The sequence below is a fragment of the Humulus lupulus genome, chromosome 1 (assembly GCF_963169125.1).
Source record: "Humulus lupulus chromosome 1, drHumLupu1.1, whole genome shotgun sequence".
Classification (NCBI taxonomy): Eukaryota; Viridiplantae; Streptophyta; class Magnoliopsida; order Rosales; family Cannabaceae; genus Humulus; species Humulus lupulus.
In genome coordinates, this window is record NC_084793.1 from 307,487,244 (window position 1) to 307,559,332 (window position 72,089).

A 72,089-nucleotide genomic window follows, 5' to 3' on the forward strand; every position below is an offset into this window, starting at 1 on the left:
GAGTTTTCGAATCCTAATAGGAATTAGAAATCTTGCTATATATATATATTTGAGTCTAGATCTAGGCTTCAATTAATTGTCTCGAGTTTATAGTTGTTGACGCCGTTTTTCGTCAATAGTGAAAGAAGAGCACGTAAACAACAACTAGTAATGGCCAATAAAAATATGATAATACAAAACACGATTTTTTACGTGGTTCAGCAGTTAAATCTGCCTAATCCACGAGTCTTTTTTATTAAGCTGAAGATGATCTCTGAAAATTCTTCAAGGATGAATTCATTCAGAGTTTTCTCTCAAGATTCAGAAATTCGGTCCTTTACAATGGTGCATGACCTCTCTATTTATAGAGAAGATCTCAGAATACTATCCCACATATTTTGGGTAGTTACTCTTTATTTGCAAATAAATCAAATGGCTTTAAATGCCTGTAATCCGATATAAAAGGAAACGTCCCCTGAAGACCAGGGGGCGTATAACTAATCAAATAATATCCCATGATTTCAGGGGATTTACAATAATAAATGTAGACCACGTTTCTTATGAACAACACTTGTAGATGTTCAAGGTTATTATCATATATCTGCAAGGCCTTATTCTCCCAGGTCTCTCATCAATTGTCGAGCTAATGACATCTCCCGAGGTCACATGGCTTTCGAGATCGTACGCGCGTCAGGCTCGGAACCCCTGATCTGAGGTCATCCCTAAGGATAGATGCATCTCGGGTGCTACCCTTCGAGATCATGCGGATTTCGAGGCCACCATATTCGAAGTCGTCTCAGCTTTGTAGGCTCGATGTCTAGTCTTGGAACATACTTCAGACTTTACAAATTCATTTGCTGCGAATCCATCTTTCGAGTCACATTTAACATGGCTCGAAATCTGGGTATAACATCTTGCCCCCTCAAAAGTATTTGTTCAAATCCTAAGAGAAGGAAACTTTTGAACTGCTTTCTTCGGGAACCGTACTATCATACACTTGAAAATGGACACGCGTCAGTTGGGTATTGCTAATTTATGGTACTTGAGTTTCTTGGAAACCTGCCCACGATCATTCGTCTGCCACCTTTTCGGTACCATCATGTCATTGACCCCTGACCGTTGGATTTCATGAGGATTCTGGCCAATGGCCCAGATTAATCCTTTTTATCACTTTTCTCCCTTTATATATTCAAGGTCTTCTTCTTCCCCTTATTTTACACGCATCAGAAACAAAAAAAAGGAAGGGACGAAACCAGAGGCCATCCCAGAGAACCTCTTTCTCGTGCTTCTCTCAGCCGAAAAAACAAAGGACCTCCGGTTTGTTCGAGTCCGTGAGCTCATATTTGTAGCCTCTCCTTCAGTCAGCAATTTCTCTGCAATCGCCATTATAGTGTAAGTGTCCAATGTTTGTTTTCCCTTATCCCAGTTTTTGTTCATATTGTTCTTGTTATCTCTGTGAATGTACTAGTTTATTTTCTTAGTACAATACATTAGGGAATTTTTGTCCGATAGGCTTTTATGTTTTAAGTTTCCATACTGGGTTTTTTATTTATTTTTATTTTCCAAGCTTATTATCATTATGTCTAACTCCGATTAGAACTGTGCAGGTGCCATGGACTCTGACCTCGACAATATCATCGAGAGTGGTGGCGCCAAAAGGAGTAAGCGTCCCAGGGCAGGGTCGCGAAAGGTGGATCAGCCCACCAAAGTTCCCAAAAGGACCGAGAAGACACCTCCTCCCCCAGCTCCTCTTGTTACCAGCTCCATCACGGCGCAGTCTTCGCAGGTCGGTGCCGCAACTGTGGCATCGACTTCGCAGGTCGATGCCTCTAACATGACCGAGCCCCAACTTCCTGTAGTGGTTCGATCGACACTTGGTCCACCTCCTAGAAAGCCTTCTGCTTCTCGAGCTTAGAAGCTGTCAGTTTCTACACACATGGATGCATATGTGGTTGACAATGCCGCTGGGTCTCATGGGTCTACGCTGGTTTCAGAAGTTATGTCCCAAATCGGCCAGAGCTTTGGCAGTCTCGAAGCTCCCCAATGGCAATGCTTGAACGATACCCAAGACTGCACTGTCCTCTATGAGAAGAGTATCGAGCTCGCTGCCGCGGTAAGTTTCCTTCTATAGTCCTACTTCTTGGTTATAATCACACTGACCTGGTGCTAATGATGATTTCTTCCTTTGTCAGTCTCTTTCCTTTACTGCCCAGCTCAACTATAAGTTGAACAACGAGATCCATTCGAGCAAGTCTTATGCTCAGGAGGCAAAAGATCTCCACCTCAAAGCAAGCGATGACCTGAAGGCAGCAAATGCAAAGCTTGATGCAGGAGCTAAGGAACTTGAGGGCATGGCCACCGATCTTGGGAAGATGAAAGCTAGGCTCGAGGAGCTTGAAAAGGAGAATGCCGAGCTCGCAGATCTTAAGAAGGAGAACACTCGGCTCCAGGAGGCCAACAAAAAGCTCGAAGAGGAAAAGGCTGCCACCTTTGATATTATTGAGGGTGAAAAGGCTCGTCTCCTTGCTGAGTATAAAGAGAAGAAGGACCAGGCGGTTGATTCGGCCATGTACCGAATGTGGGCCAACAACGAAGACCTGGATACCAGCTTCTTAGGTCCTCTCGAGGCGAAGCTTCTTGACAAGTGGAATGCTCGGCTCGAGAAGGAAGAGGCTGCTCGGGAGGCCACCTCCGAGGGAGCCCGGAAGGATAGTCATGCTATTCGTCATGAGGAGTCCGGTGTTGCTAATACTGAGAAGGCCAAGGAGACTCCTCCTTCTTGAATCTGATCTCGGGGAAATCTTACCTTGGGGCTGCGTCCCCTTATTTCTTGTAATTACTTTAATTTATGCCCACAGGGCTGATACAATTTCTTTTATTATTGACCTATATATGCTTCACATTTCTCAGCTCGAAATATTTTGCACATTTTATATTGATGAATCATTTATGTTTATTTATTCATACAAACATAGTGTGGATTTAGGCTCGAGACTCGATGCATTCATGCATCGTTTGCTCGAATTATCCGCTTCCAATCTCGTTATTTATCAAGGTCGGATATTACTTTAACCACGAACCCGAAAGTACTTATATGGTATGTAATGTGAATGGTTTAGTTATATCTTTTTGCTTAGTTACTTTTTCTCGTCCTCGGTTTTTACTCCGAGGTTATGAGTTCGAAACTATTTTTCTTTAAGATATTCCAGCCTCGATCTCGACTTATCTCGAAGTAGATTTAGGTTCCTACTTATCGTCGATTAGTTTTTTGGCTGGTTTGCTCCAAACCTATTAAGTTTGCACATCTGGTTAAATCCAAACGTTATTATCTTTTGATAGTTCGGTTGTGTCCAAACTATCTAAGCTCGCATATCTGGTTAAATCCAAATACTTATGTTTTTTGATAATTCAGTTATGTCCAAACTATCTAAGCTCGCGTATCTGGTTACATCCAAATACTTTATGTCCAAAATACTTTTGGCTGGTTTGCTCCAAACCTATTAAGTTTGCACATCTGGTTAAATCCAAACGTTATTATCTTTTGATAGTTCGGTTGTGTCCAAACTATCTAAGCTCACGTATCTGGTTAAATCCAAATACTTATGTTTTTTGATAATTCGGTTATGTCCAAACTATCTAAGCTCGCTTATCTGGTTACATCCAAATACTTTATGTTTTTTGTTTTTTTTATTTTTTAAATCAATGGTATATATATCAATGATGCCCCCTTAATATCCTATGAGTGTGACCATAGGTTATTAAATTAAGAGAGATTTGCAAAAATAAAAAGAGATGACATATTGAACGAAATAGATCCTTATTTGACGGAATTCAAAAGCAAATAAACTAATACATATAGAAAATCATGGTTACAGGCAACACTTTTCCTATACTACTGATAGTAAGGTCTAAGGTGTTCGCCATTCCATGCTCGCGGTACCAGGCTCCCGTCCAATCTCGCAAGTTTGTACACACCGGGACGGATGACTGATTCTATCTGGTACGGTCCTTCCCAATTCGGCCCGAGCACTCCAGCTGTTGGATCTCATGTTGCCAAAAATACACGTCACAACATTAGATCTCCCATTCCGAACTTTCGATCTCGAACCCTCTTGTTGAAATACCTGGTAGTTCGTTGCTGGTAAGCAGGGTTTCTCAGCTGAGCCTCTTCCCTCTTTTCTTCAATCAAGTCTAAGGTTTCCTCGAGCTGAGTGTGGTTTGAACTTTGATCGTAAATCTGAGTTCGGATCGTTGGGATTTCGACCTCAATGGGCAACATTGCCTCGCAACTGTATGCTAGAGAGAACGGGGTATGTCCTGTTGACATTCGAGCTGTGGTCCTATATCCCCACAGGACTTGGGGCAATTCTTCGGACCACCGTCCCTTCGCCTCCTCCAACTTTTTCTTCAGAGAACTTTTGAGAGTTTTGTTCACAGCTTCGACCTGGCCATTCGCTTGAGGGTGAGCTACTGATGAAAAACTCTTTATTATGTCGTTCTTTTCACAAAAGTTGGTGAACAAGTCGCAATCGAACTGGGTTCCGTTGTCGGATAAGATCTTCCTCGGCACCCCATATCGGCACACGATGCTTTTTACTACGAAATCAAGGATCTTTTTTGTAATGCCCCAAATTTCCTAATAAGGTTTAAGACCTTGGTTAGGAGGCCGGGAGGGCCATAATTGCTTTATTGAATTATTTAATGATAATATGCATGTTTATGTGTATTAAATATGCACGTGAACCCATTTGTGATGAATTGGGTGATTTTCATATTTTGGCCATTTCGGGCATTTTTGGTATATCTGTGAAATGGGCGTGGTGCTTTGTTATTATTTGGTTATGTCAGGGTTACCTAGCACAAGACGATCCTAGGAGGTAACCTAGTGGGAAAGTCACAACGGGATTTAAGCTTGACTTGGAGTAAGTCAAGGGGTATTTAGAGCATTACCGGGTTATTGGGTAATGGGAATTAATATTTGGTGATAAATTGGGAGTTAGTAAGATCAGGGGGAAATTCTGGAGGTTTTGACTATTTTGTCCCCGGGGGTGTTTTCGGGACCCCGAGCATTAGGATAAGGGTTGAGGCTACTTAAGCTTGAAGTAACCTTTTAAAAGGATAAAAAGAACGTTCTATACGTTCTCTCTCCCTAAAAGTTCCCTTTCTGTCTCCCGATCGTTCTTTCGAAGATAGCTTGAGTTCTAGGACTCAGATTCAAGCGAGGATCGAGGCATAGCGATCCTAGGAAGGATTAGAAGCTTATTAGCCGGAGGATTTAGTTGGAAACAACTCAAGTGGAGGTAATTCAAGTTTTAAAGTTCTAAGTTTTTAAAGTTTTTAAGCTTGAATTGGATTTTGTGTTTTGATGTGTTTTTGGGTGATTTGAGACTTGGGTTTTATGGGTTTTGGATCATGGGGATGTTTGGGAACTTTGATTTTTGATTTTGGAGATGTTTTGATATGTTTATGAAAGGATTTTAGATGAAGAAATGGAGGATTTTTGGTTGGGTTCGAGGTTGAGCCGCGGTTCAGTTCTTGGGCGCTGCGGCTCAAGCTTGAAGAAGTTGCTGATTTGGTGCTGATGGGCTATTTGAGCTGCAGCTCTATGGGGTAGCGTTGAGGCTCTAATTGCTGTCAGAGAGGATTTTTGGGCCTGACTTGAGTGGGGCTGCAGCTCTAATGGTTGGGGCCGCGGCTCAAAAGAGGAAAAGTGACCAAAATGGGTTTTTAGTCATGGGAACTCAAACCTTAGGCCTCGGGATCATTCCTACTACCCGGATTGGTGGCGTTTGATGTCTCGGAGGCTAGGTCTTGGTTCCGGGATTGGTTTTAGAACTTGAACTCATTGGATCACTATTTGTGGTTGTGACTAGGTTATCACTAAAGGCTTGGAATCAGGATCGTGCTTGTTGCTCGTTTGTTGGTAACCTGTGCTTGGACCAAAGGTAAGAAAACTGCACCCTATGTATATGAGACATGCATGGCTATTATTGGTGTATGTCGGTTGATTATTATGTATGACATGCATGGATATTATGATGCATGTTGGTTGATTATTATGTATGACATGCATGGCTATTATGATGCATGTTGGTTGATTATTATGTATGACATGCATGGCTATTATGATGCATGTTGGTTGATTATTGAGTATGACATGCGTGGTTATTATTGATGCATGTCGGTTGATTATTATGTATGACATTCATGGCTATACTTGATGCGTGTTGGTTGACTATGGAACGTGACATGCATGGCTGTTATTGGTGCATGTTGGATTGCTGGATATATTGTATATGATGCATGAGAAACATGTGATTGAGACATGCTTTATATACTGAGTATGATATTGTTCAGAGCTTGAGCCTCTGTGTTTATGCATGGCCCTAATAGCACTAATACATGTTTAGTAAGCATGCTAAATGCCTCGTTTATGGATATGGAACATGTGATATATGATTGGTGGCATGCCTTACTTGTGAATGACACTGACTAGTCAGGGACCGACTCTAAAGTCGAGAATCATGCATTGAATGGCTCTATGGCATTAATGCCAGACCGACCCTAAGGTCGAAGAACTTATAAGCGCTTGCCTGGTCTACGACCAGATGACTATAGCCAAGGTATATGACCCCGGTGACCGTTTGTCATAAGGCTAGGGGACGTTGTCCATAGTTTCGACTCTAGAGTCATGAGGAAGGTTATGTTGGTGACTAATCACCTTGCACCTGTCCTAATCAAACTTATGAAAGGATCATTTATCAGTTAAGCCCTGGTGACCCTATCGTCACATGGCTAGAGGGAGCGATGCTCATTATTGTGACTTTTGGCTATTGTCACCTATATTGCTTGGACTGATAGTCCTGAATGGTTATTATGATCGTTGTTGATATTATATCATGCTTTATTGTGTTTTCTTGCTGGGCTTTGGCTCATGGGTGCTACGTGGTGCAGGTAAAGGCAAGAGGAAGCTGTACCATCCTTGAGTTGGAGAGCTTAGGTGATGATGTGTACATATGCAGCTGCTCGTCCGCCACGGTCGAGGTTTAAAGTGGAACTAGGGTTGAACCCTGTTTTGCCGCTTAGAACGGCCTGTTGTAAATATTTTCTGTAATAAACTCTGAAATTATATTTTCGGGATCCCAATGTATATATTAAACGTTCTAGTGAAACATTACATCTTAACCAAAATGTTTAATCCCTAAACCGCTAATCATACTTAGTTCACGATTTTGGCCAAATGACTCTATTAGCGAGTTTAGCACTGTTTACAAGGCACACCGTAACGGTCCCAGGAGTTGGGTCGTTACATTTTTTGAAGTTATAGTTGCCAATGGTTCAGCCTTCGTCCACTTCGTGAAGTAATCCACGGCGACTACAACATATTTTACTCCGCCTTTACCAGTCGGGAGAGAGCCTATGAGGTCGATGCCCCATATCGCGAAAGGCCATGGGGAAGTCAACATGGTCAGCTCGGATGGTGGAGCTCGGGGAATTGTGGCGAATCTCTGGCATTTGTCGCATTTCTTCACGTACTCGAAAGAATCCGTTTTAATAGTTGGCCAGAAATATCCTTGGCGTATGATCTTCTTGGACAGGCTATGCCCCCCGGTGTGATCTCCGCAGAACCCTTCATGAATTTCTTCAATGATCTTCTTAGCTTCCGGTGGGGTTACGCACCGAAGTAACGGCATGGAAAATCCCCTTCGGTATAGCTTTCCGTCCAAAATGGTGTAACGGGGAAGTTGATACATCAACTTTCGAGCCTGGTTCTGGTCTCTTGGAAGGACTCTGTTCTCGAGATATTCAACTATTGGGGTCATCCAGGTAGGTTCTGTTTCGATCATACACACATCTTCCTCCTCTGGATCATTAATGCTAGGTGTCGATAGGTGTTCTATGGGCACAATGTTCAGTTCTTCATTTTCAGGGGATGTGGCGAGCCGAGCTAAGGCATCTGCATTTGAGTTCTGTTCGCGGGGAATCTGTTCGATTGTATAAAATTTGAAACACTCCAATGCAGATTTTGCCTTTTCCAAATAAGCTGCCATTCTTGTGCCGCGAGCCTGGTATTCTCCCAAGATTTGATTTACCACGAGCTGGGAATCACTGTAGCAATGTATAGCTCTAGTCTTGAGCTCCTTCACTATACGAAGTCCCGCGAGATCTGAGTAGTCAATACAGGTTCGCCACGTCCCATTGGGCTTTGGGACCAACACCGGATTGGCTACCCAGTCGGGGTAAAAGGCATCCCTAATGAATTGGTTTGCCTTTAACCTATCAACCTCCTCCTTTAGTGCTTTCTTTCTATCTTCGTCCAGTTGTCTTCGCTTTTGTTGCTTCGGGGGGAAGCTCTTGTCTATATTCAGTGCGTGGTTTGCTACATTCGGACTTATTCCCACCATGTCCGAGTGCGACCACGCGAAGACATCCTGGTTTTTCTTCAAAAAGCAAATTAATTGCTATTTTGTCTCATCTTGGAGGTGTTTTCCGACCTTTACCTTTTTCGAGGGATCGGTTTCCTCGAGCTGAATTTCTTCGAGCTCCTCTAAAGGTTCGAGGTCAACTTTCTCCTTAATCCTTGGATCAATCTCTTCGTCAATCTCTAAGACCGTTTCGTCTTTGTTTTGAATGATGGCGAGTGCTTGTGCGCTCGTCTGTTTCTTTCCTCTCAAGGAGATGTTGTAGCATTCCCTCCCTGCTAATTGGTCTCCCTTCAATGTTCCGACCCCGCTAGGGGTCGAGAACTTAAGGGCCAGATGCCTTACCGATGAAATTGCCCCTAGCCCGACCAGGGCGGGTCTCCCGAGCAGCACATTGTAGGCTGATGGTAAGTCTACTACCACGAACTCCATCATCTTGGTTGCCGAGACTGGGTAGTCTCCCAAGTTCACGGGGAGCTCGATGGATCCCATGCAGGCGGTTCCTTCTCCTGAAAAGCCGTACAAAGTAGTTGCACACGCTTTCAGGTCGCGAAGGGAGAGTCCCATCTTCTCGAGGGTTGCTTTATAAAGAATGTTGACTGAGCTCCCATTATCTATGAGAACTCGATGGACCCTTTTATTGGCCAGCTGAAGTGTAATGACCAGCGGGTCATGGTGAGGAAACTGGACATGGGATGCGTCTTCCTCAGTGAAGGTTATTGGTTGTGTTTCAATCTTCTGGCTTTTTGGAGCCCTAGGTTCGGGTTCATAAGGAGACCCATCCCCAGTCTTCAACTCGTTAACGTATCTCTTTTGGGCATTCCTGCCCACTCCTGCGAGAAGAGGCCCTCCCGAGATGGTTATTACATCCTCTCCATCTATTGGCGGGGGCCTGTCTTCTTCCCGAGCTCGGGAATTATTATTTTGTGCCATCGGAGGCGCGGCTACTCTCTGGCTCGCGGCCACCTGACTAGTACTCTGGTTTTTGACACATTGCCGGAAGTAACCTCTCGAGATCAATCCTTCGATCTCGTCCTTCAGTTGTCGACATTCATCGGTTGTATGCCCGGTGTCTCTGTGAAATCGGCAATACTTACTGGAGTCCCTTTTGGATTTTTGATTTCTCATCGGGTCTGGACGCCTAAAGAGGACCTGGTTTTCATTAGCCAGGTATATGTTCTCCCGAGACTCGTTGAGCTCGGTGTATACTCTGTACACAGAGAAATATCTCTCCCCTTTCTTTTTCTTTCCTCCCTCGGCTTCGGGGTTACTCCCTTCGTTATTTTTCCTCTTGGAGGGGTTTTCCGCGACAGGCATTGGAGCTGCTGGGTCCACCGAGGTTGAGGCAGAGTTGACGTTTATTGTTGTAGTTTTGGGCTGGGAAGTCGCATTAAGTGTCAACCTCGCTTCCTCTACATTGACAAACCTCTGTGCTCGTCTGTTAAACTCGGTTATGGACCTTACTGGTTTTCTTTGCATGTCGTCCCAAAGGGCATTTCCCGGCATTACGCCGGCTCGGACAGCCATTAGGTGCCCACTGTCATCCACGTCCCGAGCTCGGGCGACTTCCAGATTAAACCTTGTTAAGTAACGTTTTAGTGTTTCGCCCGGCTGTTGTCGAACGTTAGTTAAGGTTGATGCCTCTGGTCTGACCCCCATCATTGCTCTGAACTGCTTCTTAAAGTCTTTAGACAACTGCTCCCAAGAAGTTATTGAGTGTCTCTTATATTTTTCGAACCAACTTTTGGCAGGTCCTGTCAATGATGCTGGAAACAACATGCATCTGAGCTCGTAACCCACGTTACTGGCTCTCATTATGGTGTTGAACGTGCTCAGATGACTACACGGGTCGGTCTTTCCTTCAAACGTCGGGACGTGAGGGATCCGAAACCCTTGAGGAAATGGAGTATTGGAAATATGGGGAGCAAACGGTTCGAGCTCCTCGTCAGAGTCTTCATATCGATCATTCCTTTGCTCATTTTTCAAAAGCCTAAAAGCCTTTTCAAGCTGGTCGATTCTTTCTTGGACAGGGTCCGCAAGAGGCACTGTCTGGAATCGGTTGTCATCGATCATAATCCCAGGCTCGCGTCTCCACAAGGGATCTCTACGCCTATTCAAGCGATCCCTCAAGTCCGGATTTATTGGGTCACCATTACCTCGACTTTGGTTTAGGTGCTCTCGCAGGTCGGGACGATTTCTGCGGTTTCCAGTATTCTTACGACCTCGGTCATGCTTGCTGACCGACCTGGTATCTCCAGATTCATCACTGGTAAAACTCGTTGCCTGGTTATTTCGTGATGGATTCTTTCCATGTCCCCTCATCTCCGCCGTGCGAGAGCGAGATGTTTGACTTTTTTCAGATGGGGCGTCACTCCGCTCCTGGAAAGCCTCCCCGTTTCCTTGTCTTCCTCCCGCACGCTTTTCACCCTGATCTCGAACGGGTTGAGCATTCTTGTGGGGAGGCAAAGGATATCTTATAGGTGATGGAGGAAACCGTATAGACGACGGTGACTGCCATCCATGTTGCGGCCTAGACGGTCCAGAATTTGCCCGAGATGGGTCGGTCGCATTTGGTGCTCTCCCAAGTATCTGAGTCCGAGCCTCTGCAGGGGTTCGGTTGTTCTTAGTTCCTGCAGGTACTTCCACAGGCGGGTTAGCCGGGGCCCGAGCTCGAGTACTCCTCTGGGGCCTAGGTGGAGCAGATGGCTCTGCTGGTGCCGGAGGTTGAGCCGGCCTCCTTGTGGCAGCATCTTTTTGTGGACGCCCACGGGGTCTACAGGGGGAACGTGTACGTCCCTTGGAGGAGGGACTTAGTTTTCACGCGGAGGCGGGGGCTGAGCCACCTGCGCCTCTGCGGCTATCCTTGCCAACTCCTCATTCCATTTGTTGGCCTCTGCCAACTGTTGCTTTAATTTCCGGTTTTCAAGTTCCACAATGGGAACATACCGCTCAGGATTGTAATACATATCCTCATCCCTTGGTGGAGCAGGTGGTCCCCGGGAATCGGAAGATCCACTTCTTTCTTCAACATCCGGGTTTTCCATTGGCTGTTTCCCAGGACGTCTTGGGTAATTCTCTTCAGGTGTGTTCTGATTATTAGTGGCCATGACTTTTTCAGGAATGAATGCTTAAGGCTCTCAATGAAAGCACCAAACTGTTGACGCCATTTTTCGCCAACAGTGAAAGAAGAGCACGTAAACAACAACTAGTAATGGCCAATAAAAATATGATAATACAAAACACGATTTTTTACGTGGTTCAGCAGTTAAATCTGCCTAGTCCACGAGTCTTTTTTATTAAGCTGAAGATGATCTCTGAAAATTCTTCAAGGATGAATTCATTCAGAGTTTTCTCTCAAGATTCAGAAATTCGGTCCTTTACAATGGTGCATGACCTCTCTATTTATAGAGAATATCTCAGAATACTATCCCACATATTTTGGGTAGTTACTCTTTATTTGCAAATAAATCAAATGGCTTTAAATGCCTGTAATCCGATATAAAAGGAAACGTCCCCTGAAGACCAGGGGGCGTATAACTAATCAAATAATATCCCATGATTTCAGGGGATTTACAGTAATAAATGTAGACCACGTTTCTTATGGACAACACCTGTAGATGTTCAAGGTTATTATCATATATCTGCAAGGCCTTATTCTCCCAGGTCTCTCATCAATTTTCGAGCTAATGACATCTCCCGAGGTCACATGGCTTTCGAGATCGTACGCGCGTTAGGCTCGGAACCCCTGATCCGAGGTCATCCCTGAGGATAGATGCATCTCGGGTGCTACCCTTCGAGATCGTGCGGATTTTGAGGCCACCATATTCGAAGTCGTCTCAGCTTTGCAGGCTCGATGTCTAGTCTTGGAACATACTTCAGACTTTACAAATTCATTTGCTGCGAATCCAACTTTCGAGGTCACATTTAACATGACTCAAAATCTGGGTATAACAATAGTTTAGAACAAAAATAATAATCAAAGAAAAATGTCGAGGATTGAAAACATTTCTAAATGTGGCCAATCCTGGAGACGATTTAATGCACTCATGGATGTATGTCATCAGTTTCTTATTGCTGATTTTGTTGACGATGGGCCATCATCAAAGCCATCATCAAATTCTAATTGCAGAGTTAAAGCAAAAGAAAACTTGAAAAGAAAGAGATCCACCGATGGTGTCGTTGCAGGACCATATCCACCGCCACCTATAACTCATGCATTGAGTAGGATTATTAGTAATGCACGTGGTATTATTACTCCTGATCCTGATGCTGACCAAGAATCACCAGTCTTCATTCACCAAAAAATGCTTTTTGAAGCCGATGTTAGCCAACAACAGGGTTGACTTTCCATGCCAATAAGTTAAATAATCTCTGATGATTTTCTTAACGATGATGAGAAAAATAAAGTTGAACGAAATGAAGGAATGCAAGTTTACATTGTTCAACCTAATTTGGATATAACAACCCTCGTACTTAAAAAGTGGCAATACGCAAAGAAAAATAAAGCATCTTCTCATGTTTCTTATGTATTTATCAAGAATTGGCTCGATGTTGTCAAAAGGAATGGACTAGAAAAATGTCATATTGTTCAACTTTGGTTTTTTAGAGATATCAATGCGAATCCCTGTTTTGCATTAGTCAACCTAAGCAAAGACTCCATTTAGTAATTTTTTTCTTTCATGTTTTAGTGTTTTTAGTATAGACTAGAAAGTATCTATAGTCATTTTTCTTTATTATTATTTATTTATTAAAGTTGGAAGTGTTTTTTTAGATGGATATTAAGCTTGTAAGTTTGACTAAATAGATTATTAAAGTTTTATGGGAATTATAATTTTATTAATTTGTGTGGAAAAATTTATTAAAGAAAAGTTAAAAGTACGAGAAACACAATTAGTAGCTAACTAAAACATGAAAATTTCATATTTTATCATAGTTATGTTTTCTTTGATTATGAAAGTAATTTTATTCTATTTTTTCTACCAATTTTCCTTCATACTTTTTTTCTTTCCATTTTTCTATTATTCTTCTTCTTCTCATTTTTATTCATCTATCTTTTTTTTTTCTTTCATTTTCATTTTTTCTTCATTTCTTCAGTTTTTTTTCTTTTTTTTCTACCAATTTGTTCATTCATATTTTTTTTCTTTTCATTTTTCCATTATTTTTCTTCTTTTTATTTTTATTTATTCATCAGTTTTTTTCTACATCATTTCTTTTGTTTTTGTAACGACCCGAGTTTTCTTAACTAGACCCACTGAAACGCGACTATGACTATCCGTGGTCAACTAGACTCTTACGGTCAACTTTGGTAAAAATGGGACGTTAAAAACTAAATAAACTTTAAAGTAAACTTTAGAAAATTTTACATTGGAGTACTTTGAAATAAAATAGTATTTGGATGGGAAGTTTTAAAAACAAAATGTAGTTAAACGTAACTTAAGAAATAGTTTGTAGCCACATGGCTTTCTTTAAATAAACTAGTAAACATGAAATTGATAAAACTGTTACTGGACTTAGCGGAAAACTTAAGAGAACCCTGACAACCCCGCAGGTCGGTTGTTTCACAGTATGCATACTTCAGACAGAATCCCCTCCAGCTCATTGCACTGCTCCTTAAGCTTTGCCCTTACCTACGCACACAGAGTAACTGATGAGCTATAACGCTCAGTAAGGAAGCTAGCTACAACTCATGATTCTACTATCCAAAACAAACTTTGCATAACAGAAATGCATATCTAGAAACTGTAAACTGAGCAACACGTCTAGCATATTCACATAAGTCAAAGTGTTGCGTAACATACTGAAATCATATAACTGAGCCATCATGTTATCTGTGGGGTCTTAATCCCCGTGTGGCCTCCACGACCCAGAGAATACTCACCTCCTGTACCAAAGGGGTACACTCCGCTAAAACACGATGACTTTACTGACTTGGCGGATAACCCCGATGTACTGCTGCATGGGGATCTACCCTCACAAGGTTTCCCTTGTACTGAGCCATCGAGTTATCTGTGGAGTCATGATCCCCGGGTGGCCTCCGCGGCCCAGAGAATACTCACCTCACGTGCCAAAGGGGTATACTCCGCTAAAACCCGATGACTTTACTGACTTGGCGGCTAACCCCACTACACGGCTGCATGGGGTCCACCCTCACAAGGTTTCCCTTGACAGTCACAAACATTGCACATGCATTCATGATAACTTTACTGCACTAAGCACATTCAAACCCGATAGATGGGTACTATCATGCGCATCCAACCATATAATCACACATATATAGCCACTAGAATTTATCCGGCAGTATACAAACATGCAAACAATTCACTAAGATCACAACAAGCTAAGTTACTCTTGGTGTATACTTCCTTACCTCTTGTCCTTAGCTTTCGCGAATTATGTCTTTGTGAGTATTTCTGATCGCGTTTAGACCCTATAATCATATTGGGACAATATGTCTTAGTTTATGCTTACTAAGATTCTAAAATATATTAGGGAATTTAAAAAAAACAAAACTGAAATTCCCGACCCTGGCCCAAACCCGAGCCCTTGGGGTAAAATGACCATAATACCCCTCTCATAATCTCAAACTCAACTTAGAAAATTATTATTTCTAATAATAATTTTATCCTAGGCCATGTTTGAAATTTCAAGTCAAAACTCCAATTATTTCTTAAAATTATGTTTTTCGATGCTCGAGTCCAATTCACGAGCCCCGAGCCCACCTCTTGACTTTAAGACTTAAAATCGGTAATATTGTACTTCCTAAAATATTTTCTAAGTCCTTGAAAATATTTCATAGATTCTAAGTCATCAAATCTAAACTTTAAAACTAACTCCCAAACCTAGAATTTTTCTTGTAGTTTACATAATAATTCCCAAGCCTAGCTTGTAAATTATTATACTTGGACAATTAACTAGGGAATTTTCATCCTTAATTCTCAATAATCAGATTTTGATCTTAGAATACCTAATCCCAAGCCTTGTAGTAACTTTCTAAAGTTTTGGGACCAAATACCACTTTTTGTCCCCTTTGGTTACAAATTGGTAACCATTAGTTACCAAAAGAAACAACAAACCATGCATGCATGCTCACGTGCACAAAGCCTTCATCAATGGCTCCTTGTGCAGGGCCAAGAATGGCAAGCACTCTTCAAGTCCAGTTTCGAGCCATAGGTACCTTCTACAACGTTCACTGCCTCATCCCGAAAACACCATGACCTTCACCTCCGGCCACCACCACCACCACCACCGGTGGTGGTTGATCGAAGTAAACGGTCAACAATGACTCCCAAGTTTCAGCCGTGACTCCCAAACCCACCAAAGGTGGAACCCAACCCCAAGGCAACTTCTAATACACCTCTGGAACTCTTAGGGGTGTGGAAGAACACCCAGCCCGTGGCCTTAAACATCATCACCGCCTGCAACCTCCATTAACGCCGGCGGTGAAGGAACTCTCAATGCAACCATCGGCTATGGCTACAACCACCACCTTGCCACCCCAAAACTTAAGATTTACTATATTAGACCCTTCCCAACACCTTAAGGATGTTCTTTAGTCCTAAAACGCTGATTAAAACCATACATAACAGCCCATAAATTCATCACCATCCTAAGAAACGAAATTGAAAAATTGGAAACTTAAAACTACGAAGGAAATCTATGAATATATACTTCTTAATATTAGAAGAAAGCTCTCTGTTCTTTGTATTTCACTCAATATATCAGTACAAGAAGAAAGTTAGCCATATATATATATATATAAGCTAACAAGAGTTTGTTTTAGACAAGAGACTGTTACAACAGAAAAGTTATAAAACTGTTACAATAAAGAATTAACCAATAATGGTTATAACTCTAAAAGTCCCCCTCAAGATGAAGTGTAGAGATTTCTGACACTCATCTTGGATAACAATTCCCTGAAGTGAGTTGGAAACAGAGCTTTTGTGAGAAGATCAGCAATGTTATTTTTGGATGGAACATGAATGAGCTTGATGGAGCCATTGTGAACTTTCTCTCGGACAATATGACAGTCTATTTCAACATGCTTTGTACGCTCGTGAAAGACAGGATTTTCGGAGATGTGAATGGCAGCGTTGTTGTCGCAAAAGAGAATGGCAGGCTGTTTGTGATGAATGCCGAAGTCTTGGAGAATATTGAGTAACCAAGTGAGCTCACATGTTGCGTTTTCCATGGCCCTGTATTCGGCTTCAGCTGAAGATCTAGATACTGTGACTTGTTTTTTTGATTTCCAGGAAATAAGAGATTTACCAAGAAATATGCAATAGCCTGTGACAGACCGTCTAGTATCTAAACAAGAACCCCAGTCAGCATCTGAAAAAACTTTACGATGGAGATCATGAGCAGTAAAATTGGATTCAGCATAAGCAATTAATTGAGGCTGACTATTTGATGGGAAGAAAAGGCCTTGACCAGGACTTCCTTTCAAATATTGGAGAATCTTTTGGGCAGCCTTTAGATGAGGTAATCTAGGCAAAGATAAAAATTGACTCAACCGATTAACAGCAAAGGATATATCAGGCCGGGTAATGGTAAGATAAATCAACTTGCCGATTAAGCTTCTGTATGATGTAGGATCGGTAAGGGCATCTCCTTCATCTTTGCTTAACTTTAGATTAGGCTCCATAGGTGTGGATGAAGCTTTAGTGCCAAGATATCCTGTATCACTTAAGAGCTGTAAGAGAAAGGGTCTTTGAGAAACAGAAATGCCAGAGTTAGATCTGCCTATTTCAAGACCAAGAAAAAAACGAAGAGGACCAAGGTCTTTTAATTTGTATTTTGAGTCTAGGTGAATTTTGAAGTCATGAATAGCTTGATCATTGTTAGTGGCGATGACAATGTCATCAACATAGATCAAAATTGCTATAAAAACACCTGACATATTTTTAATGAAAAGAGAATGATCTGAATGTGATTGTTTGAAGCCATCTTCAATTAAAGTGGAGCTGAGTTTAGCATACCACTGTCGAGAGGCTTGTTTTAGGCCATATAGGCTTTTGTTTAATTTACATACCGGATTAGAAGGAAGATTCACCTTAGGTATATATCCTTGGGGAATATTCATATAAATTTTCTCTTCTAAATCACCATGTAAAAAAGCATTATTAATATCCATTTGGTGTAAAGACCAATTAAAAGTGGCAGCAAGAGCTAGAAGAAGTTTTAAAGTATTGAATTTTGCAACAGGAGCAAAAGTGTCAATGTAGTCAATACCTTGTTGTTGCGTATATCCTTTTGCAACGAGTCTAGCTTTATATCTGTCTATGGCTCCATTGGGTTGATGTTTTATTTTATAAACCCACTTGCTTCCAATGGTATGTTTGTCGTGAGGAAGAGAAACTATTTGCCAAGTATTATTAAGCTTAAGGGCAGTAAGTTCGTCCATCATAGCTTGTTGCCATTCAGGCATGGTAGAAGCTTTGGCATACGTAGAGGGCTCTGTAGTAGTATGAGCAGTAAGAATGGCTGCACGAAAAGAAGGAGAAAATCTGTCATAAGAGAGATATTTATGTAATGGATGAGCAGTAGATGAAGTAGAAACACTATGAGTACAGATATAGTCATTTAAATGACTTGGTCGAGTAGTAAGACGGCCAGATTTTGTGTGTACAGGTAAAGCTTGTGAAGTGTCATCCTGCTGGGAAGGATTATTGTTGGCCAGAGGAGATGAAGCGGAAGGCATGAGAGGAGGCCTGTATGAAACAGATTCTGATTTTGGCAGCAAGGAGTTATGAAAAAAATTGGTGATATCAACATTATGGTGAGACTTATATAGAGGAAAAATATCCTCATAGAAAATAACATCTCGTGAATGGTGAACTTGTTTTGTTTCAATACCAAGAAGAGTGTAAGCTTTCATACCTGCAGGATACCCCATGAAGATGCAAGCTTGAGATCGAGGGGTGAATTTATGTCTTTTGCTGTCAAGAGTAGACATATATGCAAGACAACCAAAACTTCAAAGGTGTGTATAGTTAGGAACTTTATTATGAAGTAATTCAAATGGAGTTTTGAATTTTAAAAGAAAAGATGGTGTCCTATTAATGAGATATGCAGCAGTAATGACAGTATAATTCCAATATGATAGTGGAAGATTTGATTGAAAAGCAAGGGCACGAGCTACATTCAAATTATGTTGGTGCTTTCTTTCTACTACTGAGTTTTGTTAAGGTCTATCAACACATGAATGGTAATGTTGAATTCCCTTAGTAGCATAAAAAGATGTCAAATTGAATTCCCTAGCATTATCAGAACGAATGGCTTTAATTGTAATGGAAAACTGAGTGGAAATAAGTGCAAAAAAGGCTGGAATTATTGTTTGAACATCAGATTTTAATTTTAACATATAAAGCCATGTAAATCTAGTATGATCATCAACAATGGTGAGAAAATATCTATACCCTTCAGTAGTAGTGACTTGAAATGGACCCCAAATATCAATGTGAATTAAAGCAAAGGGAGTATCAGATATATTGTAATGCCCTAAATTTCCTAATAAGGTTTAGGACCTTGATTAGGAGACTGGGAGGGCCATTATTGATTTATTATAAGACTTAATGATTATATGCATATTTACGTGAATTATATTATTATATGATGGTGAATGCATGCATATGGGAGAATTTATTATTGTGAGGGTATTTTGGTAATTTGGCCATTGTGGGCGTAATTGTATGTTTTGGGTGCATGATTGTGATTAATTAATATAGCCACACTATAAGGTGGATTGGTTCGAGCTATTCGACATGAGACGATCATGAGATGTAAGTGTTCGGTCTAGTCATAACGGGTTTAAGTTCGGGGCTTGGGGTGAGTCTCGGGGTGAATTTAATGATTAGAGCATTACCGGGAATTAAAGGGTAATGGGATATGATTTATTGGTATTTGAGAATATTGAGATTAGCGGGAACTGGGAAGCGTTAATTATGATTAACGGGATTAGTGGAATGTGCCAAAATTACCCTTGAAGTGGCTTTAGAAACTTTAGAAGACCTAGGGGTATTTTGGTCTTTTGACCCTAAGGATATATATGACATAAAGGCTGTAGATTGATATTAAAACAGAGCCTATCTTCTCTTTCTCCCTTCCATCCTGTACAAGCTTCTTCCCTCACTCTTCTTTGAATTTTGAGAGCTCAAATGGAGGTGTTGAGCTAGGGGAATTAAAGGTGGCAGCTAGGGAACCTGTAACAACCATCAAAGGGGATTCAAAGCTGTGTTTGAGGTGAGTTTTAGCCTTTGAACTCAGGTGATGCTCTGTTTTCTTCTTTGGTTTTTCAGCTTTGATTTCTTACTTAAAGTTTGGATTCAAAGGGGTTTTGATGGATTATAGGATTGGGTTTTGATGAGGGGAGGTTATGGGTGTTGTCTAGGGGTTTAATTGTATGTTAGGAAGAGGTTTTATGAAGGTTTGAAGGACTGGTTTGAGAAGATATCGCACAAGGGAAAATTTTGGTGCGTGTGGCCGACTTGGCTGGTTTGGGCTGGGCGCCGCAGCGCAGGATGGGAGCGCCGCGGCCCTTGGCGTCTGGCAGGGGGGAACCCTCTCTGTTTGAGGGCGCGCCGCGGCGCAGCAGGGGAGGGCCGCGGCCCTTAAGGCCATTTTGACCAAAATCATGTTTTTAGCTTAGGGATTCAAGCCATAGGCCTCGGGGTTGAACCTAGTACCCGGTTAAGTGGGGATTGATGCCCCGGAGGCTAGATATGGGTTTGGGAACTTATGTTGATCATTTTTATTAATGAGACCTTATATTTTGTTATGACTAGGTGACCGCTAAAGGACTAAAAGTTGATCGTTCTCAAGGGTCGTTCTTTTAATCGTTCTAGCTCGACTTTGAGGTAAGAAAACTGCACCCTGTGTATATGAGACATGCATGGTTGTTATCAAAGCATGTTGGTTGATTATTGAGTATGACATGCATGGTTATTATTGATGCATGTCGGTTGATTATTATGTATGACATGCATGGATATTCCTGATGCATGTTAGTTGATTATTAAACGTGACATTCATGGCTGTTATTGGAGCATGTTGGATTGCCGGATATATTGCATATGATGCATGAGAAACATGTGATTAGGACATGCTTTGTATTCTGGGTATGATATTGTTCAGAGCTTGAGCCTCTGTGGTTGTGCATGGTCCTAATTGTACTGGTATCTGTTTAGTAAGCATGCTAAATACCTTGTTTATGGATATTGAACATGTGGTATACGATTGGTGGCATGACTTGCTTGTGTATGGCACTGACTAGTCAGGGACCGACTCTAAAGTCGAGAATTACGCATTGAATGGCTCTATGGCATTAATGCTAGACCGACCCTAGGGTCGAAGAACTTATAAGCGCTTGCCTGGTCTACGACCAGATGACTATAGCCAAGTTATATGGCCCCGGTGACTGTTTGTCACATGGCTAAGGGACGTTGTCCATAGTTTCGACTCTAGAGTCGTGAGGAAGGTTATGTTGGTGACTAATCACCTTGTACCTGTCCTAATCAAACTTAAGAAAGAATCACTTATCGGTTAAGCCCTGGTGACCCTTTCGTCACATGGCTAGAGGGAGCGATGCTCAATATTGTGACTTTTGGCAATTGTCACCTATCTGTATGGACCGTTGGTTCCGAATGGCAACTGTGGTTATTGTTGATATTATATCATGTTATATTGTGTTTTCTTGCTGGGCTTCGGCTCACGGGTGCTACGTGGTGCAGGTAAAGGCAAGAGGAAGCTGGACCATCCTTGAGTTGAAGAGCTTAGGTGATGAAGTGTACATATGCAGCTGCTCGTCCGCCACGGCCGAGGTTTAAAGTGGAACTAGGGTTGAACCCTGTTTTGCCGTTTAGAACGGCCTGTTGTAAATATTTTCTGTAATAAACTCTGAAATTATATTTTCGGGATCCCAATGTATATATTAAACATTCTTGTGAAACATTACATCCTAACCAAAGTTTTTTAATCCCTATACCGCTAATCATACTTAGTTCACGATTTTGGCCAAATGACTCGATTAGCGAGTTTAGCACTGTTTGCAAGGCACATCGTAACGGAACCAGGAGTTGGGGCGTTACATATATTGTTATTGCAAATAAATGGCAATCTCTTTTGTTTAGCAAAATGACAGATTGAGCAATGCCTACCATGAGATTTATCAGTAGAAAAACTCAGACTTTTATTGATGTTATTAGAGATTAACATTGAAGGATGACCTAGGCGATTATGCCATAGGTTTCCATTAGTACATACAGAATTATTGGAAAAAACATTAGAACAAGAGGAAATAGATGACTTTTCTTGAGCAATTATATAGAGATTGCTAACTCGATTAGCCATCCCAATCTTGGAAATCCGAGTATGATCCTGAATGATGCAATGGCAGGCAGTAAACAAGAAAGAATGAGCATAAATTTTCAGATGAGCATTAACAGAAAATAGATTGAACCTAAATTCTGGTACATATAGAACATCATGAAGAGTTAATTGGTCATTCAAGTGTATTGTCCCTGTTTTGTGAATCTTAATATGCAAACCAGTGGGTAAAGAGACAGTGTTTGCAATATTAGTATCATTAAAAGAGGGAAAACAAGCAAGATCATAACAAATATGGTGGGTAGCCCCACTATCAATTATCCAATGAGATGATGGAAAAGAAAATGAGTTACCAGTAATGTTGGAAACCATTGGCTAAGTTTGGGGGGTGGAGGATTCACTCTTCTGAAGTTGTTGGCTGAGAAGAGAGATAAGGCTCTGAATTGAGGCATTGCTGGCAGTAGCATCAATTATGGGAGGGGTCATAGTGGTACTACCAGTTTGGTTAGTGACAGTAGCCAAGTTGACATTGGATTTAGGGTTGTCATCATTGCGCCTCTTGTCACCATATCCCGGAGGAAAGCCATGGAGGAAGTAACACTTTTCTTTGAGATGTCCTGGTTTGTGGCAATTAGAACATGTTGGGCGCATTTTCTTGGGCCGGGTATTGGTAGTTGGAACAGCAGCCACCAAGTTGTGATTAATAGAAGAACCAAGTTTTCTTTGGCGTTCTTCTTGAATGATCATGGAAAAAACGTTGGATAAAGGGGGAAAGGGATCAATCAACAAAATCTGAGCTCTTACAGCATGAAATGATTCATTAAGACCTGTTAAAAACTGTAAGACTTGATCTTGATTTAGAAAATGAAAGTTATCAACAGAGGCATCACAAGTACAAGGAGTTCTAGGCCTTAATTGATTGATTTCATCCCACATTGATTTGAGTTAAGTTATTTTGCACTCTAGCCTAGTTTTAATAATTCTTTTGCTTTGCAAAATAAAATAGGATTATATATATATATCTTTTGAAATTAAAATATGATTATATATTTATTATGCAATAAAAGGAAGATTAGATGATATAAAAATAAATTTTAAAAAAATGGTGTTTTTATCTGAGGATTAAAATTTCGGTTAATTTAGGAGAATAAGTATCAAGAAAAAAGATAAGATAAATTTGAATTAATTTAAAAAGAATAGATATCAATAACATATATAAATATCAAATTTTAAATTTGAATGAATATTTAATTGAGTTTTCGAATCCTAATAGGAATTAGAAATCTTGCTATATATATATAGATATTTGAGTCTAGATCTAGGCTTGAATTAATTGTCTTGAGTTTATAGCTTAGAACAAAAATAAGAATCAAAGAAAAATGTCGAGGATTGAAAACATTTCTAAATGTGGCCAATCCTGGAGACGATTTAATGCACTCATGGATGTATGTCATCAGTTTCTTATTGCTGATTTTGTTGAAGATGGGCCATCATCAAATTCTAATTGCAGAGTTAAAGCAAAAGAAAACCTGAAAAGAAAGAGATCCACCGATGGCGTCGCTGCAGGACCATATCCACCACCACCTATAACTCCTGCATTGAGTAGGATTATTAGTAATGCACGTGGTATTATTACTCCTGATCCTGATGCTGACCAAGAATCACGAGTCTTCATTCACCAAAAAATGCTTTTTGAAGCTGATGTTAGCAAACAACAGGGTCGACTTTCCATGCCAATAAGTCAAATAATCTCTAATGATTTTCTTGACAATGATGAGAAAAATAAAGTTGAACGAAATGAAGGAATGCAAGTTTACATTGTTCAACCTAATTTGGATATAACAACCCTCGTACTTAAAAAGTGGCAATACGCAAAGAAAAATAAAGCATCTTCTCCTCTTTCTTATGTATTTATCAAGAATTGGCTCGATGTTGTCAAAAGGAATGGACTAGAAAAATGTCATATTGTTCAACTTTGGTTTTTTAGAGATATCAATGCGAATCCCTGTTTTGCATTGGTCAACCTAAGCAACAACTCCACTTAGTAATTTTTTTCTTTCATGTTTTAGTGTTTTTAGTATAGACTAGAAAGTATCTATAGTCGTTTTTCTTTATTATTATTTATTTATTAAAGTTGGAAGTGTTTTTTTAGATGGATATTAAGCTTGTAAGTTTGACTGAATAGATTATTAAAGTTTTATGGGAATTATAATTTTTTTAATTTGTGTGGAAAAATTTATTAAAGAAAAGTTAAAAGTACGAGAAACACAATTAGTAGCTAACTAAAGCATGAAAATTTCATATTTTATCATAGTTATGTTTTCTTTGATTATGAAAGTAATTTTATTCTATTTTTCTACCAATTTTCCTTCATCCTTTTTTTCTTTCCATTTTTCTATTATTCTTCTTCTTCTCATTTTTATTCATCTATCTATTTTTTTTCTTTCATTTTTATTTTTTCTTCATTTTTGTATTCATTTCTTCATTTTTTTTTTCTTTTTTTTCTACCAATTTTTTTGTTCATATTTTTTTCTTTTCATTTTTCCATTATTTTTCTTCTTTTTATTTTTATTTATTCATCATTTCTTTTGTTTTTGTAACGACCCGACTTTTCTTAACTAGACCCACTGAAACGCGACTATGACTATCCGTGGTCAACTAGACTCTTACGGTCAACTTTGGTAAAAATGGAACGTTAAAAACTAAATAAACTTTAAAGTAAACTTTAGAAAATTTTACATTGGAGTACTTTGAAATAAAATAGTATTTGGATGGGAAGTTTTAAAAACAAAATGTAGTTAAACGTAACTTAAGAAATAGTTTGTAGCCACATGGCTTTCTTTAAATAAACTAGTAAACATGAAATTGATAAAACTGTTACTGGACTTAACGGAAAACTTAAGAGGAACCCTGAAAACCCCGCAGGTCGGTTGTTTCACAGTATGTATACTTCAGACAGAATCCCCTCCAGCTCATTGCACTGCTCCTTAAGCTTTGCCCTTACCTACGCACACAGAGTAACTGATGAGCTATAACGCTCAGTAAGGAAGCTAGCTACAACTCATGATTCTACTATCCAAAACAAACTTTGCATAACAGAAATGCATATCTAGAAACTGTAAACTGAGCAACACGTCTAGCATATTCACATAAGTCAAAGTGTTGCGTAACATACTGAAATCATATAACTGAGCCATCATGTTATCTATGGGGTCTTAATCCCCGTGTGGCCTCCACGGCCCAGAGAATACTCACCTCCTGTACCAAAGGGGTACACTCCGCTAAAACACGATGACTTTACTGACTTGGCGGATAACCCCGATGTACTGCTGCATGGGGATCCGCCCTCACAAGGTTTCCCTTGTACTGAGCCATTGAGTTATCTGTGGGGTCATGATCCCCGGGTGGCCTCCGCAGCCCAAAGAATACTCACCTCACGTGCCAAAGGGGTATACTCCGCTAAAACCCGATGACTTTACTGACTTGGCGGCTAACCCCACTACACGACTGCATGGGGTCCACCCTCACAAGGTTTCCCTTGACAGTCACAAACATTGCACATGCATTCATGATAACTTTACTGCACTAAGCACATTCAAACCCGATAGATGGGTACTATCATGCGCATCCAACCATATAATCACACATATATATAGCAACTAGAATTTAACCGGCAGTATACAAACATGCAAACAATTCACTAAGATCACAACAAGCTAAGTTACTCTTGGTGTATACTTCCTCACCTCTTGTCCTTAGCTTTCGCGAATTATGTCTTTGTGAGTATTTCTGGTCGCGTTTAGACCCTATAATCATATTGGGACAATATGTCTTAGTTTATGCTTACTAAGATTCTAAAATATATTAGGGAATTTAAAAAAAAACAAAACTAAAATTCCCGACCCTAGCCCAAACCCGAGCCCTTGGGGTAAAATGACCATAATACCCCTCTCAGAATCCCAAACTCAACTTAGAAAATTATTATTTCTAATAATAATTTTATCCTAGGCCATGTTTGAAATTTCAAGTCAAAGCTCCAATTATTTCTTAAAATTTTGTTTTCCGATGCTCGAGTCCAATTCACGAGCCCCGAGCCCACCTCTTGACCTTGTGACTTAAAATCGGTAATATTGTACTTCCTAAAATATTTTCTAAGTCCTTGAAAATATTTCATAGATTCTAAGTCATCAAATCTAAACTTTGAAACTAACTCCCAAACCTAGAATTTTTCTTGAAGCTTACATAATAATTCTCGAGCCTAGCTTGTTAATTATTATACTTGGACAATTAACTAGGGAATTTTTATCCTTAATTCTCGATAATCAGATTTTGATCTTAGAATACCTAATCCCAAGCCTTGCAGTAACTTTCTAAAGTTTACCACTTTTTGTCCCCTTTGGTTACAAATTGGTAACCATTAGTTACCAAAAGAAACAACAAACCATGCATGCATGCTCACGTGCACAAAGCCTTCATCAATGGCTCCTTGTGCAGGGCCAAGAATGGCAAGCACTCTTCAAGTCCAGTTTCGAGCCATAGGTACCTTCCACAACGTTCACTGCCTCATCCCGGAACCACCATGACCCTCACCTCCGGCCACCACCACCACCACCACCACCGGTGGTGGTTGATCGAAGCAAACGGTCAACAATGACTCCCAAGTTTCAGCCGTGACTCCCAAACCCACCAAAGGTGGAACCCAACCCCAAGGCAACTTCTAATACACCTCTGGAACTCTTAGGGGTGTGGAAGAACACCCAGCCCGTGGCCTTAAACATCATCACCGCCTGCAACCTCCATTAAAGCCGGCGGTGAAGAAACTCTCAATGCAACCATCGGCCATGGCTACAACCACCACCTTGCCACCCCAAAACTTAAGATATACTATATTAGACCCTTCCCAACACCTTAAGGATATTCTCTAGTCCTAAAACGCTGATTAAAACCATACATAACAGCCCATAAATTCATCACCATCCTAAGAAACGAAATTGAAAAATCGGAAACTTAAAACTACCAAGGAAATCTATGAATATATACCTCTTACTGTGGCCAATTCTTGGTGTGTTCTTTCTTCTCCTCAACTTAGTACAAAACACTATAAACACAACAAAACCATTCAACATGAATTTGAAACTCAGAATCTAAGAGAGAAATTAACATAAAGTAGGTTCGGACTTACGTTATTTTGTTCGGACTATTCTTGCACCGAACTCTCAAAACACTCCCTTCTTTCTCTTGCTTTCTTCTACAATCAAAACAGAGGTTCTAAGGACGTATCTAAGGTCCGTAATCCAAAGAAAAACCAAAGAAATGACTCACCTTACCTTCTTCTTTTTGGACCCGAACTAGTCGTACACTACAAGAACACAATGTATTCTCTTTCTCTAACCTCTCTCAGTTTTAATAATTCTTTTCAAAATATAATAATAGGATTATATATATATATATATTTTGAAATTAAAATATGATTATATATTTATTATGCAATAAAAGGAAGATTAGATGATATGAAAATAAATTTTAAAAAAATGGTGTTTTTATCTGAGAATTAAAATTTTGGTTAATTTATGAGAATAAATAGCAATAAAAAAAATAAGATAAATTTGAATTAATTTAAAAAGAATAGATATCAGATATAAATATCAAATTTTAAATTAAACCGTTTAATAGGAATTAGAAATGTTGCTATATATATAGATATTTGAGTCTAGACTTAGGCTTCAATTAATTGTCTCTGAGTTATAGTTTAGAACAAAAATCAGAATCCAAGAAAAATGTCGAGGATTGAAAACTTTTCTAAATATGGCCAAACCTGGAGACGATTTAATGCACTGGTGGATGTATGTCATCAGTTTCTTATTGCTGATTTTGTTGACGATGGGCCATCATCAAATTCTAATTGCAGAGTTAAAGCAAAAGAAAACCTGAAAAGAAAGAGATTCACCGATGGTGTTGCTGCAGGACCATATCCACCGCCACCTATAACTCTGGCATTGACTAGGATTATTAGTAATGCACGTGGTATTATTACTCCTGATGCTACTACTGACCAAGAATCACCAGTCTTCATTCACCAAAAAATGCTTTTCGAAGCCGATGTTAGCAAACAACAGGGTCGACTTTCCATGCCAATAAGTCAAATAATCTCTGATGATTTTCTAAACGATGATGAGAAAAATAAAGTTGAACGAAATGAAGGAATGCAAGTCTACATTATTCAACCAAATTTGGATATAACAAGCCTCGTACTTAAAAAGTGGCAATACTCAAAGAAAAATAAAGCATCTTCTCCTGTTTCTTACGTATTTATCAAGAATTGGCTCGATGTTGTCAAAAGGAATGGACTAGAAAAAGGTCATATTGTTCAACTTTTGTTTTTTAGAGATATCAATGCGAATCCCTGTTTTGCATTGGTCAACCTAAGCAACGACTCAACTTAGTAATATTTTTCTTTCATGTGTTTAGTGTTTTTAGTATCAGACTAGAAAGTATCTATAGTCATTTTTCTTTATTATTATTTATTTATTAAAGTTGGAAGTGTTTTTTTAGATGGATATTGAGGTCGGAGTGAATGGGTTATTAAAGTTTGATGGGAATTATAATTTTCTTAATTTGTCTGGAAAAATTTATTAAAGAAAAGGTTAAAAGTATGGGAAAAAATTTCTTAATTTTAGTAGCTAACTAAAATATGGAAATTTTACATTTTTTTTATCATAGTTATGTTTTCTTTGATCTTGAAAGTAATTTTATTCTATTTTTTCTAACAATTTTTCTCTTTTATTGGGATTTTTTTATTAATACGTATATAAAAAATTTATAGTTAATTTACACGGTAGATAAAGAATTAATTCAAAACTACATAAACTAAAGTTTTTTTATTAAAAATACGACCTCTTGTAACCTTTAATCTATTCTTTATTTTCTTATGCTTTTACGGGAATAAGGTTTCAGCGCTAATCAACGAGCCTTGCTAGTGTCTCTTCCCACTTCTTTCACTTATTCTCTCTGTCCCTTTTTTGCTCATTTGCATGTGCTTTCTTCTATGTTTTTTTGCTTATTTTTCTGCTACTTTTGTAGCTGCACATGTCATTTCCGAGGGAGTAAACACTATCGTGTTTGAGCAAATGACATGTCGTTTTTAAAAAACGACATGTCGTACGGACACATTTTAAAAAAAAAACCATACTCGTTTTAGGTGTGTGGGAGGTCCATTTTGGGCCATTTTTCACCATTTCACTCTATTTTTAATATCTTATTATTTTTATATATTTATGCACAAGATTAATTTATGAATTTTAATCATAATTGTATTTGTATTCAATCTTTTGTGGCATAAATCTAATTATATACATTGACAACAATTATTGCTTATTTTCTTGCTTGTCGTAAGAATAAGCATGTAAATTATTTAGTGATGATGAACATTTAAATAATTATTTATTTAAATTTTATTTTTTCCTCCAAAGTTATATTAAGGTCCATATGAGTAATTAATTATCCTATCGATAATAATTATTTGGTAATAATACTTAATATGGTGAAGAAAGTCTATTGAATTTTATGAACCACAATTTATCTATCCTCTAGATAGTAAATTCAAGTATTTGATTATAATGCTTAATAAATTGTTCTTACTTATGAATGAGAACCACTCCGGCTCCGTTCTCTCTCTCTCCTCTCGTCACAATCTCTCTCTCTTCATCTTCTTCTTCAATGGCGAAAGCTTCAGCCATCTCTAGGGTCCAAGGACCGATCTCTCTCTTCTCCAAAGAGTTTTCTCCGTCGTTCTTTTCCTCCTCTCCTCCACGTTCTTCCTTTCCTCGCCAGCCAACCTCTCGATTTCTCCGCCAAAGGTTCCTCCTCCAATTTTTTCTACGATGACTCTTCCAGCTTGTTCCCTTGATCCGATGGAGACTCTGGTAACTCATCTTTTACATGTTCTTTTCCTTCCAGCAAGTTCTTAATTGATTCGCGTAATTGTTGTTTAGATCACAAATTGGTAACAGAGGAGTGTAGTTTGATCAAAATTGGGTAGTTATATTGTTATTTGAGAGAAGATTAATGTAACGGTAGTATCAAATAAATATAAAAATATATAATATTATAAAAATAAATATTTTATTGAAATTATTTAGTTATTAGAATATTACTTATTGCCTGTTATAAGTGACAACTCGGCCAGCACATTGTTTTGGCCTCTTTTCTATTCAACCACAAAATGCAATCCCCAAAGTTAAGTCCTCCGATGATTTATTGTACGTGCCTTTTGAGAACAAAATCAAGTTTTCTAATCATGGTTTAACAAGTATCAAAAGTACATAAAACTACTCAAGAGAAAAGGGATTAAAATGTGATCTTTAAACGACCAGGTTTCCGCCGACTAAGCACTAAGTCAACAACAAATCGGCACTATTGAGAAAATTTGACTGTTAAAACCAAATTCAAAAAGTAATTTTAAATTAATGAAATAAAATTTCTTCCAGTGACAAAGCTCAAGCTGTTATCCAATTTCTTAACTGAATGGGTACCGAATTTCTCGTATAGCAACAACATTTTTAATTAGTAATTCCAATAACTGAATGAGAAGCCATGTAGTCATGTACATCATCATTTATCACAATCATAATATCCATATAAAAGTTAATCGCCTGTACAATTATGCAGTTGATATTTTATGCTCAACATTAGAGTCCTATAAATATACACGTATATATAATTAATAAGAGGACAAGGGCAAATCTCTATAGGTAAAGAGCAGATTATTCCCACATGTCAAACTTCAGATGTTGGCCATCTGTGATCCATGAAATATAAACTATATACCACAAAAAAATTTCTATGTTCAAGTTCCTAGATGGTCTTATTGATTAAATATCAGATGTTGGGTTAGAAAAATCCTCTTAAACTGTTAAATAAGGTCTCCCAAGATGTCACCTATATAGACTAAAGACACATAAGTTTATTCAGTAGTATTTTCTGACCATCAACTCTAGAGTTTTCACCAAGTCTAAATATAACACCACTATTTCTTTAGTCTCTTTTTGTTTTCTAGAAAAGAATGAATAAATGATAGTCAAGAACCAAATTTCTACTAAGCTTAAAATGGGTTGAGGTCTATGAGCATGAATACTAAGAATTAAACCCCATCAAATAAAAGTCAGTTCCATGTTAAATGTGGGCAGGATGAAGTTCACCTAATTAAATCTCTAAAAGAGTAAACTGACCATCTCTATCTATGACAAACTACGCAATTCATCAAAGATGTTCAGAAATGATGCATCCTTAGAAAACCTCCTAATTAGGCGAAACACTTGAAGTAGAAATTTAATTTAGAACAAATAAGTCTTCTTCCTAAGTTATTCAGATGTTAAAACAGACTACTCGTGCAAAACAAAGCTAACCATTCAGCCAATGACAAGTCTCACCAAAACTATAAGAACTATAGTCTAGAATCAAATCTCGATGGACACCATTTGAAAATACACAGATATCAGAGTCTCCCAACATTTATTTGCATAATTGACTAAATCATATTTGACAAGGCTTATCACTTCTACTCCTAAAAAAAAAAGGCATCAAAGACAAAACATGAGAAGTTCTGATTTGATTCCTACTAAATAGCTGCACCACTCATTCCTCTAAAAGGGGAGAAACTCTTATACACCTCCAGAAGAAATGTCCCAGAACACAGCAGATCGTGCATTTATCACCTTATGTCAACGCAGACAGAAATTTGTGATATATATTTACATATACACCCTGCATTGCAAATCTGCAACTTCATTCTCTCCATAAAATCTTCAATATCATCTTCCAGAAAAGCCCCCATTTAAATAAGTAAACTAAAGTCTCCTATCTCCATAGGAAAATTAAAATCTTAACCTGAATCCTTTTACCTCAAGTAAGTCCCCACTTTGTCTCTTTCGAATCACAAGTTTAAATATCATCAAGAAATATTGATCCATACCAACAATTATAAATAAAGCAGAAAATGAAATCTGCACTTATGCACAAGAACTCATAACTCAAGTCATCAACCCGTTCATACCTAGGGGTAAAGGGGGCATCTCTGTACCTCTCCATCATATGAAAAGTAAATTATAATCTTACTCAGGAATCTTAGAACTTGGAAGACAACCTAAACTCGAAACTCTAGCACTCTGGATACTCTACCAAAAATATATATAAGAGCAAGCCATGAGGAAGAGTAAAGTAGAAAAAAGCAAGGAGTAAGAAGGGAAATGATATGGAACTTCAGCTCTTTCAAACAGCAAGCCTCTAGTCCATCAGAAGAGTTCCTCATGCATTTTCATGCCCACCTACACACAATATATGAGAACCTTTGAAACATTGAGATGGGTAATCATTATAAAATTCAAAATCATCATTGCAAAGGAATTTTTATTACCAAAGTTCCTTGAGATTAATAGTAGTAGCCACCACCATATGGGGGATCACCTCCATAGTATGATGAATAAGGACCTCCAGCATTCTGCAAGGCCAGCTGAATAATTAGAGATATCAATAAAACATCATTATCGTGCCATATCATTAAAAGCAACAATTTCTTACATCAGGGCCATAATAATCACGAGGATAGACACTGCTGCCGGCTCCATTAGTATCTGAATTTAAAAATACAAAAGAACAACATGATTAGAATATATATTATACATGTGTACATGACGGAATTGATGAGCAGATACTAGAGGTAAAACCAGATGTAAACACCCTTACCATGATAACGGCTTCCACGAAAGGAAGCTGCTGGATCAGAATATTCTAATCTTGGGCGAATTCTGCTTGGCTCCACAAAATCAGGATCAGGGTCCTAAATCCAGGAGCATAGTACCAATCATAAGATTCAATAGATTATAAGATAAACCATATTAAAAGTTAACAAGAAAAAAAGGACATCTTACCCTCGTGTACAATGGCCGCTTCATGCCACGCATACTGTCATTATAACCATAAGGGTCATCAAAGTGATTTCCTGGGAAAGGTCTGTCAAAATGGCCTTCCGGAGAATAAGGCTGCCTCATAGGAGGGTAGTGCATTTCCCGTTCTCTGTTGGGGACACCATGCCATGATCTATCAAAATTACGTCCAGCAAACCTACCAGAAGGGTAATCACCACTTCTGAAAGAACCTCTCCTTCCACCTATTATTCGTTGGTAAAATCTTACTTTAAAGAATTGACTCAGAAAATTGGAACAGGGAAGACAAAAATAATTAAAAATAAATAATAATTACAAGAAATTTGAAAAATAACCTCGTCCAACGTTTTGTCTCCCATGAAATTCAGCATGCGGGTTATCAAATCCATATTCGTTAGGAAAATTCATTCTGCCCATATGACCACGTCCACCATGATGAAAACCCCTGCGGAAATTTGCATTGTTAAAGGAATTTCCACCTCTTCCATTACCTCGCCCTGCAAGAACAAGTAAAAAGGACATGACAAACTATCCTCTGCTGAGCTACCACTATAAATAAGCAAACATATAGACATATGAGCACACCAGATTTAGGAAAATATCCATCACCGCGACCAATTCGAAATCCACCACACATTCCACCCTTCACAGCCTGAGTTTTTGGCATAGGATTTGATTTGAAGGAGAAAAATATAAATACAAAAATGGAGAAAAAATATAATGAAAAAAACGGAAGAAAAAAAAAAATAATCCAAATGAAAGAAAGAAAAAAATAGATAAATGAATAAAAATGAAAAAAAAAAAATGAAAAAATGGAAAGAAAAAACTTTGTAGAAAAAAAAAAAGAAAAAGGAAAAAATGGAAGAAAAAACAAGTAAGGAAAAAAAAGAAAAAAATGATGGAAAAAAATAAAAAAAATTACTTTTAAAATCAAAGAAAACATAACTATGATAAAAAAATATGATATTTTCTTATTTTAGTTAGCTACTAATTGTGTTTCACATACTTTAATTTTTTCTTTAATAAATTTCTCATATAAATTAGAAAAGTATAACTCCCATATTTTTGTACATTGGTAGTATAAAAGCCATATTTTTGAAAAATTCCCCAGATTTTAACTGCTGAACCACATAAAATATTGTGTGTTTTTTTATTGATTTTTCTAATTCTGTGTTTAGTGCTCTTCTATTATAAGTTGACGAAAAACGACGTCAACATATAGATATAAATAGATAGTGTAATTACATTTAAAAAATAAAGTGTGAATAATTTTTAATTTTAGATATTATAATATTTTTTAATAATTAATTAGTAATCATAAATGTGAAAAAGAAGAACTAAAAAATGTAAAAAAATTAGAAAATAGAAAGAGTGTTATGGAGCAATTTTAGAGTGTCACATTATTTCTTGATATTCTCATTAATATAAATTGGGCCATTTGGCAAAATAACTTTAAAAATATTTTTTTAAGATCATTTTGCACTCTAACCTAGTTTTAATAATTCTTTGCAAAATAAAATAGAATTATATATATCTTTTGAAATTAAAATATGATATATATTTATTATGCAATAAAAGGAAGATTAGATGATATGAAAATAAATTTAAAAAGCGGTGTTTTTATCTAAGGATTGAAATTGGCGTTAATTTAGGAGAATAAATATCAATAAAAAAGATAAGATAAATTTGAATTAATTTACAAAGAATAGATATCTATAATAGATATAAATATCAAATTTTAAATTTAACTGTTTAATATTTGAATGAATATTTAGTTGAGATTAGAAATCTTGCTACACGTGCATATACTTATATATTTGAGTCTAGATAGGCTTCAATTAATTGTCTCGAGTTATAGTTTAGAACAAAAATCTATATCAAAGAAAAATGTCGAGGATTGAAAACATTTCTAAATATGGCCAATCCTGTAGATGATTTAATGCACTCGTGGATGTATGTCATCAGTTTCTTATTGCTGATTTTGTTGACGATGGGCCATCATCAAATTCTAATTGCAGAGTTAAAGCAAAAGAAAACCTGAAAAGAAAGAGATCCACCGATGGTGTTGCTGCAGGACCATATCCACCGCCACCTATAACTCCTGCATTGAGTAGGATTATTAGTAATGCACGTGGTATTATTACTCCTGATGCTACTACTGACCAAGAATCACCAGTCTTCATTCACCAAAAAATGATTTTCGAAGCCGATGTTAGCAAACAACAAGGTCGACTTTCCATGCCAATAAGTCAAATAATCTCTGATGATTTTCTAAACGATGATGAGAAAAATAAAGTTGAACGAAATGAAGGAATGCAAGTCTACATTATTCAACCAAATTTGGATATAACAAGCCTCGTACTTAAAAAGTGGCAATACGTAAAGAAAAATAAAGTATCTTCTCCTGTTTCTTATGTATTTATCAAGAATTGGCTCGATGTTATCAAAAGGAATGGACTAGAAAAATGTCATATTGTTCAACTTTGGTTTTTTAGAGATATCAATGCGAATCCCTGTTTTGCATTGGTCAACCTAAGCAACGGCTCAACTTAGTAATTTTTTTCTTTCATGTTTTAGTGTTTTTAGTATCAGACTAGAAAGTATCTATAGTCGTTTTTCTTTATTATTATTTATTTATTAAAGTTGGAAGTGTTTTTTTATGATGGATATTAAGCTTGTAAGTTTGACGGAGTGAATAGATTATTAAAGTTTTATGAGAATTATAATTTTCTTAATTTGTGTGAAAAAATTTATTAAAGAAAAGTTAAAAGTATGATAAACACAATTAGTAGCTAACTAAAACATGAAAATTTCATATTTTATCATAGTTATGTTTTATTTGATTATGAAAGTAATTTTATTCTATTTTTTCTACCAATTTTCCTTCATCTTTTTTTTTTCTTTCTATTTTTCTATTATTCTTCTACTTCTTCTTCTTCTCATTTTTATTCAATTTTTTTTTTCATTTGTGTATTCATTTCTTCTTCTTTTTTCTTTTGTTTCTACCAATTTTTTCATTCATATTTTTTTCTTCTCATTTTTCCATTATTTTTCTTCTTTTTTTTTTTATTTATTCATCAGTTTTTTTTCACCATTTCTTTTGTTTTTGTAATGACCCGACTTTTCTTAACTAGACCCACTGAAACGCGACTATGACTATCCGTGGTCAACTAGACTCTTACGGTCAACTTTGGTAAATATCGGACATTAAAAACTAAATAAACTTTAAAGTAAACTTTAGAAAATTTTACATTGGAGTACTTTGAAATAAAATAGTATTTGGATGGGAAGTTTTAAAAACAAAATGTAGTTAAACGTAACTTAAGAAATAGTTTGTAGCCACATGGCTTTCTTTAAATAAACTAGTAAACATGAAATTGATAAAACTGTTACTGGACTTAGCAGAAAACTTAAGAGAACTCGGACAACCCCGCAGGTCGGTTGTTTCACAGTATGCATACTTCAGACAGAATCCCCTTCAGCTCATTGCACTGCTCCTTAAGCTTTGCCCTTACCTACACACAGAGAGTAACTGATGAGCTATAATGCTCAATAAGGAAGCTAGCTACAACTCATGATTCTACTATCCAAAACAAACTTTGCATAACAGAAATACATATCTAGAAATTGCAAACTGAGCAACACGTCTAGCATATTCACATAAGTCAAAGTGTTGTGTAACATACTGAAATCATATAACTGAGTCATCGTGTTATCTGTGGGGTCTTAATCCTCGTGTGGCCTCCACGGCCCAGAGAATACTCACCTCCTGTACCAAAGGGGTACACTCCGATAAAACACGATGACTTTACTGACTTGGCGGATAAGCCCGTTGTACTGCTGCATGGGGATCCACCCTCACAAGGTTTCCCTTGTACTGAGCCATTGAGTTATCTATGGGGTCATGATCCCCGGGTGGCCTCCGCGGCCCAGAGAATACTCACTTCACGTGCCAAAGGGGTATACTCCGCTAAAACCCGATGACTTTACTGACTTGGCGGCTAACCCCACTACACGGCTGCATGGGGTCCACCCTCACAAGGTTTCCCTTGACAGTCACAAACATTGCACATGCATTCATGATAACTTTACTGCACTAAGCACATTCAAACCCGATAGATGGGTACTATCATGCGCATCCAACCATATAATCACACATATATATAGCAACTAGAATTTAACCGGCAGTATACAAACATGCAAACAATTCACTAAGAACACAACAAGCTAAGTTACTCTTGGTGTATACTTCCTTACCTCTTGTCCTTAGCTTTCGCGAATTATGTCTTTGTGAGTATTTATGATCGTTGTTGATTGTCTTTTTAGCCAACGACGTGAGAACGTCAAATACGACGAACCTTCAAGAGAATGTAAACGACAACAGACGGTATAAACAAGAAAAGAAAATAACACACAGGATTTTTATAGTGGTTCAACCCCGATTGTCGGTAATAGCCTAATCCACTTAGAGTTGTAATTTATAGATCTATACTCAAGATCAGATGGACTGAGCCAACTGAGTTTTTTCAGTACAGATTGTGAAAATACAAGAGTTCTCTCAAATATCAGCACTTTCTCTCTCTAGAATACACAGACCCAATTTTCTCTCTCTAGTAAGAAGAAGCAGCAGAAGCCCCTCTCTCATCCCATCAGCTCTCTATTTATAGGCTTGGGATCCTCAACTGATATCCCATTTAGATAGGGATATTTTATTATTCATCTTATATTTATATTACAAGAAATATTCAAAATTCGAAATGTAACAAACCCCCCATTTGTGGGAAGAATGAGAGATTCCCGCGTATGTTGTTGAAGCTGTCTCTGGGAATCTTGACTTAGTCTCCTCTAGCTAGTTGATCCACCTCCTACTGACCACCCATGTAAGTGCTGGTCGAACGTGCACGGTGGTAGGACTTGTGCATGGTGGACATGCACTTCTCTCCTCTAACATGGCACTCTCCTCTAGCATGCCATGTTTCTCCTCGGACCAACTCCTTGGGGTCTCCTCGGACCAAGGTGGTAGGACATGCACTTCTCTCCTCTAACATGGCACTCTCCTCTAGCATGCCATGTTTCTCCTCGAACCAATCTCCTTGGCTTCTCCTCGGACCAAGGTGGTCCGAGGCAACCTCCTTGGCATCTCACCCCGGATAGGTCCGAGGCAACCTCCTTGGCATCTCACCCTTGGGGTCTCCTAGGATCACTCTCTTGGCTCTCCTAGGATGCACTCCCCTTAGCCTCCTAGGATGCATTCTCCTTAGTCTCCTAGGATGCATTCTCCTTAGCCTCCTAGGACCAAGGTGCACTTGGCTTGGTTATGACATCTTTGAAGCAGTCCAAATTCTTCGTCAGTCTACCGGGTCACTTTATCACAACTCTGAGGAGTCAATGTATTTATTGACTATTAACGTGTCTTTTACTGACCATGCACTGCTACTTGTCACATTTATTGCCACGTCCTTGATCTCCAATTTTTGGGTATAACAATCGCGTTTAGACCCTATAATCATATTGGGACAATATGTCTTAGTTTATGCTTACTAAGATTCTAAAATATATTAGGGAATTTAAAAAAACAAAACTGAAATTCCCGACCTTGGCCCAAACCCGAGCCCTTGGGGTAAAATGACCATAATACCCCTCTCAGAATCCCAAACTCAACTTAGAAAATTATTATTTCTAATAATAATTTTATCCTAGGCCATGTTCGAAATTTCAAGTCAAAACTCCAATTATTTCTTAAAATTCTGTTTTCTGATGCTCGAGTCCAATTCACGAGCCTCGAGCCCACCTCTTGACCTTGAGACTTAAAATCGGTAATATTGTACTTTCTAAAATATTTTCTAAGTCCTTGAAAATATTTCATAGGTTCTAAGTCATCAAATCTAAATTTATTTGAACTAACTCCCAAACTTAGAATTTTCTTGAAGCTTACATAATAATTGCCGAGCCTAGCTTGTAAATTATTATACTTGGACAATTAACTAGGGAACTTTTATTCTTAATTCTCAATAATCAGATTTTGATCTTAGAATACCTAATCCCAAGCCTTGCAGTAACTTTCTAAAGTTTCGGGACCAAATACTACTTTTTGTCCCCTTTGGTTACAAATTGGTAACCATTAGTTACCAAAAGAAACAACAAACCATGCATGCATGCTCACGTGCACAAAGCCTTCATCAATGGCTCCTTGTGCACGGCCAAGAATGGCAAGCACTCTTCAAGTCCAGTTTCGAGCCATAGGTACCTTCTACAACGTTCACTGCCTCATCCCGGAACCACCATGACCCTCACCTCCGGCCACCACCACCGGTGGTGGTTGATCGAAGAAAACGGTCAACAATGACTCCCAAGTTTCAGCCGTGACTCCCAAACCCACCAAAGGTGGAACCCAACCCCAAGGAAACTTCTAATACACCTCTGGAACTCTTAGGGGTGTGGAAGAACACCCAGCCCATTTCTTGATACTCTCGTTAAATGAATGAATAAAAATAGATAGATAGTGTAATTACATTTAAAAAATAAAGTGTGAATAATTTTTAATTTTAGATATTTAAGTATTATAATATTTTTTAATAATTAATTAGTAATCATAAATGTGAAAAAGAAGAACTAAAAAATGTAAAAAATTTAGAAAATAGAAAGAGTGTTATGGAGCAATTTTAGAGTGTCACACCATTTCTTGATACTCTCGTTAATATAAATTGGGTCATTTGGCAAAATAACTTTAAAAATATTTTTTTAAGGTCATTTTGCACTCTAGCCTAGTTTTAATAATTTTTTGCAAAATAAAATAGAATTATATATATCTTTTGAAATTAAAATATGATTATATATTTATTATGCAATAAAAGGAAGATTAGATAATATGAAAATAAATTTAAAAAGTGGTGTTTTTATCTGGGGATTGAAATTGGCGTTAATTTAGGAGAATAAATATAAAAAAAAAAGATAAGATAAATTTGAATTAATTTAAAAAGAATAGATATCTATAATAGATATAAATATCAAATTGGCCCTAATGGCTGACAGCTTCATATAATTTCGGTTTTTATCTAATTTTGAATGATTCCAACAGCCAAGTAATTCTCAAGTCTCTATTTTAATTCCATAAAACACCCAATTAATCATTGGTAACAGCCATGGGGTTGGTGGAATTTGAAATTCAAAGGGTGTCTCTAAACTCTATAAATAGGAGCCTAATGCTCACTTGTAAGACACACCATTTCTATCCACTAAAGCACTTGGCTAGAAACACCTTGAGGCTTGATAATTCCATAAAGCATTTCCAAAAATCTGAGAGAGATCCCTTAGTGCTTGAGTTAGGGGGAAATAAGCTTTTGGACAAAGGTTTTAAACCTTATTCAAGTTGGTGATCCCCAATCCTCTTCACTTAGGTTGTGTAAGTGAGAGTTTGTTTGTGGTTTATGTTCTTCATTTTATTCTATTGTTCTTCTTCTTATTCTCTTGTTTTATTTACTTGTATATTTTGTTTAAGAGTTGTAATCTCTTCATTTGGTCCAAACACTTTATTTTATTTGTAACTTTTGTTTTGAGTTGTATTTTACTATTATCTTCTTCTTCATTTCCTTTGTTTTATTTGTATTTTCAGTTATAGAGTTGTAACACTTTATTTAATCAATCTTGTCCATTGTAATATTTTGCATAGAGTTGTAACATTATCTTACCATTTCCATTGAGGCAATATTATTTTTCCTAACAGAGAGGTCATGCACCATTGTAAAGGACCGAATTTCTGAATCTTGAGAGAAAACTCTGAAGAATTCATGCTTAAGAATTTTCAGAGATAATCTTGAGTTTAATAACAAAGACTCGTGGACTAGGCAGATTTAACTGCTGAACCACGTAAAAATCGTGTTTTGCATTGTCATATTTTAATCGGCCATTATTAGTTATTGTTTACGTGCTCTTCTTTCACTGTTGATGAAAAACGGCGTCAACAGTTTGGTGCTTTCATTGAGAGCCTTAAGCATTCATCCCTGAAAAAGTCATGGCCACTAACAATCAGAACACACCTGAAGAGAATTATCCAAGACGTCCTGGGAAACAGCCAATGGAAAACCCTGATGTTGAAGAAAGAAGTGGATCTTCCGATTCCCGGGGACCACCTTCCCCACCAAGGGATGAGGATATGTATTACAATCCTGAGCGGTATGTTCCCATTGTGGAACTTGAAAACCGGCAATTGAAGCAGCAGTTGGCAGAGGCCAATAAACGGAATGAGGAATTGGCAAGGATAGCCGCAGAGGCGCAGGTGGCTCAGCCCCCGCCTCCGCGCGAAAACCAAGTCCCGCCTCCAAGGGACGTGCACATTCCTCCCCGTAGACCCCATGGGCGTCCACGAAAAGATGCTGCCACAAGGAGGCCGGCTCAACCTCCGGCACCAGCAAAGCCATCCGCTCCACCTAGGCCCCAGAGGAGTACTTGGCCTCGGGCCCCGGCTAACCCGCCTGTGGAGGTACCTGCAGGAACTGAGAATAACCGAACCCCTGCAGAGGCTCGGACTCAGATACCTGGGAGCGCACCAAATGCGACCGACCCATCTCGGGCAAATTCTGGACCGTCTAGGCCACGACATGGGTGGCAGCCACCGTCGCCTATACGGTTCCCTCCATCACCCATAAGATATCCTTCGGCCCCCCGCAGGAACGGTCAGCCCATTCGAGATCAGGGCGAAGGGCGTGCGGGAGGAAGACAAGGAAACGGGGAGGCTTTCCAGGAGGGGAGAGGCGCCCCATCTGAAAAAAGTAAAACATCTCGGTCTCGCACGGCGGAGACGAGGCGACGTGGGAAGAATCCATCACGAAATAACCAAGCAACGAGTTTTACCAGTGATGATTCCGGAGATACCAGGTCGGTTAGTAAGCATGACCGAGGTCGTAAGAATACTGGAAGCCGCAGAAATCGTCCCGACCTGCGAGATCACCTGAATCAGAGTTGGGGTAATGGTGACCCAATAAATCCGGACCTGAGGGACCGCTTGAATAGGCGTAGAGATCCCTTGCGGAGACACGAGCCTGGAATCACGATCAATGATAATCAATTCCAGACAGTACCTCTTACGGACCCAGTCCAAGAAAGAATCGATCAGCTTGAAAAAGCCTTTAGGCTTTTGAAGAATGAACGAGAAAATGGTCGATATGAGGACTCTGACGAGGAGCTCGAGCCGTTTGCTCCCCATATTTCCAATACTCCATTTCCTCAAGGGTTTCGGATCCCTCACGTCCCAACGTTCGAAGGGAAGACCGACCCCTGTAGTCATCTGAGCACGTTCAACACCATAATGAGAGCCAGTAACGTGGGTTACGAGCTCAGATGCATGTTGTTTCCAGCATCATTGACAGGATCTGCCAAAAGTTGGTTCGAAAAATATAAGAGACACTCAATAACTTCTTGGGAGCAGTTGTCTAAAGACTTTAAGAAGCAGTTTAGAGCAATGATGGGGGTCAGACTAGAGGCATCAACCTTAACTAACGTCCAACAACAGCCGGGCGAAACACTAAAAAGTTATTTAACAAGGTTTAATCTGGAAGTCGCCTGAGCTCGGGACGTGGATGACAGTGGGCACCTAATGGCTGTCCGAGCTGGCGTAATGCCGGGAAGTGCCCTTTGGGACGACATGCAAAGAAAACCAGTAAGGTCCATAACCGAGTTTAACAGACGAGCGCAGAGGTTTGTCAATGTAGAGGAAGCGAGGTCGACGCTCAATGCGACTTCCCAGCCCGAAACTACAACGATAAGCGTCAACTCTGCCTCAACCTCGGCGGACCCAGCAGCTCCAAAGCCTGTTGCGGAAAATCCCTCCAAGAGGAAAAAGAACGAAGGAAGTAATCCCGAAGCAGAGGGAGGAAAGAAAAAGAAAGGGGAGAGATATTTCTCCGTGTATAGAGTATACACCGAGCTCAACGAGTCTCGGGAGAACATATACCTGGCTAATGAAAACCAGGTCCCCTTTAGGCGTCCGGACCCGATGAGAAATCAAAAATCCAAGAGGGACTCCAGTAAGTACTGCCGATTTCACAGAGACACCGGGCATACAACCGATGAATGTCGACAACTGAAGGACGAGATCGAAGGATTGATCTCGAGAGGTTACTTCCGGCAATATGTCAAAAACCAGAGTACTAGTCAGGCGGCCGTGAGCCAGAGAATGGCCACGCCTCCGGTGGCACAAAACAATAATTCCTGAGCTCGGGAAAAAGATAGGCCCCCGCCGATAGATGGAGAGGATGTAATAACCATCTCGGGAGGCCTCATCTCGCAGGGGTGGGCAGGAATGCCCAAAAGAGATATGTTAACAAGCTGAAGACTGGGGACGGGTCTCCTTATGAACCCGAACCTAGGGCTCCAAAAAGCCAGAGGATTGAGACACAACCAATAACCTTCACTGAGGAAGACGCATCCCATGTCCAGTTTCCTCACCATGATCCGCTGGTCATTACTCTTCAGCTGGCCAATAAAAGGGTCCACCGAGTTCTCATAGATAATGGGAGCTCAGTCAACATCCTTTATAAAGCAACCCTCGAGAAGATGGGACTCTCCCTTCGTGACCTGAAAGCGTGTGCAACCACTTTGTACGGCTTTTCAGGAGAAGGAACCGCCTGCATGGGATCCATCGAGCTCCCCGTAACCTTGGGAGACTACCCAGTCTCGGCAACCAAGATAATGGAGTTCGTGGTAGTAGACTTACCATCGGCCTACAATGTACTGCTCGGGAGACCCGCCCTGGTCGGGCTAGAGGCAGTATCATCAGTGAGGCATCTAGCCCTTAAGTTCCCGACCCCCAGCGGGGTCGGGACATTGAAAGGAGACCAATTAGCAGGGAGGCAATGCTACAGCATCTCCTTGAGGGGAAAGAAACAGACGAGCGCACAAGCACTCGTCATCATACAAAACAAAGATGGAACTGTCTTAGAGATTGACGAAGAGATTGATCCAAGGATTGAGGAGAAAGTTGACCTCGAACCTTTAGAGGAGCTCGAAGAAATTCAGCTCGAGGAAGCCGATCCCTCGAAAAAGGTGAAGGTCAGAAAACACCTCCCAGATGAGACAAAATAGCAATTAATTTGCTTTTTGAAGAAAAACCAGGATGTCTTCGCGTGGTCACACTCAGACATGGTGGGGATAAGCCCGAATATAGCAAGCCACGCACTGAACATAGACAAAAGCTTCCCCCCGAAGCAACAAAAGCGAAGACAGCTGGACGAAGACAGAAAGAAAGCACTAAAGGAGGAGGTTGACAGGTTAAAGGCAAACCGATTCATTAGGGATGCCTTTTACCCTGACTGGGTAGCCAATCTGGTGTTGGTCCCAAAGCCCAATGGGACGTGGCGAACCTGTATTGACTACTCGGATCTCAACAAAGCTTGCCCAAAAGACTGTTTTCCGTTACCAAGGATTGACCAGCTCGTGGATGCCACGGCGAGGCACGGCCTGATGTCGTTCATGGATGCCTATTCTGGATACAACCAGATTCCCATGCATGCCCCCGACCAAGAACATACAAGCTTTATAACGGATAAGGGGCTATACTGCTATAATGTCATGCCATTCGGGCTCAAGAATGCTGGGGCCACATACCAGCGGCTCGTAAACGTGATGCTTTCAGAACAAATAGGGAACAACATGGAGGTTTATGTTGATGACATGCTTGTCAAGTCTCGACTCAACAAGAACCATGTTGATGACCTCGAAGAGTGCTTCGGCGTGCTCAGAAAGTATAACATGAAGTTAAATCCTCAGAAGTGCACTTTTGGGGTATCTTCAGGAAAATTTCTGGGCTTTATTGTAAACTCTCGTGGAATCGAGGCTAACCCCGACAAGATCAAGGCCCTGATTGACATGCCCTCACCTCGGAGGCACAAAGATGTCCAAAGTTTGACTGGCAGGATGGCAGCCCTAAGCAGATTCATCTCGAAATCTACGGATCGTGGTCTTCCATTTTTCAACTTATTGAGAGGAGGTAAGAAGTTTGAATGGACGGAGGAATGCGAGCTGGCCTTTCAGGAGCTCAAAAATCACCTTGCGGAACCACCCATCCTATCAAAACCTGAAACGGGAGAAGTACTGTACCTATACCTTTCAACCACCGAACACGCGATAAGCGCAGTGCTCGTTCGAGAAGAAGAGAAGGTGCAAAGACCCGTTTACTACATCAGTAAAAGATTACTGGGGGCAGAGTCAAGATACCCATTGATGGAGAAACTCACGCTCAGTTTAATTCATTCATCTCGAAAACTCCGCCCCTACTTTTAGGCGCATCCCATCCATGTGCTGACTGATCAACCACTTAGGCAAGTCTTGTCTAAACCAGAAGCTTCAGGTCGACTTCTTAAATGGGCAGTTGAGCTCGGACAGTTCGAGATCACCTACCACCCGAGAATGACCATTAAGGCACAGGCATTGGCGGACTTTATAGTGGAATGTACTGGTATAGCCGACGATGAGGTAATAACCACGGCCCACGAGCTGTGGAAACTGTACGTCGACGGCTCATCAAATGAAAATGGAGCGGGGGCAGGGGTCATTTTGGTTACCCCGCCAGGGAGCAAATTTCATTCTGCCTTAAGATTTGGCTTCAAAGCGTCGAATAATGAGGCCGAATACGAGGCTTTACTCGCGGGACTTCGTATAGCAAAGGAGCTCAAAGCAAGAGCTATACATTGCTACAGTGACTCCCAGCTCGTGGTTAATCAAATCTTGGGAGAATACCAGGCTCGAGGCACGAGAATGGCAGCTTATTTGGAGAAGGCAAAATCCGCGTTAGAGTGTTTCGAATTCTATACAATCGAACTGGTTCCCCGCGAGCAGAACTCGAATGCAGATGCCTTAGCTCGACTCGCCACATCCACCGAAAATGAAGAACTGAATGTTGTACCCATAGAACACCTATCAGCACCTAGCATTAACGAGCCAGAAGAGGAAGATGTGTGTATGATCGAAACAGAGCCAACCTGGATGACCCCAATAGTTGATTACCTCGAAAACGGAGTCCTTCCAAAAGATCAGAACCAGGCTCGAAAGTTGATGTATCAACTTCCCCGTTACACAATTTTGGATGGAAAACTATACTGAAGGGGATATTCCATGCCATTAATTAGGTTCGTAACCCCTCCTGAAGCTAAGAAAATCATTGAAGAAATTCATGAAGGGTTCTGCGGAGATCACACCGGGGGGCATAGCCTGTCCAAGAAGATCATACGCCAAGGATATTTCTGGCCAACCATTAAAACGGATTCTTTTGAGTACGTGAAAAAATGCGACAAATGCCAGAGATTCGCCACGATACCCCGAGCTCCACCATCCGAGCTGACCATGTTGACTTCCCCATGGCCTTTCGCGGTATGGGGCATCGACCTCATAGGCTCTCTCCCGATTGGCAAAGGCGGAGTAAAATATGTTGTGGTCGCCGTGGATTACTTCACAAAGTGGACGGAGGCTGAACCATTGGCAACCATAACTTCAAAAAAGATCCTTGATTTCGTAGTAAAAAGCATCGTGTGCCGATATGGGGTGCCGAGGAAGATCGTATCCGACAACGGAACCCAGTTCGATTGCGACTTGTTCACCAACTTTTGTGAAAAGAACGACATAATAAAGAGTTTTTCATCAGTAGCTCACCCTCAAGCGAATGGCCAGGTCGAAGCGGTGAACAAAACTCTCAAGAGTTCTCTGAAGAAAAAGTTGGAGGAGGCCAAGGGACGGTGGCCCGAAGAATTGCCCCAAGTCCTATGGGGATATAGAACCACAGCTCGAACGTCAACAGGGCATACCCCGTTTTCTCTAGCATACGGCTGCGAAGCAATGTTGCCCATCGAGGTCGAAATCCCAACGATCCGAACTCAGATTTACGATCAAAGTTTAAACCACACTCAACTCGAGGAAACCTTAGACCTGATTGAAGAAAAGAGAGAAGAGGCTCAGCTGAGAAACGCTGCTTACCAGCAGCGAACTACCAGGTATTTCAACAAGAGGGTTCGAGATCGAAAGTTCGGAATGGGAGATCTGGTGTTGAGACGCGTATTTTTGGCAACACGAGATCCAGCAGCTGGAGTGCTCGAGCCGAATTGGGAAGGACCGTACCAGATAGAGTCAGTCATCCGTCCCGGTGTGTACAAACTTGCGAGATTGGACGGGAGCCTGGTACCGCGAGCATGGAATGGCGAACACCTTAGACCTTACTACCAGTAGTGTAGGAAAAGTGTTGCCTGTAACCATGAATTTCTATCTGTATTAGTTTGTTTGCTTTTGAATTCCATCAAATAAAGATCTATTTCGTTCAATATATTATCTCTTTTTATTTTTGCAATCTCTCTTAATTTAATAACCTATGGTCACACTCATAGGATATTAAGGGGGCATCATTGGTATATATACCATCAGCTTAAAAAATAAAAATACATAAGTATTTGGATATAACTAGATACGCGAGCTTAGATAGTTCGGACATAACCGAATTATCAAAAACATGAAGTATTTGGATATAACCAGGTACGCGAGCTTAGATAGTTCGGACATAACCGAATTATCAAAAACACGAAGTATTTGGACATAACCAGGTACGCGAGCTTAGATAGTTTGGACAACCGAATTATCAAAAACATAAAATTATTTGGATATAACCAGATACGCGAGCTTAGATAGTTTGGACATAACCGAACTATCAAAAACATAAAAGTATTTGGATGTAACCAGATATACGAGCTTAGATAGTTCGGACATAACCAAATTATCAAAAGATAATAACGCTTGGATTTAACCAGATGTGCAAACTTAATAGGTTTGGAACAAACCAGCCAAAAATTTAATCGACGATAAGTAGGAACCTAAACCTACTTCGAGATAAGTCGAGATCGAGGCTGGAATATCTTAAAGAAAAATAGTTTCGAACTCTTAACCTTGGAGTAAAGACCGAGGACGAGGAAAAGTGACTAAGCAAAAAAGATATAACCAAACCATTCACGTTACATACCATATAAGTACTTTCGGGTTCATGGTTAAAGTAATATCCGACTTTGATGAATAACGAGGTCGGAAGCGGATAATTCGAACAAACTATGCATGAATGCATCGAGTTTCGAGCCTAAATCCAAACTATGTGTGTGTGAAGAAATAAACATAAACAACTCATTCATATAAAATGTGCAAAATATTTCGAGCTGAGAAATGTTAAGCATATATAGGTCAATAATAAAAGAAATTGTATCAGCCCCGTGGGCATAAATTAAAATAATTACAAAAATAAGGGGACGCAGCCCCAATAAATGATTTCCCCGAGATCAGATTTAAGAAGGAGGAGTCTCTTTAGCCTTCTCAGCATCAGTAGCACCGGACCCTCCAGGACGAATAGCATGACTATCCTCCTGGACTCCCTCCGAAACGGCCTCACGAGCAGCCTCTTCCGCCTCAAGCCGAGCATTCCACCTGTCAAGAAGTGTCGCCTCGTGAGGACCTAAGAAGCTGGTATCCAAGTCTTCGTTGTTGGCCCACATTCGGTACATGGCCGAGTCAACCGCCTAGTCCTTCTTCTCTCTATACTCAGCAAGGAGACGAGCTTTGTCATCCTCCATAATATCAAAGGTGGCGGCCTTTTCCTCTTTGAGCTTCTTGTTGGTCTCCTGGAGCCGAGTGATCTCCTTCTTAAGATCTGCGAGCTCGGCATTCTCCTTCTCCAGCTCCTCGAGCTTAGCTTTCAGCTTCCCAAGCTCGGTGGTCATGCCCTCAAGTTCCTTAGCTCTTGCATCAAGCTTTGCATTTGCTGCCTTTAGATTATCGCTTGCTTTGAGGTGGAGATCCTTCGCCTCCTGAGCATGAGACTTGCTCGAGTGGATCTCGTTGTTCAACTTATAGTTGAGCTGGGCAGTAAAGGCAAGAGACTGGCAAAGGAAAAAATCATCATTAACTCCAGGTCAGTGTGATTATAACCAAGAAGTAGGACTGTAGAAGGACACTTACCGCGACAGCGAGCTCGATACTCTTCTCATAGAGGACAGTGCAGTCTTGGGTATCGTTCAAGCATCGCCATTGGGGAGCTTCGAGACTGCCAAAGCTCTGGCCGATTCGGGACATAACATCCTAGACCAGCGTAGACCCATGGGACCCAGCGGCATTGCCAACCACATATGCATCCATGTGGGTAGAAACTGACAGCTTCTGAGCTCGAGAAGCAGAAGGCTTTCTAGAAGGTGGACCAAGTGTCGATCGAACCACTACAGGAAGTTGGGGCTCGGTCGTGTTAGAGGCATCGACCTGCGAAGTCGATGCCACAGTTGCGGCACCGACCTGCGAAGACGGCGCCGTGATGGAGCTGGTAACAAGAGGAGCTGGGGGAGGAGGTGTCTTCTCGGTCCTTTTGGGAACTTTGGTGGGCCGATCCACCTTTTGAGATGGTGCCCTGGGACGCTTACTCCTTTTGGCGCCACCACTCTCGATGATATTGTCGAGGTCGGAGTCCATGGCACCTGCACAGTTCCAATCGGAGTTAGACATAATGATAATAAGCTTGGAAAATAAAAGAACAAAAAACCAAGTAAAGAAAAGACCTAACTGGAACTCTCCCCCGAACTAGAGCTCGGGGACCATGAAATTCCCCCATCTTCAGAAGAAGCGGGGGGAGTACCTTCCCTATAGGTGGGTGTCAACCTCGCAAGGTCCCTATAATCGTTGGTCCCGTATTGGACAACTATCCCGTTCCACACCTCGTCCGAAGTATACATGGTGTCATACTTCCCGAGCCCACTATCAAACCTATGAACACAGTCGTCTACCCAACTCCATATGTAGAAGTGGTATCTATCATGCGGGCATGAAACTAACCTATTGGGCTTATGCTTTAGTAAGGTGGGGGACCACATTCTCGAGGTATGGAGGGCTTTACCTTCATTCGAATCTGGGCTCGAGGCTTCGTCATTGGCCTCGTTCCCTGATGGCGGACTCCTGCTACGGACTGGAAGTGGGGGCCTCGCCTCTCTCCTCGGAGGGAGGATGCCTGTGGGCAAAGGCACCTGCTCCCAATGTTCATACTTTTTATTGGACCAGTCAGAGGTGGACTGGCCCTCTCCCAAAAGTCCGCAAGCTCGGAGCTTGTCCTCATGTAAAAGGTACAAGAGAGACCTCCTGCCATGAGGGAGTTGGAGTAGGGTCTCTCTATGCCCCTTCATTGTCTCGTCAGGAGTGGGACGCTGAAAATTGGCTGAAAAGCAAGACACATTTCAACTAAGTACAGATCTAACAGCTAAAATCCCGAGCACAGAGATAAAGAAAATTGGAATACTTACGAATCCGCCTGAACGAGTAGTATCGAGACGGGGACAGGCCGTCTGTCCAGAAGAAGGCCTTTTTGAAATCAAGTGGATGATTGGGGAGATCTTCAAAGTACTTTTTCTCTTTGGGATAGATCGAAAGATAATAGAAGCCATCTCCTCCCCGAGCTCGGGAGGGGTTGCTTTTCAGACAAAAGAGATATAAAATCTCCTGAGGTGAAGGCCCTTCCCACGCTAGCTCGTGGTATAGCGACCTCAGGGCAGACAGCACCCTGTAAGAATTGGTGTTGAGCTGGAACAGAGCCAACCCAACAAAATTCGTGAAGTCCTTGAAAAAAGAATTCAAAGGCAACAGTGCCCCTGCCTTCATGTGTTCCTGGCTCCATGCCGCGTATCTCAGCTTGGTGTCATGGTCCCCAGGGGCGAAACAGCTTCGTTCGTGGTCGGCCGGAGCTCGACACTTCAAAGAACCTGACAAGCTGAGGCCATGGATGACCAGGATGTCAGTTATCTGACTAGTCGAGGTAACCGAGCTCCAATAGTGCTCGGCCTCGAATATTTCTTTCCTCGGCTGCGAGGAAGAAGGCTCCCCCATTAGTGAAAATTGGAGTTCTCCTGGACTATATGCGACAGTGACCTTTAATGCGGGGTCGAGGGGGATCGGCCTAGGCCCTGAGTTGGACTCTGGATAAAGGGCCTCCCGAAGAGTTCTCCTCATCTTTTCTATGACCTCGTCTATTTGGCGGCGATGATGAGCTCGAATATCCTTCTGCTTGCGCGCAAGCTCGTACTCCCGAATCCGACGTTGATTCCGAGCGAACAGCGATTCCGGACTCGGGGTTCTTGGCGAGTAAGGGATTGCCAGCAACGACCCCCACCGTCTTTCCAGATTCTGTGACATCTAGCAAGAAAGAAAAAATGGTGAGGGCCATGCATGCAAGAATTACGAGTTCGATAGGACGAGCTCGGAGTTTAGGAACAAAACAAGCTCAATGTTAAGACCCTTATAAAAGAGTCAGGACGTGCGTTCCACGAGAAAGGGAGGAGAGTAGACAATTTTTTGAAAATCCCGAAAATCAGGGGAAGAAGAGTGGCGGATAACCAAAAAAGGCAACCTTGGGTTTCGTGCATTTGTCAAAGCCAAGGTTTTCTACTCGAAATCTTGGTGTACAAGAAACATCTCTTAAAATTTTAAAACCCAGAAAACAGGAACCTTTCTCAAACATCAAAAAACTGGATTTGAAACCAGAGATTCAACACCTAGTATGGGAACGTAAATGTAGAAGCCTATCGATCAAAAATTTCCTAGCATGTAATACTAAGGAAATATATCAGCGCATTCCCAGAAATAACAAGAACACTATGGACAGAAACTGGGATAAGGGAAAAAAAAATTGCACACTTACACAATAATGGCGATTGCAGAGAAATCGTTGACTGAAGGAGAGGCTGCAGATATGAGCTCACGGTCTCGAACAAACTGGCGGTCCTCTGTTTCTTCGGTTGAGAAAACATGCACAAGCAAGAAATCCTCAGGGATAGTCTCTGGTTTGCTCTTTTCTTGCTCCTGATGAACGAAAATAAAAAAGAAGATGATGAATGGGGTCTTATATATATAGATGGAAAAAGGAGATTAATCTGGGGCGTTGAATAAAATCCTTGCAAAATCTGACGGTCAGGGGTCAATGACATGATGGAGCCGAAAAGGTGGCAAACGAATGATCGTGGGCAGGTTTCCAAGGTACTCAAGTGCCATAAATGAGCAATATCCAACTGACGCGTGTCCATTTTCAAGTGTATGACGGTACGGTTCCCGAATAAAGTAGTTCAAAAGTTTCCTTCTCTTAGGATTCGAACAAATACTTTTGAGGGGGCAAGATGTTATACCCAGATTTTGAGCCATGTTAAATATGACCTCGAAAGCTGGATTTGCAACGAATGAACTCGTAAAGTTTGAAGTATGCTCCAGGACTAAATAACGAGCCTGCAAGGCTGAGACGACCTCGAATGTGGTGGCCTCAAAATATTCACGATCTCGAAGGGTAGCTCCCGAGACGCATCTATCCCCAGGGATGACCTCGGGTCAGAGGTCCCGAGCCTGACACACGTACGATCTCGAAAGCCATGTGACCTCGGCAGATGTCATTAGTTCGAAAGCTTATGAGAAACCTGGGAGAATAAGGCCTTGGGGATATATGATAATAACCCTGAATATCTACAAGTGTTGTTCATAAGAGACGTAGTCTACATTTATTACTATAAATCCCCCAAAATCGTGGGATATTATTTGATTAATTATACGCCCCCTGGTCTTCAAGGGACGTTTCCTTTTATATTGGATTGCAGGCATTTAAAGCCATTTAATTTATTTACACAAAAAGAGTAACTACCCAAAATATGTGGGATAGTATTCTGTATCATTCTCTATAAATAGAGAGGTCATGCACCATTGTAAAGGACCGAATTTCTGAATCTTGAGAGAAAACTCTGAAGAATTCATGCTTAAGAATTTTCAGAGATAATCTTGAGTTTAATAACAAAGACTCGTGGACTAGGCAGATTTAACTGCTGAACCACGTAAAAATCGTGTTTTGCATTGTCATATTTTAATCGGCCATTATTAGTTATTATTTACGTGCTCTTCTTTCACTATTGGCGAAAAACGGCGTCAACAATAGATATCAATAATAGATATAAATATCAAATTTTAAATTAAACTGTTTAATATTTGAATGAATATTTAATTGAGTTTTCGAATCCTAATAGGAATTAGAAATCTTGCTATATATATATAGATATTTGAGTCTAGATCTAGGCTTCAATTAATTGTCTCGAGTTTATAGTTTAGAACAAAAATAAGAATCAAAGAAAAATGTCGAGGATTGAAAACATTTCTAAATATGGCCAATCCTGGAGACGATTTAATGCACTCATGGATGTATGTCATCAGTTTCTTATTGCTGATTTTGTTGACGATGGGCCATCATCAAATTCTAATTGCAGAGTTAAAGCAAAAGAAAACCTAAAAAGAAAGAGATCCACCGAAGGTGTCGCTGCAGGACCATATCCACCGCCACCTATAACTCCGGCATTGAGTAGGATTATTAGTAATGCACGTGGTATTATTACTCCTGATCCTGATGCTAACCAAGAATCACCAGTCTTCATTCACCAAAAAATGCTTTTTGAAGCCGATGTTAGCAAACAACAGGGTCGGCTTTCCATGCCAATAAGTCAAATAATCTCTGGTGATTTTCTAAACGATGATGAGAAAAATAAAGTTGAACGAAATGAAGGAATGCAAGTTTACATTATTCAACCTAATTTGGATATAACAAGCCTCGTACTTAAAAAGTGGCAATACGCAAAGAAAAATAAAGCATCTTCTCCTGTTTCTTATGTATTTATCAAGAATTGGCTCGATGTTGTCAAAAGAAATGGACTAGAAAAAGGTCATATTGTTCAACTTTGGTTTTTTAGAGATATCAATGCGAATCCCTGTTTTGCATTGGTCAACCTAAGCAACAGCTCCACTTAGTAATTTTTTTTCTTTCATGTTTTAGTGTTTTTAGTATTAGACTAGAAAATATCTATAGTCGTTTTTCTTTATTATTATTTATTTATTAAAGTTGGAAGTGTTTTTTTATGATGGATATTAAGGTTGTAAGTTTGACGGAGTGAATAGATTATTCAAGTTTTATGGGAATTATAATTTTCTTAATTTATGTGGAAAAATTTATTAAAGAAAAAGTTAAAAGTATGAGAAACACAATTAGTAGCTAACTAAAACATGGAAATTTCACATTTTTTTTTATCATAGTTATGTTTTTTTTTATTTTGAAAGTAAATTTATTCTATTTTTTCTACCAATTTTTTCCTTCATCATTTTTTTCTTTCTATTTTTCCATTATTCTTCTTCTTCTCATTTTTATTCATTTATCTATTTTTTCTTTAATTTGTATTCTTTTTTTTTTCATTCTATTTTTTCTTCATTATTTTCTCTTTTCATTTTTTTTTCTTTTTTCACACATATTAGCTTTTTTTCCTTTCTTTTTTTTTCTTCTTCCATTTTTTCTTTTTTTTTCTACCAATTTTTTCATTCATATTTTTTTTATCATTTTTCTGTTATTTTTCTTCTTCTTTTTATTTTTATTTATTCATCTATTTTTTCCTTCATCATTTCTTTTGTTTTTTTTTTCATTTTTTGTACTTATTCTTTTCTCATTCCATTTTTTTTTTAATTTTTTCACACATATATTTTAACATTACATAATTATTTTACTATTTTTTATTTATTATTTGTTAATATTGTAATTTTTTTAATAGTTTTTTCCACTATATGTAAAAAATTCAAATTAATTTTTTCAGCATTTTCTTTTTATTGTAACACTTATAGGAATACCAAAATTTGGAAAGAAAACTAAAAAAAATATGAAAACATGAATGGGTAACGGGTTACCTTCACGTTCTTTGTGTGTATATTTCTAGGTGTGACTGGTTACTTTCACGTTCTGATGTGTGTGTATATTTTTGAGTTCTTTACGGTAACTGGTTACCTATGTTACTAAAATCATAGTTACTTCTTTTTTTAATGAAAGTATTCTTCCTCTTTTTCCTTCAAATTTGATGTTTATTTTCATATTTAATATGAGTCACCCATCACCCCTCTTATGGTAACTGGTTACCCCTCTTATAGCAGAAAGTTACTCCTCTCAGGATAACTGGTTACCCATCCTGATACATGTTATTTAACCTAGCTCTAGGATTTTTTTTTTACATAACTATCAAAGATCAATCAAGTAACTGGTTACCTTACCTAGGATTTAAAAAAAGAAACGCACAATCTAAAAAAAAGGAAAAAATGTTTATAATAAATAAAAAAATAATTTTAAAACTAATTCATATTACAAAAATAAAAAATTGCAAAACAACCAAAGAAAATTTTAATATAAAATTAGTAATATAAAAAAAATATAAAAAAATAATAATCAAATTACAAGCATACCCTTCCAAATTAATAAAGCTTGATTAAGAGTAAAACTATGACATAAACAAACTTTTAGAGAAAAATATGGGAAAATAAACCCATAAAAGTGAAAATTCTTCAAAAAAGTCATAGATTAATTTCTTTTTTTTTTTTGAAAAAAAAACCATATTTTTACATATTCGATTAAAAATCTCATATAAAATGTAATTTCCTCTAGTTTATTATGGAGTTAAAAGCTTAAACTGTATAGTTAATATAATCCATTTTATTTTATTTCGGAGGAAAAAGTATTCATTCATCCATATTAAGATTGGGGTTCTCATATGAAGGACCATATTGAGCAATAAATGACGATTAAATCAACCTAACAACAACAAGCATAAACTTCAATCATATGAAAATTCAATCCATAATTTATTTAATTATTTTTTAGTTTACAAATAATTAAATGAAAAAGCTCTTCTAAATCTTGATCGTTGGATCAAATTATTATTATGGACTAATATAATCATAAACATTATTCCATAATCACAACCATTAACCAAAGTGCCTATTAATTACATATAACCATAATGGGATGGTTCACACTTACTAATTGCATTAGAGGCACATGGTAGCACCCTAATGACTATGTGTTGGCCTATTAAACTATAGTTCACCACCTCATATTATAATGAGCCGCAAATAGCCCGCTAATACCTCTTAAGGTATGAGAGCATAATATATATGGTGTATGGGTGGCAATTGGGTGCATAGTGGTGGTTTTGTGGTAAGGGTTGGCTGTCCATAAGTTCCTCTTGCATTTTTTACACTTGATCTTGTGTGTGATTTTTGTAATGCCCCAAATTTCCTAATAAGGTTTAGGACCTTGATTAGGAGGCCGGGAGGGCCATAATTGATTTATTATGTTATTAAATGATAATATGCATGTTTAGGTGTATTAAATATGCATGTGAACCCATTTCTGATTAATTGGGTGATTTTCATATTTTGGCAATTTCTGGCATATATGTGATATGCGTGTGGTATTTTATTATTATTTGGTTATGCTAGGGTTACTCAGCACGAGACGACCCTAGGAGGTAAGCTAGTGGGAAAGTCACAATGGGATTTATACTTGACTTGGAGTGAGTCAAGGGGTATTTAGCACATTACCGGGATATTGGGTAATGGGAATAATTATTTGATGATAAATTGGGAGTTAGTAAGATCAGGGGGATATTCTGAAAGTTTTGACTAGTTTGCCCCCGGGGACGTTTTCGGGACCCCAAGCATTAGGATTTTTTTAAGGATACTTAAGCTTGAAGTAACATTTTAAGAAATAAAAAGAACATTCAGAATGTTCTCTCCCTCAAAGTTCAATTTTCGTCTCCCGATCGCATTTTCAAAGGAAACTTGAGTTATAGGTCTCGGATTCAAGCGAGGATCGAGGCATAGAAATCCTAGGAAAGATTAGAAGCTTATTAGCCGGAGGATTTAGTTGGGAAATAACTCAATCGGAGGTAATTCAGGTTTTAAGTTCTAAGTTTTTAAACTTTTTAAGCTTGAATTGGATTTTGTGTTTTGATGAGTTTTTGATTTGATTGAGGCTTGGGTTTTGTTGGTTTTGGATCATGGGGATGTTTGGGAACTTTAATTTTGGGATTTGGATACGTTTGGATAGGTTTTTGGAAGGTTTTTAAATGAAGAAATGGAGGTTTTCTGGCTGGGTTCGAGGTTGAGTCGCGACTCAAGCATGAAGAAGCTGGTGGTTTGGGGATGCTGGGCTATTTGAGCTGCGTCTCTCTTTCTCTAACCTCTCTCAGTTTTTCTCTCACGTTCAAAGATGGCTGAAACAAATGAGGAAAAACAACGGTTCTAATTCCCTCCCTGGTAACCTCTAAAAACTGCCATGGCTGTTCAAATTGCGTTTCCCTCCCATAAGTATGTGTGCAGTCAAACACACCGTACGCTTCTCAAAATAAAACATTAAAACTATAGCTTAAGAATGATAAATATAAACTATAGTCTAAACACCAAAAATGCAACTTTGGTTTAACTTATGTCATAACTTTAATCCCATAAAATGCCTCTTGAATTATTCATAGACTCTTAGTGAATAAGTCAGAAAATCATTGTCTAAAATAATTCTAAGATTTTACGAGGATTTCAAACGCATAAAATCGTATACTTAAGGGAAAAGTTGAGAACTACCCATTTTTAGGAATAGTTAACTAAAATTAGACATTAAATATATTTAGTTAAATTTTACTCATTATTATCATGAAACTTCCTAAATTACCCTTATTTGAGCACATGGTTCTAAGTGTTATTGTAGTGTGTATTATATGTATATCAAATACATAGAATAGGTATATCATATGAAATAGAATATCATATGTATGTATATAAGTGTTGAAGGAACTTAATGGGTTATGTTTTAGAGGGTATAATAGGTATATCATATGAAATAGTGGGCATTTTAATAAAAGTTTAAAATTGTGGGTATAAAGGAAAGCACTTAATTTAAAACAGGTACTAGATATAATTGTGGGTATAAAGGAAAGCACACTATGGTCTAAAGCAATCAACTCACACTTCTTTACTTAAAATAATATTCACCAAATATTAATTTAATTATTATTCACTCTTAATATAAAAAATTCACAGAATAATGTTTACATAAAACATAATAAAAAAAATCCGGGTTATTATAGCCGCTCTTCTATTCTAAGTTGACGAAAAACGACGTCAACATATAGATATAAATAGATAGTGTAATTACATTTAAAAAATAAGGTGTGAATAATTTTTAATTTTAGATATTTAAATCATTTAGATATTATATTATTTTTTAATAATTAACTAGTAATCTTAAATATGAAAAAGAAGAACTAAAAAATGTTAAAAATTAAGAAAATAGAAAAAGTGTTATGTAGCAATTTTAGAGTGTTACATCATTTCTTGATACTCTCATTTATATAAATTGGATCATTTGGTAAAATGTCTTTAAAAATATTTTTTAAAGTTATTTTGCACTCTAGCCTAGTTTTAATAATTCTTTGCTTTGCAAAATAAAATAGGATTATATATATATATATATATATCTTTTGAAATTAAAATATGATTATATATTTATTATGCAATAAAAGGAAGATTAGATGATATGAAAATAAATTTTAAAAAAATGGTGTTTTTATCTGAGGATTAAAATTTCGGTTAATTTAGGAGAATAAATATCAAGAAAAAAGATAAGATAAATTTGAATTAATTTAAAAAGAATAGATTTCAATAACAGATATAAATATCAAATTTTAAATTTGAATGAATATTTAATTGAGTTTTCGAATACTAATAGGAATTAGAAATCTTGCTATATATATATATTTGAGTCTAGATCTAGGCTTCAATTAATTGTCTCGAGTTTATAGTTTAGAACAAAAATAAGAATCAAAGAAAAATGTCGAGGATTGAAAACATTTCTAAATGTGGCCAATCCTGGAGACGATTTAATGCACTCATGGATGTATGTCATCAGTTTCTTATTGCTGATTTTGTTGACGATGGGCCATCATCAAATTCTAATTGCAGAGTTAAAGCAAAAGAAAACCTGAAAAGAAAGAGATCCACCGAAGGTGTCGCTGCAGGACCATATCCACAGCCACCTATAACTCCTGCATTGAGTAGGATTATTAGTAATGCACGTGGTATTATTACTCCTGATCCTGATGCTGACCAAGAATCACCAGTCTTCATTCACCAAAAAATGCTTTTTGAAGCCGATGTTAGCAAACAACAGGGTCGACTTTCCATGCCAATAAGTCAAATAATCTTCGATGATTTTCTAAACGATGATGAGAAAAATAAAGTTGAACGAAATGAAGGAATGCAAGTTCACATTATTCAACCTAATTTGGATATAACAAGCCTTGTACTTAAAAAGTGGCAATACGCAAAGAAAAATAAAGCATCTTCTCCTGTTTCTTATGTATTTATCAAGAATTGGCTCGATGTTGTCAAAAGGAATGGACTAGAAAAATGTCATATTGTTCAACTTTGGTTTTTTAGAGATATCAATGCGAATCCCTGTTTTGCATTGGTCAACCTAAGCAACGGCTCCACTTAGTAATTTTTTTCTTTCATGTTTTAGTGTTTTTAGTATTAGACTAGAAAGTATCTATAGTCGTTTTTCTTTATAATTATTTATTTATTAAAGTTGGAAGTGTTTTTTTAGATGGATATTAAGCTTGTAAGTTTGACAGAGTGAACAAATTATTAAAGTTTTATGGGAATTATAATTTTTTTAATTCGTATGGAAAAATTTATTAAAGAAAAAGTTAAAAGTATGAGAAACACAATTAGTAGCTAACTAAAATATAGAAATTTCACATTTTTTATCATAACTATGTTTTCTTTTATTTTGAAAGTAATTTTATTCTATTTTTTCTACCAATTTTTTCCTTCATCCTTTTTTTCTTTCCATTTTTCCATTATTCTTCTTCTTCTCATTTTTATTCATTTATCTATTTTTTTTCTTTCATTTGTATTCTTTTATTTTTCATTCTATTTTCATTTTTGTATTCATTATTTTCTCCTTCTATTTTCTTTTTCTTTTTTCACACATATTTGTTTTTTTTTCTTTCTTTTTTTTCTACCAATTTTTTTATTCATATTTTTTTTTTCTTTTTATTTTTCCATTATTTTTCTTCTTCTTCTTATTTATATTCATTCATCTGTTTTTTTCCTTGATCATTTCTTTTGTTTTTTTTCTTTTCATTTTTGTACTTATTCTTTTCTCATTCTATTTTTTTTTTTTTGCATTTTTTCACACATATATTTTAACATTACATAATTATTTTACTATTTTTTTATTTATTATCTATTATTATTGTAATTTTTTAATAGTTTTTTCCACTATATGTAAAAAATTCAAATCAATTTTTTCAGCATTTTCTTTTTACTGTAACACTTATAGGAATACCAAAATTTGGAAAGAAAACTAATAAAAATATGAAAACGTGAATGGGTAACTGGTCACCTTCGCGTTCTTTGTGTGTATATTTCTAGGTGTGACTAGTTACTTTCACATTATGATGTGTGTATATATTTTTTAGTTCTTTATGGTAACTAGGTACCTATGTTACTAAAATCATAGTTACTTTTTTTTTTTAATGAAAGTATTCTTCCTCTTTTTCCTTCAAATTTGATGTTTATTTTCATATTTAATATGAGTCACCCATCACCCTTCTTATGGTAACTAGTTACCCCTCTTATGGCAGAAAGTTACTCATCTCAGGATAACTAGTTACCTATCCTGATACATGTTATTTAACCTAGCTCTAGGATTTTTTTTTTAAATAACTGTCAAAGATCAATCAAGTAACCGATTACCTTACTCAGGATTTAAAAAAAGAAACGTACAATCTAAAAAAAAAGGAAATAATGTTTATAATAAATAAAAAATAATTTTAAAAACAATTCATATTACAAAAAAAAAATGCAAAAAAACCAAAGAAAAATTTAATATGAAATTAGTAATATAAAAATAATAATCAAATTACAAACATACCCTTCCAAATTAATAAAACTTGATTAAGAGTAAAACTATGACATAAACAAACTTTTAGACAAAAATGTGGGAAAATAAACCTATAAAAGTGAAAATTCTTAAAAAAAAAAAGTCATAGATTAACTATTTTTTTTTAAAAAGCCATATTTTTGCATGCTCTATTAAAAATCTCATATAAAATGTAATTTCCTCCAGTTTATTATGGAGGTAAAAGCTTAAACTGTATAGTTAATATAATCCATTTTATTTTATTTCGGAGGAAAAAGTATTCATTCTTCCATATTAAGATTGGGGTTCTCATAAGAAGGACCACATTGAGCAACAAATGACGATTAAATCAACCTAACAACAACAAGCATAAACTTCAATCTTACGAAAATTCAATCCATAATTTATTTAATTATTTTTTAGTTTACAAATAATTAAAAGAAAAAGCTCTTCTCAATTTTGATCGTTGGATCAAATTATTATTATGGACTAATATAATCATAAACATTATTCCATAATCACAACCATTAATCAAAGTGCTTATTAATTACATATAACCATTAAACTATAGTTCACCACCTCATATTATAATGAGCCCCAATTAACCTGCTAATACCTCTTAAGGTATGAGAGCATAATATGTATGGTGTATGGGTGGCAATTGGGTGCATAGTGGTGGTTTTGTGGTAAGGGTTGGCTATCCATAAGTTCCTTTTGCATTTTTTACACTTGATCTTGTGTGTGATTTTTGTAATGCCCCATATTTCCTAATAAGGTTTAGGACATTGATTAGGAGGCCGGGAGAGCCATAATTGATTTATTATGTTATTAAATGATAATATGCATGTTTAGGTGTATTAAATATACATGTGAACCCATTTCTGATTAATTGGGTGATTTTCATATTTTGGCAATTTCAGGCATATTTGGCATGTATGTGATATGTGTGTGATGCTTTATTATTATTTGGTTATGCTAGGGTTACTCAGCACGAGACGATCCTAGGAGGTAAGCTAGTGGGAAAGTCACAACGGGATTTATACTTGACTTGGAGTGAGTAAAGGGGTATTTAGCACATTATCGGGATATTGAGTAATGGGAATAAGTATTTGATGATAAATTGGGAGTTAGTAAGATCAGGGGGATATTCCAAAATTTTTTACTATTTTGCCCCCGGGGACGTTTTCGGGACCCCAAGCATTAGGATTTGTTTAAGGCTACTTAAGCTTGAAGTAACCTTTTAAGAAATAAAAAGAGCGCTCAGAATGTTCTCTCTCCCTCAAAGTTCCATTTTCGTCTCCCGATCGCATTTTCAAAGGAAACTTGAGTTATAGGACTCGGATTCAAGCGAGGATCGATGCATAGCGATCCTAGGAAAGATTAGAAGCGTATTAGCCGGAGGATTTAGTTGGGAAAAACTCAATCAGAGGTAATTCAGGTTTTAAGTTCTAAGTTTTTAAAGTTTTTAAGCTTGAATTGGATTTTGTGTTTTGACGAGTTTTTGATTTGATTGAGGCTTGGGTTTTGTTGGTTTTGGATCATGGGGATGTTTGGGAACTTTAATTTTGGGATTTGGATATGTTTGGGTAGGTTTTTGGAAGGTTTTTAAATAAAGAAATGGAGGTTTTCTGGCTGGGTTCGAGGTTGAGCCGCGGCTCTGTTCTTGGGCGCCGCGGCTCAAGCTTGAAGAAGCTGGTGGTTTGGGGCTACTGGGCTATTTGAGTTGCGGCTCTAATGCTGTCAGAGAATATTTTTGGGCCTTACTTGAGTGGGGCTGCGGGTCTAATGTTTGGGGCCACGACTCAAAAGGGGAAAAGTGGCCAAAATGGGTTTTTAGTCATGGGAACTTAAACCTAAGGGCTCGGGATTGATCTTACTACCCAGTTTGGTAGGATTCAACGTCTCGGAGGCTAGGACTTGGTCCGGAAGTATTTATTTACTCATCTTGATGAGGTTTTATATTATGGTAGTGACTAGGTTATCACTGGAGGCTTGGAATCAGGATCGTGCTTGTGGCTCGTTTATTGGTAACCTGTGCTTGGACTAAAGGTAAGAAAACTGCACCGAGTATGTGATGCATGTGATGCACGAGAAACATGTGATTAGGGCATGCCATGAATATTGAATATGAGATTGATCAGAGCTTGAGTCTCTATGTTTGTGCATGATCATAATTATGCTAGCGATTGTTAAGTAAGCATAATTATGATCATACATTTGGACATTTGACATATGATATATGCCTGGTAACATTGCTTACTTGTGCGTGGCACTGACTAACTAATCAGAATTGGCAATGGTGTCAGTATTAACTGTGAAGTTATGACCTACTTTTCAAGTTCGGCAGTAATACTGAGCACTGGTCACATGGTATTGACTAAAAAGTCAAGAACGGTCTTAGCGTGTCTAACGCAAGCTGACAAAGATTAGATCTAATCGACATCTGCATTGAATGACTTAAATGAGCATCAATGCCGGATCGACCTCAAGTTCGATGAAAACTAAAAGTGCTTGTCTAGCCTAAGGCTAGTCACTTAGAGTCAGGGTCAGAGAGCCCCAGTGACTGTTTAGTCACATGGCTATGGGTGTTGAGCCCGAGTGACTTACCCAGCAGTCACTCATTTGATTGGAGCCAGGGCCAGAAGGTCCAAGTGACTGTTTAGTCACATGGCTATGGGTGCTGAGCCCAGGTGACTACTTCGTCACATGACTGTGGGTGCCGAGCCCAGTAATGACTTGTTCGTCAGTCACTCATCTGATTAGAGCCATTGCCCAAAAGCCCAGGTGACTGTTTCATCATATGGCTATGGGTACTGAGCCCCTTAGTGACTTGCTTGACAGTCACTCATTATGGTTAAATAGAACCTCAAAGAGATATTCACTCATCTGTTCAGGGCTATAAGCTCTGTATGATTATAATGATCATCATTCGCATGGCTGTAGGTGCTGAGCCCCGTGGTGACTTGTTTTTCAGTCACTCATTATGGTTAATGGAACCACCAGTGTTAAATCACTCATCTGATTAGGATTGACTTAATAGTCATCCAATCAGGAGGGCATGATTTCTTATCCTAGATTCCCCAGCATTGTCTGAACTTATTTGCATGCTTGATTAGGCTATAAATTGCTAGGCATGCCAGGTATGATTTTGTGACATGATATTACTGTTCATGAGCATATTGAGTTTTCTTGTTGGGCTTTGGCTCACGGGTGCTATGTGGTGCAGGTAAAGGCAAAAGAAAGCTGGACCATCCTTGAGTTTGAGAGCTTAGGTGACGATGTGTACATATGCGGCTGCTCGACCACCACGACCGAGGGTTGAAAGAGGAACTAGGGTTAAACCCTGTTTTTCCGCTTAGATCGGCTGGGTGTAAATATTTTCTTGAAATTAACCTTTAAATAATATTTTTGGGATCCCAATGTATATGGTAAACGTTTTAGTGAAACGTTATATCTTAACAAAAAAAAATTAACCCTAAACCGCTAATCATACTTAGTTACACGATTATGGCCAAATGACTCGATTAGCGAGTTTAGCATTGTTTAAAAGGCACACCGTAACGATCCCTAGAGTTTGGGGCATTCCAATTTTGGCAGATTTTGGAGTGTAGAAATGGCTCAAGAAGGGATGAGAAATATGGGAGGTATGTTCTCTACATTCCCAAACTAATATCCAAATAAAATGTGTTCTTGGATTGATTGTGAGCATTTATTAATTGTACATAATCTGTTTTGAGCATTAGTGATGCTCATATTGTGTTTACAAACTAACAATTGGTATCAAGAACAAGGTCATTTGAGTTTTAGGGCTTGTTTTTTAGACAAAAACCCATTTTGTTCAAATCTAATTTTTTGCACAAATTTTCGGAATAAATGATATGTTAATGTGGGAAATCGGGTTTGATAATGTGTGCTGGGTTTTAACAATGTTTTAGACAAAACTTTCGTGTGTATTGCTATGAAACCGAGCTTTTCATGGAGCTCAAAAATGGTGGAGGCCCATTTTTAGATTTCATGTTGCTTTGACATTTTGGTTGGGAAATGAGGAGAATGGATATGCTAGGGTGGTTGGCGACGTTGAGAGGAATAAAAGCCAAGTGACGGTGGCCAAAACGGTGGCTGGAATTGCTGGTTTCAGTCGGGTCGGACCCACGGACTGAACCGGGTCGAGGCGACCCGCGTGCCTGAAAAAAAAAGGTCAGGGATGATAAAAGCGACACGTCGTTTCCGAGGGGGTAAACGTTGTCGTTTTTTAGCAAACGATATGTCATTTTTCAAAAACGACATGTCGTACGGACACATATTTAAAAAAAAAAAAAAAAAAACCATACTTGTTTTAGGTGCGTGGGATGTCCATTTTGGGCCATTTTTCACCATTTCACTCTATTTTTAATATCCTATTATCTTCATATATTTATGCACAAGATTAATCCATGAATTTTATTCATAATTGTATTTGTATTCAATCTTTTGTGGCATAAATCTAATTATATACAATGACAACAATTATTACTTATTTTCTTGCTTGTTGTAAGAATAACCATGTAAATTGCTTAGTGATGATGAACATTTAAATAATTATTTATTTAAATTTTGTTTTTTCCTCCAAAGTTACATTAAGGTCCATATGAGTAATTAATTATCCTATCGATAATAATTATTTGGTAAGGATGCTTAATATGGTGAAGAAAGTCTATTGAATTTTATGAACCACAATTTGTCTATCCTCTAGATAGTAAATTCAAGTGTTTGGTTATAATGCTTAATAGATTGTTCTTAATTATGAATGAGTTCTATCTTTTGTTTATTTAAGAACTCTAGCATACATAATGATCATTTGTTATTTTTTGTGATCATTGATGAGAAAAGAGCACAAATGACATGATTTTGTTATAACATGCATTTAATAGTTATTGCTCTTGTTTCTCATTCAGCTCTAAGCTTTCCCAGAACCTCCGCCGTCTTGACACTGAATGCAACCAACCATAAGCAGTGGGTTGAGTCTATCACGATGAACTTGACTTACATGAAAGTGGACTTGGATGTTCCCAACACCTTAAGGATGTTCTCTAGTCCTAAAACGCTGATTAAAACCATACATAACAGCCCATAAATTCATCACCATCCTAAGAAACGAAATTGAAAAATCGGAAACTTAAAACTACGAAGGAAATCTATGAATATATACCTCTTACTGTGGCCGGTTCTTGGTGTGTTCTTTCTTCTCCTCAACTTAGTCCAAAACACTATGAACACAACAAAACCATTCAACATGAATTTGGAACTCAGAATCTAAAAGAGAAATTAACACAAAGTAGGTTCGGGCTTACGCTATTTTGTTCTGACTATTCTTGCACCGAACTTTCAAAACACTACCTTCTTTCTCTTGCTTTCTTCTACAATCAACACAACACAGAGGTTCTAAGGACGTGTCTAAGGTCCTTACATTTAAAAAATAAGGTGTGAATAATTTTTAATTTTAGATATTATATTATTTTTTAATAATTAACTAGTAATCATAAATATGAAAAAGAAGAACTAAAAAATGTTAAAATTAAGAAAATAGAAAAAGTGTTATGTAGCAATTTTAGAGTGTTACATCATTTCTTGATACTCTCATTTATATAAATTGGGTCATTTGGTAAAATGTCTTTAAAAATATTTTTTAAAGTTATTTTGCACTCTAGCCTAGTTTTAATAATTCTTTGCTTTGCAAAGTAAAATAGGATTATATATATATATATATATCTTTTGAAATTAAAATATGATTATATATTTATTATGCAATAAAAGGAAGATTAGATGATATGAAAATAAATTTTTAAAAAATGGTGTTTTTATCTGAGGATTAAAATTTCGGTTAATTTAGGAGAATAAATATCAAGAAAAAAGATAAGATAAATTTGAATTAATTTAAAAAGAATAGATTTACATAACAGATATAAATATCAAATTTTAAATTTGAATGAATATTTAATTGAGTTTTCGAATCCTAATAGGAATTAGAAATCTTGCTTTATATATATATATATTTGAGTCTAGATCTAGGCTTCAATTAATTGTCTCGAGTTTATAGTTTAGAACAAAAATAAGAATCAAAGGAAAATGTCGAGGATTGAAAACATTTCTAAATGTGGCCAATCCTGGAGACGATTTAATGCACTCATGGATGTATGTCATCAGTTTCTTATTGCTGATTTTGTAGACGATGGGCCATCATCAAAGCCATCATCAAATTCTAATTGCAGAGTTAAAGCAAAAGAAAACCTGAAAAGAAAGAGATCCACCGAAGGTGTCGCTGCAGGACCATATCCACCGCCACCTATAACTCCGGCATTGAGTAGGATTATTAGTAATGCACGTGGTATTATTACTCCTGATTCTGATGTTGACCAAGAATCACCAGTCTTCATTCACCAAAAAATGCTTTTTGAAGCCGATGTTAGCAAACAACAGGGTCGACTTTCCATGCCAATAAGTCAAATAATCTCTGATGATTTTCTAAACGATGATGAGAAAAATAAAGTTGAACGAAATGAAGGAATGCAAGTTTACATTATTCAACCTAATTTGGATATAACAAGCCTCGTACTTAAAAAGTGGCAATACGCAAAGAAAAATAAAGCATCTTCTCATGTTTCTTATGTATTTATCAAGAATTGGCTCGATGTTGTCAAAAGGAATGGACTAGAAAAAGGTCATATTGTTCAGCTTTGGTTTTTTAGAGATATCAATGAGAATGCCTGTTTTACATTGGTCAACCTAAGCAACGGCTCCACTTAGTAATTTTTTTCTTTCATGTTTTAGTGTTTTTAGTATAGACTAGAAAGTATCTATAGTCGTTTTTCTTTATTATTATTTATTTATTAAAGTTGGAAGTGTTTTTTTAGATGGATATTAAGCTTGTAAGTTTGACTGAATAGATTATTAAAGTTTTATGGGAATTATAATTTTTTTAATTTGTGTGGAAAAATTTATTAAAAAAAAGTTAAAAGTACGAGAAACACAATTAGTAGCTAACTAAAACATGAAAATTTCATATTTGATCATAGTTATGTTTTCTTTGATTATGAAAGTAATTTTATTCTATTTTTTCTACCAATTTTCCTTCATCCTTTTTTTCTTTCCATTTTTCTATTATTCTTATTCTTCTCATTTTTATTCATCTATCTATTTTTTTCTTTCATTTTTATTTTTTCTTCATTTTTGTATTCATTTCTTCATTTTTTTTCTACCAATTTTTTCATTCATATTTTTTTCTTTTCATTTTTCCATTATTTTTCTTCTTTTTATTTTTATTTATTCATCAGTTTTTTTCTTCATCATTTCTTTTGTTTTTGTAACGACCCGACTTTTCTTAACTAGACCCACTGAAACGCGACTATGACTATCCGTGGTCAACTAGACTCTTACGGTCAACTTTGGTAAAAATGGGACGTTAAAATCTAAATAAACTTTAAAGTAAACTTTAGAAAATTTTACATTGGAGTACTTTGAAATAAAATAGTATTTGGATGGGAAGTTTTAAAAACAAAATGTAGTTAAACGTAACTTAAGAAATAGTTTGTAGCCACATGGCTTTCTTTAAATAAACTAGTAAACATGAAATTGATAAAACTGTTACTGGACTTAGCGGAAAACTTAAGAGAACCTTGACAACCCCGCAGGTCGGTTGTTTCACAGTATGCATACTTCAGACAGAATCCCCTCCAGCTCATTGCACTGCTCCTTAAGCTTTGCCCTTACCTACACACAGAGAGTAACTGATGAGCTATAACGCTCAGTAAGGAAGCTAGCTACAACTCATGATTCTACTATCCAAAACAAACTTTGCATAACATAAATGCATATCTAGAAACTGCAAACTGAGCAACACGTCTAGCATATTCACATAAGTCAAAGTGTTGTGTAACATACTGAAATCATATAACTGAGCCATCGTATAATCCCCGTGTGGCCTCCACGGCCTAGAGAATACTCACCTCCTGTACCAAAGGGGTACACTCCGCTAAAACACGATGACTTTACTGACTTGGCAGATAACCCCGCTATACTGTTGCATGGGGATCCGCCCTCACAAGGTTTCCCTTGTACTGAGCCATCAAGTTATCTGTGGGGTCATGATGTAGAGTCCAAGAACTTTACTTAGCTAAGATAGATAGTAGTATGATAGTATTTATAGCATTATCTTTGTTACTTTGGATTTTTGGTTCAGACCAGGAGTTATTTGGACACTCATAATAGTACTTATAGATTTTCTAAGTTTAACCTATAGTTTAAGAATATTAAGTATAACCTAAGGTTTGATTAATGTGACTGATATTAAGGATTATATTATTATATTATAAGGTTTAGACATCAACCAATAGGATTTTAAGCACATGTTTTGAATGGTAATTAAGGATTAAGATTTTTGAGGATTAAATATAATAAGGAGTAAAGTTTGAATGTTATAGGGTCAGTCAGCTGCTTTGAGTACGTTGAGGGCTTAGTCAAGGCTGTTTACTCCATTCAAACTTAGCTAAAAATGTGTAATTTCGTGTTTAAATATTCAGCGTGTGCCGATATATCGCAGCTATAGGGGGCGATATGTCGCAGCACGTAGATACGGAAAACACAAAACGATGCACGGTCGCCTCGGGCATACTGGCCCAGGCGATATATTGCCTACAGGGGGCGATATATCGCCTCCTTCAGCATGGATTCAAACTCTTTTGAATTCATTTCCTTTCAGCCATTCAAACTCCTTCAACAGTCCAGCATCTTGTGAACGAGTCTTCAGCCTCTGCTGAACGATTATTCAAATGATTTTCACCTAAAAAGCCATTATTTTTATTCAAGTAAAATCAAGATATTTTCATTCCCAAACTCTATAAATAGGACCTAGTACCCAGCCATTATTCACCATTTGCTCTAAGTTCAGAAGCTGCTAGTGTTAAGTGAGTGTGAGAGTGTAAACACTTGGTTGGGGAAAAACTATAAGCTTAAACATCATAAGCTTATCAAACACTTTGGGAAGTGAGTTCTATAGTATTTCGGTAAAGGTTAGAGTGATCTTGCAATCTTTGAGGTAAACCCAAAACTCTAGTTCCTTTCTGTATTTTATGTTATTTCCTTTCTCAAAACCTTCTACTCAGTCCCCTAACCTTATTCTTATTTTGGTTAGGGAATCCAAGCTCTTAAGCATATAAGTCGGTAAGTATGTTTTTTATGGTTTAGTCTTTCCATCTCTTTCATTTCATCTCCTTTCTTTAGACTCACTCTCTCTTATGGTTTTAGGAGTGTTTCAAAAGTCCCAACTCAGTCCATAATCCCGGTAACTTTGGTAGGGAAAATAGGCTAGAATCAACATGTTAGGTGCTTATGTTATCTATATGATTTATGTTATTAAAAGTGTTATGATATGTATATGTGTATGTTTGTAGGCTTGGGCATATGACCCATATGACTAACAAGACCCCAAATGGGTTATGGGCATATGACCTACTTAGCTAGTAGGACCCCACTAATCCCATGGGCATATGCTTGTTTAGTCTATGGGACCCCAAGTAATAATGGCCATTATAATAAGTGAATTATGTGTTATGATATGTCTTTACGTTATTATGAAATTATGTTTATGTTTATGACTATGTGTTAGATTTTCCTTGCTGGGCATTAGGCTCACTCCTTTCTGTTTATGTGCAGGAAATAAGCTTTAGAGGCGGTAAGATTCGTGATGCTTGGAGGATGTGTATCGATGGTGAATGGAGTCAAGGGGCCGAGCGTTATTCGATTCGAGGATGTAGTCTTGTTTATGCTTTTATGGTTTTAAATGTATTTTCCGCATTTTCTATGTAACTCTTTTTAGTTTTTAAGTTATTTTTGTTTTAAAGACAATGGGTACCCATATCCTACTTATTATTTATGAAAGTAACCTTTGTTTCTACAAGTTTATAATAAATTGTGGTATTTTCGCAAATATATGTTTTAGTAAGAATATGTATGTATAGTTCGATAATGGTCCAAGAGTTTAGATTAGTGGGTCGTTACACATGATCCCCGGGTGGCCTCCGCGGCCCAGAGAATACTCGCCTCACGTGCCAAAGGGGTATACTCCGCTAAAACCCGATGAATTTACTGACTTGGCGGCTAACCCCACTACACGGCTGCATGGGGTCCACCCTCACAAGGTTTCCCTTGACAGTCACAAACATTGCACATGCATTCATGATAACTTTACTGCACTAAGCACATTCAAACCCGATAGATGGGTGCTATCATGCGCATCCAACCATATAATCACACATATATATAGCAACTAGAATTTTACCGGCAGTATACAAACATGCAAACAATTCACTAAGATCACAACAAGCTAAGTTACTCTTGGTGTATACTTCCTTACCTCTTGTCCTTAGCTTTCGCGAATTATGTCTTTGTGAGTATTTCTGATCGCGTTTAGACCCTATAATCATATTGGGACAATATGTCGTAGTTTATGCTTACTAAGATTCTAAAATATATTAGGGAATTTAAAAAAACAAAACTGAAATTCCCGACCCTGGCCCAAACTCGAGCCCTTGGGGTAAAATGACCATAATACCCCTCTCTCAGAATCCCAAACTCAACTTAGAAAATTATTATTTCTAATAATAATTTTATCCTAGGCCATGTTTGAAATTTCAAGTCAAAACTCCAATTATTTCTTAAAATTCTGTTTTCCGATGCTCGAGTCCAATTCACGAGCCCCGAGCCCACCTCTTGACCTTAAGACTTAAAATCGGTAATATTGTACTTTCTAAAATATTTTCTAAGTCCTTGAAAATATTTCATAGATTCTAAGTCATCAAATCTAAACTTTGAAACTAACTCCCAAACCTAGAATTTTTCTTGAAGCTTACATAATAATTCCCAAGCCTAGCTTGTAAATTATTATACTTGGACAATTAACTAGGGAATTTTTATCCTTAATTCTCAATAATCAGATTTTGATCTTAGAATACCTAATCCCAAGCCTTGCAGTCACTTTCTAAAGTTTCGGGACCAAATACCACTTTTTGTCCCCTTTGGTTACAAATTGGTAACCATTAGTTACCCAAAAAAACAACAAACCATGCATGCATGCTCACGTGCACAAAGCCTTCATCAATGGCTCCTTGTGCACGGCCAAGAATGGCAAGCACTCTTCAAGTCCAGTTTCGAGCCATAGGTACCTTCTACAACGTTCACTGCCTCATCCCGGAACCACCATGACCCTCACCTCCGGCCACCACCACCACTACAACAAATTTCATTATTAGCGGCGGGGGACTCCGCCGCTAATAAATGCCACGTCCGCCGCTAATATGCTTTAGCGACGGGCCTCCGCTACTAATACCCCGCGCCTAAAAAAGTGTCGCTAATAATGATTATTAGCGGCGAACTGATACACCCGCCGCTAATCAGCAATTATTAGCAGCGGACATTAGCGACAGAACCCGCCGCTAATAACTATGTCCGAGGCATTAATATTAGCCGCGGGGCCCGTTGCTATTATTGTATTTATAATTTTTTTAAATTAAATTTTAAATAAATTAATATTTATTAAATTTAATTATTTTTAAAAATAATTTAATAAAAATAAATATTTAATTAATTTAA

The 72,089-nt window shown here is 38.0% G+C and overlaps 8 protein-coding genes across 8 annotated transcripts in view; 6 read left to right on the forward strand and 2 right to left on the reverse strand.

Annotated features, from left to right (window-relative positions):
* The first annotated feature begins 23,161 nt into the window (after positions 1–23,161).
* LOC133781607 (B3 domain-containing protein At2g32645-like) lies at positions 23,162–23,767 on the forward strand. The gene has a single exon (XM_062220651.1). It carries the CDS (start codon positions 23,162–23,164, stop codon positions 23,765–23,767), a length of 606 nt encoding a protein of 201 aa, XP_062076635.1.
* Positions 23,768–27,499: 3,732 nt separating this feature from the next.
* On the forward strand, positions 27,500–28,165 carry LOC133781614 (B3 domain-containing protein At1g05920-like). Its single transcript, XM_062220660.1, has one exon. It carries the CDS (start codon positions 27,500–27,502, stop codon positions 28,163–28,165), a length of 666 nt encoding a protein of 221 aa, XP_062076644.1.
* Positions 28,166–31,666: 3,501 nt separating this feature from the next.
* On the reverse strand, positions 31,667–33,404 carry LOC133812745 (uncharacterized). The gene is made up of 7 exons (XM_062246560.1): positions 33,248–33,404; positions 32,998–33,159; positions 32,648–32,886; positions 32,463–32,556; positions 32,298–32,350; positions 32,134–32,217; positions 31,667–32,044 (listed from the first exon to the last, which is right to left on the reverse strand). Exons 1-6 carry the CDS (start codon positions 33,327–33,329, stop codon positions 32,149–32,151), a joined length of 699 nt encoding a protein of 232 aa, XP_062102544.1. The 5' UTR covers positions 33,330–33,404; the 3' UTR covers positions 31,667–32,044; positions 32,134–32,148.
* A 1,173-nt stretch (positions 33,405–34,577) lies between these two features.
* LOC133781621 (B3 domain-containing protein At2g32645-like) lies at positions 34,578–35,215 on the forward strand. The gene is made up of 2 exons (XM_062220673.1): positions 34,578–34,615; positions 34,681–35,215. The coding sequence occupies exons 1-2, from the start codon at positions 34,578–34,580 to the stop codon at positions 35,213–35,215; spliced, it is 573 nt and encodes a 190-aa protein (XP_062076657.1).
* A 17,661-nt stretch (positions 35,216–52,876) lies between these two features.
* Positions 52,877–53,482, forward strand: LOC133781630 (B3 domain-containing protein At2g32645-like). The gene has a single exon (XM_062220685.1). It carries the CDS (start codon positions 52,877–52,879, stop codon positions 53,480–53,482), a length of 606 nt encoding a protein of 201 aa, XP_062076669.1.
* Positions 53,483–58,430: 4,948 nt separating this feature from the next.
* On the forward strand, positions 58,431–59,036 carry LOC133781639 (B3 domain-containing protein At2g32645-like). The gene has a single exon (XM_062220695.1). It carries the CDS (start codon positions 58,431–58,433, stop codon positions 59,034–59,036), a length of 606 nt encoding a protein of 201 aa, XP_062076679.1.
* A 7,596-nt stretch (positions 59,037–66,632) lies between these two features.
* LOC133781648 (B3 domain-containing protein At1g05920-like) lies at positions 66,633–67,250 on the forward strand. The gene has a single exon (XM_062220706.1). The coding sequence runs from the start codon at positions 66,633–66,635 to the stop codon at positions 67,248–67,250; it is 618 nt and encodes a 205-aa protein (XP_062076690.1).
* Positions 67,251–70,920: 3,670 nt separating this feature from the next.
* Positions 70,921–72,089, reverse strand: part of LOC133781655 (uncharacterized) — a 2,588-nt gene continuing 1,419 nt past the window's right edge. The window contains exon 4 of the mRNA XM_062220714.1: positions 70,921–70,962. Within this exon, the coding sequence (XP_062076698.1) occupies positions 70,921–70,962 (42 nt within the window). The remainder of the gene's footprint in view (positions 70,963–72,089) is intronic.

Excerpts from the sequence above, each read along its gene's own strand:
- LOC133781607 (XM_062220651.1), top strand. The coding sequence starts at position 23,162 with ATGGATGTATGTCATCAGTTTCTTATTGCTGATTTTGTTGAAGATGGG.
- LOC133781614 (XM_062220660.1), top strand. The coding sequence starts at position 27,500 with ATGTCGAGGATTGAAAACTTTTCTAAATATGGCCAAACCTGGAGACGA.
- LOC133812745 (XM_062246560.1), bottom strand. The coding sequence starts at position 33,329 with ATGCCAAAAACTCAGGCTGTGAAGGGTGGAATGTGTGGTGGATTTCGA. Across the intron at positions 32,351-32,462 it reads TCGTGGAAGCCGTTATCATG|ATACTAATGGAGCCGGCAGC; the intron begins GTAAGGGTGTTT and ends TTTTAAATTCAG. Across the intron at positions 32,218-32,297 it reads GTGATTATTATGGCCCTGAT|AATGCTGGAGGTCCTTATTC; the intron begins GTAAGAAATTGT and ends CTGGCCTTGCAG.
- LOC133781621 (XM_062220673.1), top strand. The coding sequence starts at position 34,578 with ATGGCCAATCCTGTAGATGATTTAATGCACTCGTGGAT. Across the intron at positions 34,616-34,680 it reads GATTTAATGCACTCGTGGAT|AGTTAAAGCAAAAGAAAACC; the intron begins GTATGTCATCAG and ends TTCTAATTGCAG.
- LOC133781630 (XM_062220685.1), top strand. The coding sequence starts at position 52,877 with ATGGATGTATGTCATCAGTTTCTTATTGCTGATTTTGTTGACGATGGG.
- LOC133781639 (XM_062220695.1), top strand. The coding sequence starts at position 58,431 with ATGGATGTATGTCATCAGTTTCTTATTGCTGATTTTGTTGACGATGGG.
- LOC133781648 (XM_062220706.1), top strand. The coding sequence starts at position 66,633 with ATGGATGTATGTCATCAGTTTCTTATTGCTGATTTTGTAGACGATGGG.